A 72,089-nucleotide genomic window follows, 5' to 3' on the forward strand; every position below is an offset into this window, starting at 1 on the left:
CTGTTCCCCAGGAACAGGGCAGGTGACTATTTGCAAGCCTGTAAATAAATAAAAGTTGCAAATCTGGAATTGAGGGTGAGAATTATTTTCTAAAAATGACTTGTGGTGATGCGTTGAGAGAGAAAGAAGAGAACTGGAGGCCAATGAGCTGTGAAATGATTCAAATGGAGGGTGATATTCTAAAGTATTCAAGAATTTGCATTCTAGACAAGGCTCCAGAGTCATAGAAAAAAATTTATCCACAAAAATGGACGCAACCCAAATTGAACAGTATATTTCTTAGATTTTTGTTAGTTTGGTTTTGCTTTTTTGTTATGGCAGTCATTTCAGTTCAAGTCCACAAACAAATATTGTGGACCTACTATGTGGAAAGCACAGGAGTGAGAGGCATATAAGTGACTATGACATAATTTTTGTTTCAAGATGTTATTAACAGAGTAGTATGCAGCCATAAAAAAGAATAAGTTCATGTCCTTTGCAGGGACATGGATGAAGCTGGAGACCCTTATCCTTAGCAAACTAATACAGGAACAAAAAACCAAATACTACATGTTCTCGCTTATAAATGGGAGCTAAATGATGAGAACACATGGACACACTGAAGGTAACAACATACCCTTGGGTCTGTCGGAGGGTGGAGGGTGGGGGAAGGGAGAGGATCAGGAAAAATAACTAGTGAGTACTAGACTTAATGCTTAGGTGATGAAATAATCTGTCCAACAAACCCCCATGACACAAGTTGACCTATGTAACAAGCCTGCACTTGTACCCCTGAATTTAAAATAAAAGTTTTTAAAAATGCTACATTACAACTTGAAAATGAAAAGATAATTAAAATTGTGTTTATAATAGGGACAGTCATAGTTACAACTTATTCATGCTTACCATGTTCTTCTAGAAAAATCAGTAGCGCAGAGTGGTAAGATGATAAACACAGCAGGCAATAAGCCTCCAATCAAACTTCAGATCCACCATTTAACTCACGGTGTGACTTTGAGGGATTTCCTCAATCTGTCTGCATCTCAGTTGCTCATCTGTGAATCTGAAGTAACCAAAGTATTAAAAGAATTATTGTGAAAATCAAATGCGTTAATATACATAAAGTACTTAGAAAAATGTAGTTAGTGCTGTATGTGTTGGTTATAATTGCTGTTCTCTCTATGCGCATGAAATACATCACATATATTGTATTTTGGGGCAAACTGCTATTATCCTTATTTCATGGGTGAAGAAAGAGGTCAGAGAGGTTAATTAATGTGTTCAAGAATACAGAGCAAGTAAGGGTTAAAGCAAGGGTGCGAATCTCAACCTGCCTCTAAGATTCATATTCTTACCACTGCCTGTTACTGCATACAAGGTAACAATAATATAACACAAAAGGAAATATGTGAAAAAAGAGGTATTGGGTAAAAACTCTGGGAATGCAAAGAGAAATGGATAGATTCATAGAGGAGGTAGCGTTGGAACTGAGTTTGGAGGAAGGATTTGTCCACTGACTAACACTTGTATCCCCAGGATAGACAGCCCTGGTGTGCTTTGGCTTTGACCGTCTATTGTCTGATTTTTGTCAGCTGGGTGATATTGCCTGTGTGTGTTAGTCAGGGTTCCCTAGAGGGATAGAACTAATAGGATAGGTGTATACATAAAGGACAGTTTATTAAGGAGTATTGACTCACACGATCACAAGGTAAGGACCCATAATAAGCCGTCTGCAAGCTGAGTAACAAGGTACCCAGTTCGAGTCCCAAAACCTCAAAAGTAGGGAAGCCGACAGCGCAGCCTTCAGTCTGTGGTCGAAGGTCCAAGGGTCCCAAAGCTGAAGAATCTGGAGTCCAATGTTAAAAAGCAGGAAGCATCCAGCAGGGGAGAAAGATGGAGACCAGAAAACCCAGCCAGTCTAGTCTTTCCACATTCCTCTGCCCGCTTTTATTCTGGCCATGCTGGCAGCTGATTAGATTGTGTCTACCCAGATTGAAGGTAGGCCTTCCTTTCTCAGTCCACTGACTCAGGTGTTCATCTCCTCTGGCAGCACCCTTGCAGATGCACCAGCAACAATACTTTGCATCCTTCAATCCCATCAAGTTGATGCTCAATACTAACCATCACACGGTGTTAGACAAGCTATGTCTTACACATAGTATGTACTCAATAATTCTCTTTGGAATGAAGAATAAATGAACGAATAAATGAATAGGAGAGGATTGGTATTTCAGGTTTTTAGTGGAACTTTAACTAAGCAACTCAATAGCATTCAACCAGCCCATTAGCCAGTCTTCTGATTACAAAGTAGTTGGAGTCTCTTTTGTTTAGAAAGAGATTGGTGCTTTTCAGAATGCACTGTGAGCGGAGAAAGCCTTTGGGGCTTAATTAATAATCCCTGTTTAAAATGAAAAATACATGAAAACTACACATGTGCTGTGTGACAAGATTTCAGCGCTGTAGGTAATCTGTTCCTTTTTCAAATATAGTTTTCTCCCTATTTACTGAATCCATTATGTTAATTAAGGAAAACACCACCTTCCAGGAATATCCCAGGGTTTTATTTTTGATTTTTGTAGTAAAGCCTCTGTTATTTTAACCATATTTATTCCCCGAAAGGATAGATGTACCCATTCTTGGAATCTTTTTTTTTTTTTTTTTCAGTAAATGTAACTGAGATAACTATGTGTCAGGAACACTTAGAACTGCAAAGACTTCAAAGAGGTTCAGCAAGGACTCCCCTCAAGGAATCTGAAGTGTGGTTGAAAAGATGAGATAGATGCACATAACAAAGTTAAGTAAAACGTCAGGCAAATGACAGTAAACTATGTCACAAGAAAGGACAGAAAGCTGTGTGTGATCGAGCCCATCTTGGTGGAAAATGACACCTGTTCCAATGGGGGTTTTTATTTTTACAACTTTACATTCTTTGGAATATGCCTGGAAAAGGCAGTCTTCAATGAGTCAGCTAATACACAAACTATCCCAACCCTTTGAAAATCATTTCTGCCAGGCTCAGCCTTGGCAAAAAACCTGAGGGGGGAAAAAAGATAGTACATCCTACAGCCTCTGATGTTATCGAGCCAGGTTCATTCTGCCCACACGCCGCAAGCCAATCACTGAGGTGACAGGTTCTGCAAAAGAGTGAAGATTTTATTCACAAGGCTGCTGTGCTAGGAGACAGAAGAACAAATCTCAAATCCTCCTCCCTGAATACAGGGCTTGGGGGTACTTGTGGGATAGGAAGCAAGGCGGTCTAAAGTGTGAGGAAACTTGATTGTGTGGTAGGAAAGGTGAGGGAATCAGGTTTCTGTGCAAGCATAATTGAGCTACATGGTTCTTCATAGGACACGCGTGCAGAAAATGGTGGCTTAACCTGAGGGTGGAGTTTTTGGTCTTCTGATGTCAAAAGTCACTGTTGGGGCACCCTCACAGGCCCAGTTGAAGGGTTAGCGATCTGAACTGGTTTGAACCGAACAAGGGCTGCTCCTTAGCGTCAGAGGTATTAGAACCAGAGTGACTCCATCTTGAATACAGACTGAGTAAAATAAGGCTGAAACCTACTGGGCTGCATTCCCAGGATGTTAGACATTCTTAGTCAACAGGATGAGACAAGAGGTCAAAAGATACAGGTCAGAAAGACCCTGCTGGTAAAAAAAAAAAAAAAAAAAAAAAAAGATGTAGTAAAGAAACCAGCCAAAACCTGCAAGATGGCAACTAAAAGTGGCCTCTGGCCATTCTCACTGCTCATTATACGCCAACCATAATGCATGAGCATGCTAAAAGACACTTCCACCAGTGCCATGACAGTTTAAAATGCCGTGACAATGTCCATAAATTACCCTATATGGTCTAAAAAGAAGAGGAACCGTCAGTTCCAGGAATTCCCCACCCCTTTCCCAGAAAACTCATCAATAATCCACCCTTTGTGTAGCATATGATCAAGGAATAACCACAAAAATAACCAATCAACAGCTCTCGGGGGCTGTTCTGCCTATGAAGTAGCCATTTTTTATTCCTTTACTTTCTTAATAAACTTGCTTTTACTTTGTTCTGTGGACTCACCCTGAATCCTTTCTGGCGTGAGATCCAAGAACCCTCTCCTGGGGTCTGGATTGCGATCCCTTTCTGGCAATACTAGTTCCTGAAAACCAACTCTAAGTACCTGTTACTATAGTGACACACAGTCAGAGATGTTCTCCCCCCAGAAAGCTAGTGGGAATTGAGTCACATATTGTTTGGCCACGTGATTTGCTAGTGGGAGTTTTTAAGATCAACTAGAAGTAAATGATTAAAAGCAAGCAAGGCAGTTTGATGGGCTTAATCAGGGTAACCTTTGGTTTCACCGACAGTTAAAAGCAAAGTCTTAAATGGGGGCAGGCAAGAGAACATGTGCAGGGGAACTGCCCTTTAAAAACCATCAGTTCTCATAAGACTTACTCACTTTCATGAGAACAGCACGGGAAAACCCCACCCCATGATTCAGTTACCGCCCACTGCGTCCCTCCCATGGCACATGGGGATTACGGGAGCTACAATTCAGGATGAGATTTGGGTGGGGACACAGACAAACCACATCGTTCCAGAAAAATTAGGGATCTTTGATTCCCAAAAAAGATTTTCAAGTTTTTACTCAAAAAAAAAAAAATGTCATGGAAACATCTGGGGGGATGGTTGCCATGGTTACTGTACCATGCTATGGCTTCAAAAAAGATGGACATTAAAAGGCTCCCCTCCCACTCTACCCTGGGGAGAAAAGAGATTTCTGTGATGATGATGGTTACTAATTGCTCAGCATTTAGTACCTATTCTAGCCTGAAATCTAAGCACTTTAAACATAATATGCCCAACCACTCAGTAAGGAAGACACTATCGATATTCCAATTTTATGGATGAAAAACTGGAAGTAGAGAGAGGTGAGGCCTTTTGCCCAAGGCTGAGTGAGCAGTCAGTATGAGAACAGTCAGTGAGAAGCCAGGATGAGAACCAGCCTGGCCCCAGGGCCCCTGTGTTTACCCTCTTCTGTGTTACCTCACAAGCCATGAACAACTCGGTTACTATGATTCCACTGAGAAGATCCTGATAGCTTGCAATTCCTTCTCCTGTGAACTCCCCCACTGACTCCTGGGGGCTAACAGCATCTCCGAAGTCATTACTGATATCAGCTTTTTCCCCGAGATGATCCTTGACTCATGGGGAAAGGGATCCAAGGTCCTATCAGTGAGGACAGCAAAAATAATCAAAGGCTTGGCAATTCCAAGTGTTGGATCTAAGGGAAGGCAAGTCTAAGTTCCTAGAACTTTTTTTTGTTGTTGTTTGTGTGTTTGTTTTTTGAGACAGAGTTTCACTCTTGTTGCCCAGGCTGGAGTGTACTGACACGATCTCGGCTCACTGAAACCTCCGCCTCCTGGGTTAAAGTGATTTTCCTGTCTCAGCCTCCCAAGTAGCTGGGATTACAGGCATCCGCCACCACGCCCAGCTAATTTTTGTGTTTTTAGTAGAGATGAGGTTTCACCATGTTGGCCAGGCAGGTCTCGAACTCCTGACCTCAGGTAATCCACCCACCTTGGCCTCCCAAAGTGCTGGGATTACAGACATGAGCCACCGCACCTGGCCTCAGCACTTTTTCTACCATTTCAATAACTATGAGAATGTCTGCAAAGCATTCACCTTCTGTGACCCTTAGTTTGCTCTTCTGGAAAGTGGCAATGAAATCATTTTCTTAAGATTCTGGGAGGTTTAGAAGAGGTTAAGTATGCACTGGGCACACAGGAGGTGCTCAGATAGTATCAGTTCCCCAATACCCATCATTGTGGTGTTTGTATCACAGAGACCTAACAGCGTCTACCTATTTTCTATCTCTAACAGTAGCTAGCACACTCTCACATATCTAGTAGTGCTTTGATAGCTATTTGAACAAATCTTAAGTAATCATTTTATTTTGTAGATAAGACATTAAGCTACAAAAATAAAGAAAAGAAGAGAGCATAGCTGACACTTTGGAGGGAAAACGTCCTTACAGAAATATAACTGAAAAATTAGACATATCATTGTTACCAGGTATTGCTCAAAAATGTACGGGAGTTTGCTATTGCAACTAGGGGGAAAAGAATCATTTCATTATGATATTGAAAAGTTTTGGCAAACTGTGAAGACTATGTAACCGCAGGAGAAGAACCAGAAGCAAGCACTGAAAATTCATTAAAAGGTCAGAAAATAAAGGGCCTGTGTGAAAAGGTTAAAAATAATTGGGATTAGTTAGCTCAGAAAGGAAAAGACTAAACGGTAACTTAATTACTGTCTTTATTCCTTTCAAAATGAGGTCCTCTCCATCCCAGCTGTCTCTGCTAATGAGAAAACTAGAAAAAGTGACCCTAAAAGAAAGCAAAGGAAATGTAGGTCATTCTCGGGACATTTTACTGAAGAGAGCAAACATTTAAAATCCTGCCATTCGTGAAAATATGGATGCCCCTGGAGGACATTATGCTAAGTGAAATCAGCCAGACACAAGAAGACAAATAGTGCATGAGCTCACTTACATCTTTAAAAAGTCTTTTAAAAAGTCAAACTCATAGCAGCAGAGAGCTCACATAAGAATAAGAGATGGACCCTATGTCTCCTCTTTTCCCCTAGACTGATATCAAAACAGTGGGTAGTTTCCAGGGGCCAGGGGGAGAAGGACGTGGGGAGATGTTAATCAAAGGGAACAAACTTTCAATTGTAAGATGATTACATTCCGAAGCTCTAATGTACAGCCTGGTGACTACAGTTAATAATACTCTATTGTATACTTAAAATTTGCTAGAAGAGTAGATCTTAACTGTTCTCACCAAACACACCACACACACACACACACGTAACTATGGGAGGAGATGGATGTGTTAACTTGAATGTGGTAACCATTTCACAAAGTATACATGTATCAAATTGTTGGTTATTTACCTTAAAAATATACAATTTTTGTTTGTCTATTGTACCTTAATACATCTGGGAGGAGGGAAGAGGTTACCTGAAGTGATTCTAGAATTGGATATTCAGGAAAGCCTGTTTTTCAGATGTAATGGCTTAGAAGGGGCATCTGGGGGTTGGTAGAAGAAACCAAAAATGGCCCCCCAAAATGGCGGAAACGGAAGGCAAGAGACATGGCTTCTGATGGTCCTTCGAGTTCTCAAATCTTTAATACCTTGAATGTGAGCCTGAGCCTCCCCCTCATTAAATGCCTCTGCTGCTGCCAGTGTATGAAAACCAATTACAAGGGCCTTCTTGAGAAATGAGGACTTGGTTCTGCCACAGAGCCATAGAGGAAAATAAAAGGTCAGCTCTCAAAAGCCCAGCTGGGAGTCAACTCTGCTTCTTCTGACCTTCCAAACTTTCCATTAGAAGGGCAGTGATCTCAGCGATTTACCAGCCTGGGCAGCTGTGGCTGTGATTAGATAAAATGCTGTTAAGGGACTGAGTTAATACTCAGGCAGGCGCACCTCAAGAGAACGTGCATTCTGGGAGGGTCAGAGCCTTCCTACACTTGTTGGTAAGTAAGTTTATCTCCTTAATGGAGGAGGGGAGGTCTGGTAAATTATCAGTCTTACTATCACCCAGTCAAACGCCCCCACAGAATCCATGAATTTGAAGGTGGTTTCTTAATGGTATGGAGGTGGGGGTGGAAGGTTCATTCTGAATACTCGGGGACTCCCTTTCCTTAGAAGGAGCCTCTCCCCTTTGTATACCCTCTAATTCCCAGTCCTCATCTCTGGAACTCTAATTCCTTTAATGCCTTCAGTTTCTGCAATAGAGCCTCATCTGCTTTTCTCTTTGGCTTTAGGGAAGAGTTGTCAGTCATTTGATTCCATCTATTTGGTTTCCTGCTGTGTTGGGAATCAGGGATAGAGTTTAAGCTCCTTTATTGAAGGGGGAGAAAGAAAAAGAAAGCACCTTGCCATTGACTGGCTTTAAAACAGAGCACAGACATCCAGATTTCAAAATGTCAAGACTGACGCTGTCTTTGCATATCTCCTAGTTATTCTGTTAACAGAGTCTCTTCTGCTCTGAGGCTTTTTCTAAATGTCTTTTCTATTAGCCTACAACCTGTGTATGCTTTGATTAAAAAAGGGACATTGGTGGCCGGGTGTGGTGGCTCACGCCTATAATCCCAGCACTTTGGGAGGCCAAGGCAGGTGGATCACGAGGTCAGGAAATCGATACCATCCTGCCCAACATGGTGAAACCCCTTCTCTACTAAAAATATAAAAATTAGCCAGGCCTGGTGGCGTGTGCCTGTAGTCCCAGCTACTGGGGAGGCTGAGGCAGGATAATCACTTGAACCCGGGAGGCAGAGATTGCAGTGAGCTGAGATCGTGCCACTGCACTCCAGCCTGGCGACAGAGCAAGACTCCGGGGGGGTGGTGGAGGGAAGTCGTTGGTATATTCCAGATCCTGGGAGGGATAATCTGGGAGTGGAGAAAATTAATCCAACTCACATGGCAATAATGAGAGCAAGAGGTGGGGCCTGGGAAGGTAGTGGAGAAGACAGAGATAGCAGAGAAGGCATAAATTTTATTTCACAGGGACCTGAGGAAAAATAAAAGCATTAGATAAAAGCAAGATGAAAAATAGAGCCAACTGTGCTTAGAACTCCATTTCTGTCTGTTGGGAAGTAGGAAGCTGAATTGTAGAGAAGGAAACGTAAACAACAATGTGGCATCCTTCTAAAATGAAAATGCTTAAACCTGCCAGATTCAGAGGGACACAAAACTTTCCTCACTGTCAGGAGGTTCCTGGAGTCACCAAATCCCAAGAATGGAAATTTGTGTACCTGCGTGGCAGACATACCTGAGAGCAAGAGTTTAACTTAAGCATACCTGAGAATGACCCTGTGATCTAAGAAGAATCTGTGCTTGGAGTTCTAACTGAAGGAATCCAAGAGTGGCCAACCTAGAGATCCATTCCCTATCTATGAGGTACACCTGAATCCCCCAGCCTATCGCATGGAACACAGGCCGTGCATGGAGATCATGCCCTTTGCGTTAGGTTAAATGAAGGTTGCTAGATGTAGGTTGCTAAGGGGAGGGTGCTAAGTGAAAACGCTCTATAGACTGCAAGTGATTGTGGTTCCCCTGTCCAGCCTCCCCCGACTGGACTGCCCTGTGTGTAAGTCCTCAATGAACCCTATGTGTCATTCACTGGCTCTGGGTCTCGTTGGCCTCTCAAACCTGGTGCCGTCCTGCTGAAGCCACCCCAGCTTAAGACTGGGATGACTTAAGCGTGACAGCACCCCAGCCTCAGAGCGCTGGTTTCAGATGTGTTTTGACCTGAAACTATGTGTGGGGCTGTAGTCATATAATTCCAGACCCAAAGGGACGTGCTGAAAGGGTAACCCAAGATGACTCAAAACTTTGCCTTCCAAAAAATGCAATTACCTCTACTCTGTATTTGCAAATGCAAACTCAGCAGCCTCCAGAGGCCTGACATAATGAAAGTGATGGAGCTTCATAGACCTGAAGAGTGCTTGCCTGCTGGCAAGAAGCAGCCAGTAGTCAGCCTCAATAGTTTCCATGCAGGAGCACACTGCCAGATCTTCCAAGTCTCCAAGAAAGGCCAGAATCTAACTCTTCTGTTAGGCATCCTAGTTTTGTTGTTGATGTTTCTTTGCTTGTTTTGATTTGGTAAAAGAATGAAAAGCAAAATAAATCTTTTTCCAGCTGTAGAAATGTTTCTGGAAGAGACACAGAGACACCTGAATCTTGATGTGTCTGCAAATGTTAACAAGGAAACTTTTTTTTTTTTTTTGGGATGGTGTCTCACTCTGTTGCCCAGGCTGGAGTATGGTGGCACAATCTTGTCTCACTGCAACCTCCACCTCCCGGGTACAGTGATTCTCCTGCCTCAGCCTCCCAAGTAGCTGGGATTACAAGTATGCACGACGACACTCAGCTAATTTTTGTATTTTTATTAGAGACGGGGTTTCACCATGTTGGCCAGGCTAGTCTCGAACTTCTAACTTCAGGTGATCTGCCCACCTTGCCGGTGGCAAGTGCTGGGATTACAGGCATGAGCCATCTCGCCCAGCCAACAAATTCATTTTTTAAAAATTCTGCAATAATATTGTACTACAGATTTTCAAGATGTTACTATTGGGGACTAGCTATGGTGACTCATGCCTATAATCCCAGCATTTCAAGAGGCTGAGGCAGGAGGATCACTTGAGCCCAGGAGTCTAAGACCAACCTGGACAACATAGTGAGACTTGGTCTCTACAAAAAAAATAAAAATTTAAAAAAGGATGTTACTGTTGGATGGCTGGAGGAAGGGTGCACTGGACTGTGTACTAAGTTTGCAACTTCCAGTGAGTCCATACCTATTTCAAAATTAGTAGTTAAAAGAAAACAAGCTGCTGAAAACAAAATACTTTGCAAACCAAATAAAAGTAGGCTGGCAGCTGACTGTTTCCTACTCTCCTTTAGTTTGAGAGACTTCTTTCCTTCACCAGAGCCATAACTCACCAAGAGGCAAAAACAGACCAGACTCACAGCCCATAAAAGGACTTTTCATTACACTTCTTTTCTTTTGAGACAACGTACTGTTTCTTCTGGGGAAATTCATTGGAGAAAGTGGAAAACAATGTTTCTGGAATCCAACTATACCAAATATAATGAAAGTCATCTGTGTCGAAGAGATTTTATCGAGGTTGATGGTTAAATGTGACTTGGGACCAGGGAAATGAAGAAATTGTAACTAATATTCGGAGAACTTTTTCTAGGAGAGGGTGTTTGGGAGAGGATGTCATATAGACCAAATGAATTCATTTTAGAGTCAGTGCACTTGAGTTTGAATTCCAGTTTGGCTCCTTGCTTACTGAAAGACTTTGGGAAATACTTGTCCATTTTATTATCTGTTATTTATAAAATGGGGATGGTACAATTTCCACTTCCCAGGGCTGAGATAGGATCTCATGAAATAATGCACCATGGAAGCACTGATAACCTTTAAAGTAGCAATCCAACATAAATGACGGTGATTGTTTTTGTTACTACATGCTGGCACATACCCCTCTGATCAATTTTATGCCCTTGTAATCAACTCCCCATGTTCCCAAGCCCCTATGTTTTTATTTAGTTCATAGGGGCTCATTTCAAACAAGAAAATAAAACTTTCATTTATTGCCTTGTTCTGTGACTTCTATGACACACCTGGGAAAGATTAACATTAACAAAATGGCACGCATCATAAACCATCCACTAATGCCCCTTTATTATTCTTCTTAGGCCTCTCTTTATTCATTTTTCTCCCCCTTGACATTATTTTCTGTCTCTTATGGAATGATCTGGACATCAATCTTGTTTAAGCGCAGTTTCCCTCTTGTACAAAGTAGAAGTCCAGCCTAGAAGTCCAGTAACTTACTTCCAAGGTACTTCTTGACCTGGCAAGGCAATAATTGTCATGGAATAGCCATGTCCCAGGATCTATGTTTTACACAACCGTCTTAGAAGGAAGCTCCTCACCCCTCCCCTTCACCAAGACTGCTTTGTTTCCTTTTCATAGCTGTTAAATATTAGGTAGAAAATGTGGCTCACTCCAGTCATCCAAGCACTTTGGGAGGCCAAGGCTGGAGGATCTCTTGAGCCCAAGAGTTCAAGACCAGCCTGGACAATATAGACAGACCCTGTCTCTTCAAAAAATATGAAAATTAGCCAGGCATGGTGGCACGCACCTATAGTCCCAGCTACTCAGGATGCTGATGTGGGAGGATCGCTTGAGCCCAGAGGGTGGAAGTTGCAGTGAGCTGAGATCACACCACTGAACTCCAGCCTCAGTGACAGAGCAAGACTCTGTGAAAAGAAAGAGAAGAAGAAAATAAGGGAGGGAGGGAGGAAAGGAGGGAGGAAGGGAGGAAGGGAGGAAGGAGAAAGTCTTGCAAGTTTTATGGAGATATTTTCATTTTTCCAGCACGTTCTATTGTCTGTGTCCTTTATGTTCTCCAACTTTATCTACAATCTTGATTGTCTCTCACTATGTGTGAGCAACACCAAACTGTTTGTAGAGAGCTGCTCGGGAGGTTGTGGGTCCTCCTCTCTACACTTTGGCAACAGCTGCACCAGTGATCTCCACCTGGTTAGCACTTGTGCATCCTTCAAGATTCAGTGCCATGTCTCCTCCAGAAAGACATCCAGATCTGGAAAAATATTTCTCTTTCTTCCCTCCCTCTTCCCTCCCTCTTCCCTCCCTCTTCCCTCCCTCTTCCCTCCCTCTTCCCTCCTCTTCCCTTCCCTTCCCTTCCCTTCCCTTCCCTTCCCTTCCCTTCCCTTCCCTTCCCTCCCCTTCCCTTCCCTCTTTTCTGCTCTTGATCTGTGACCCAGGCTATAATGCAGTGGTGTGACCTCAGCTCACTGCAACCTCTGCCCCCCTGGGCTCAAGTGATTCTTGTGTCTCAGCCTCCCAGAGAGCTGGTACCACAGGCATCTACCGCCACGCCTAGCTATTTGTGTGTGTGTGTGTGTGTATGTGTTTGATGGAGACAGGGGGTCTTGTCTTGTTGCCCAAGCTGGTCTCGAACTCCTGAGCTCAAGCAGTCCGCCCACCTCGGCCTCCCAAAGTGCTAAGATTACAGGCGTGAGCCACTGCACCCAGCCTGCAACAAGATTTGTTTTTCATCCTTTTACATTTAAATTCTTGTTATGTGCTTGTCTCTCTGCTATTTATAAGTTCGTCAAGGCACCCACAGAGTCTGGTGGATCCATCTTTGCATCTCCAGCACCTAACACAATCTCAGCACAAAGGAGGTTCTCAAGAGATGTTTGCTGAAAAACAGTTACCTTTGAATGAATTTAGATGCTAAGCTTTGTGGAGATAAAGGTTGTGTCCTTTTCTGTTCATTACTGAAGCCCAATTGCTATAATAGTCCTTGGAACATAGTGGTCAATAAATATTTTCAGAAAGAACGAAGGAAGGCACAAAGGAATGAGCACATATTGGCTTAAATATTAGTGATAGTAAAAAGAGGCTGTTACAGGTGAATTTGAAATTATTTTATTCACTACCCTTTCCTTTGAAATGTTTGGTCTTAATTCATAGTGCTATGAGATTATTAGGTAAATTTGAAATTATTTTGTTCACTACCCTTTCCTTTGATTGAAACTTTTGGTTTTAATTCACAGTGCTATGAGATTATTCTGGGGACAATATACTGAAGCAATATGTTAAATTCATGGGTTCTACTTGAAGCCAGACAACCTAGACTCAAATCCTGACTTTACCACTTACCAGCTGTGTGACTTTGGGGGGTTGTTAAACCTCTCTGAGCCTCTGTTTTCTCATCTGTAAAATGGGGGCTAGTAACATTACCTCCAAGACTAATAAGAAGTTTTGCCCTCACTTGAGTGTTGAAGAGGTATTTAGAATAGTGCCTAGCACTTTTTTTTTTTTTTTTTTTTTTGAGACGGAGTCTCACTCTGTCGCTAGGCTGGAGTGCAGTGAGTGACATGATCTCAGCTCACTGCAGGCTCTGACTCCCTGGTTCAAGTGATTCTCCTGCCTCAGCCTCCCAAGTAGCTGGGACTACAGGTGCCTGCCACCATGCCCAGTTAATTTTTTTCTGTGCTTTTAATAGAGATGGAGTTTCCCATGTTGGCCAGGATGGTCTCGATCTCCTAGCCTCGTGATCCACCTGCCTCAGCCTCCAAAAGTGCTGGGATTACAGGTGTGAGCAGCCGCGCCTGGCCGTACCTAGCGCATTTTAAGAGCTCATTGTATTATTATTATTTATATTAAGTAGGAGGCAGGTTTACTGTAACATTCAATATAATGAGAAATATTTACTGAGTCCCTATTATGCATTTGACACTGGGCTATGTCCTAAGGAGGCAAAGATGTTGGAAAGAAAAATTCCTGCCCACAAGTCACTTGTAGTCTATAAGAGAAAAAGTTGAATTTGGTATTATGAGTTCAGTGAGGCCAATAAAGCAGAGTCAGCAGAGGGGGAAGCGATTTGCTTTCAATTGCTGGAGCGAGACAAATAGGGTGTCTTAGAGCATAAGATTTTGAGCTGGAGGTTAGAGGATTAATAAGAGTTAAGCAAGAGAGCATATGTATGGCAAGCCAACTTGTTGAGACTCTGTATGTATGTGTGTGTGTGTGTGTTTCTGGTTGAGGGAGAATCAGAAAGAATAAGATACAGGCCAGGCTTGTGACTGATGCCTATAATCTCAGCACTTTGGGAGGCCAAGGAGGATGGATTACTTGAGGCCAGGAGTTGGAGACCAGCCTGGCCAACATGGTGAAACCCTGTCTCTACTAAAATATTTTTTTAAAAAATTAGCCAGGCATGCTGACACATGCCTGTGGTCCCAGCTGCTTGGGAGGCTGAGGAACAAGCATTGCTTGAACCTGGGAGGTGAAGATTGTGGCGAACCAAGATCGCACCACACTACTCCAGACTGAGTAACAGAATGAGACTCGATCTCAAAAAAAAAAAAAAAAGAGAGAGAGAGAGAAAGAATAAGATCCATCTGTATTTTGTTTTCTCTGTTTTCTCTCCACCCCTGCTTAAAGATGGCATCTTGGCACATGTGAGCCTTTAAAGGGCTTGAGTATGTTCACCCAGAAGCTGAAGACAGCACCCTAACGCTTTCACGTTTTCATTCTGAAAAATGCGTTAAAGAGATTTTGTGAATTGTATCAGTGGGCTGTTTTGAGTCCCAGTAGTCAGAAGCTGCAGGAACAACAGCGGGAGCTTCCTAAGTCTAGAAAGTGGTGGTTTGGGGTTCCCTATGGATTGCGGATTTGCGTTCTACACATTCACAGTGTCCTAAGGAGGTGGCAGGAACTCTGAGAGGAATAACCGAGAGATGGGTGGAAAGGCTGATCACGTGTTGGCCCATCTCTGGCCGCACAGCGTGACTGAAAGGTGGGGCAGCTAACCCAGCAACGTGGGGCAGACAGGGAAAGGCAGAGCACCTACTAGACCCACTGCAGATGCTGCACATGTGGGCAGATCCAGGCTACCAGGAGTGTCCTGCATCCAGGCATTCGCCTTAGTCTCAGTCTAATCTCCATGGAAGATGGAATCGTTTTCTTTGGGAGAAAGACATGCATTATAATCAGCAAAGCATGGAATAAACACAGAGGAACCAAGAATGGCAGGGCTAATGAGATTCGGAGAGCATCAGCTCGTCAGCTGCGTGCTGCATATACACAACAAACTCTTTTTTTCTATCCCACATGTTGAAAGATCATCACAGAAATGTGATTACTGTAGTGGATAAACATCACAGCACCTAATAAGGTCTCCTGAAGAAAACACATTCGCAACAAAAATTACTGCATGCCCTTCATTTAAATGCATGATGGACTTGAGTAAAGACATACAAAAGTCATTAGGTGAGGGTGGCCATCATGTGCTCCAAAGTCACTTAGAAAGAAAATTGAAAAGGAAAACCATTCCAACAAACACAGGCCCAGGGTGTCTATCGTTCGTCACATTACTTCCAGGGTGGGTTTAGAAATCACCTGTTCACATGAACCTCTTGCTGACAGACACATACACCATTGGACTTACTCCTGTGAGCCTTTTGAAAGTCTGCCAGAGGTGAGTTTTCCCACTTAGTTGGAGAACAATTTTCGCTGGAGTTCTTTTTCCTGGAAGTAGGTTTGGAGGTGTCCTATGGAGAGCATGCACATGTACCCTGGTCTTTTATTCCAGTGCAAAAGGCCAGAATTCCTGGTGCTGGGAGGGTAATTGTAGACAGCGGAACACACCTTCAAAGACCATTATCGCTAAGCACTAGGTTGGCCCTGATCATTATGCCTCTTAGCTGTGCCCTACGCTATAATAATCAGTTCTCATGCTGCCCCGATTGTCACAAAGGCACCCTCTCAGGCCGCACAAGTCACAGACTGGGTCTGTCAACTTCTTCCTTCCTGATGCCCAGAATAAGATAAGAGGTGAACGGACCGTACTCCTCTGCAGACAGTTATAGAACAGGAGGCCATCTGTGACCCTGCTCCAAGGCAGAGCGTGCGTGTTCCTCACGTGTCCTCCCTACTCATTTCTCACTGATGGCTCCAGATGTTGAACTAAAGTGATTTCGGAGGCCACCTATTCCGAACATCCAAACATTACAGAATATCAGAGCACAATAAGCCAGTATTGTTCTTCAGAGTGAATACCAAACAGAACTTTTAGTTCAAGAGCTTTTCTAAACTTTCCTGGACAGTCTCAAATGTCAAATAAAAATTAGCACTCAATGCTGGTAAGTGTGTGGCTCTGTGGGTGCCCTTTGTGTATCCAGGTGATAAGAACTTCAATCTATATATTTTGGAAAGCTGTTTGGCAATGGGTTTCAAGCGTTTGAAGAATATGTAACTTTTTAGCCCAGTACTTTCATCCCTATTCTAATAAAATGGTCTGAAATTCAGACAGAGCTTTATGGAAAAGGTGGTCATTACTGTGAAACCTTGGAAACAAACTAAAATAGCCAACATCTAGGGAACCAGTAAGTCCTTTTAGCTGAATTCCTCAATGAAATATTTCAAGGCATGTGAAAGGAAGTTTACAAAGAATTTGTACTGGGAAAAATGCTAATGTCCTAACGATTCACTTAAAAAATAGAGTATAAAATTAAATATACAATATAGTCTCAAGTTAAAATTTTAAAATGTACAACAAAGACAGCAAGAAATAGACCAAAATGTTCAAGGAATAGACCAAAATGTTCAGGCCGTAAGATTATGAGTGATTTAACTTCTTCTCTTCTATCTTTTTGTCATTGTCTAAATTTTCTATGACACGCACGTATTATCTTTATACATTAGAAAAGTGTTACTTTAGAAATCTAATATTTGGGGATAAAAGTCAGAAGAGTAACTTCCTGGGGTTAAGGGGAAGTTATTGATTGGAAAGGAGCATGAGGGAACTTCCTGGAGTGATGGGAATATTCCATATCTTGATTTGAGTGGCGGCTAGATGGTTGTATACAGAGAGAAAAATCCATTAGACCATATCATCAATGTGTGCGTACTCCATTGCACATAAATTTTGCTTCAGTTTTTACAATACAGCATATTTGCCTTTCCATTCCTTTCATTGTGTAAAGCCCCACTTGCCTTTCTTCCATGATATTCATGGCAAACCCCATTTCCCATCACTCCTCTTAAAAGTTGCTTCTACCTACATGCCCCACCTTCACCATTATATTGTAGACATCTTCTGGGAAGAACCTCATTGTCTCTTTCCTACAAACCTCTCCAAAGACAGGTCCGGGCACTGTGGCTCACGCCTGTAATCCCAGCACTTTGGGAGGCCGAGGTGGGCGGATCACAAGGTCAGGAGATTGAGACTATCCTGGCTAACATGGTGAAACACCATCTCTACTAAAAAATACAAAAAAATTAGCTGGGCATGGTGGCACATGCCTGTAGTCCCAGCTACTCGGGAGGCTGAGGCAGGAGAATGGCTTGAACCTGGGAGGTGGAGGTTGCAGTGAGCCAAGATCGTGCCACTGCACTCCAGCCTGAGTGACAGAGAGACTCTGTCTCAAAACAATTAAATAAATAAATAAATAAAACACACAGACACAGACATACACAGACACACACAGACACATACACATACACAAAGCTTGCCAAAGGCAATTCCTACTTTTAGTTCATGTCCTACTACTTACTTGCTGAATGACCTCAGGTAATTAACTTTTCCTTTAGTTTTTTGCATCTTCAAACTTGAGGGTAGGGTTAAGAACATCTACCTCGTAGGGTTATATTGTGAAGATTGGGAATTACTTATATAAAGTACTTCCCAACAGGGTCTAAGGCACTGGTGAGCATCTGATAAGTTGAGGTGAATATTACTCTTAGCCAAACTGGTCTCCCATCTCCCACTGATCCGTGCTAACCCCACTCATTCTTCAAAGCATAACTAACTCTTCTAGAAGCCATTCATGACCACTCCAACTTTCATGGGTCTCATCATTTTGGTAGCCCAATTTAGCCTTTTGTCACCCACAGCCGTGTAGAACTTGCTGCTATTTCATGGCAAATAAAAATGATATTTATGGGTCACCTGCGATATGCAGACACAATTATAAACTATATACACTGTCTCCAACCATTTTACAACCGTCCTATGAGGTGGAATTATTACCCCATTTTACAAGGCAGAAAACTGCAGACTCAGAGAGGGACATGAAATTTGTCTAAGGTCACACAGTTGAATTTGAAGCCAGCTCTGTTTGAGCTCAAAATCTGTGTTTTTGTTGTTGTTACTGTTTTCTTCTTTAACATGTGCTAGCAATCTGCCCTATTAGGCTTGAACATTTCTTGAGGATCTGATATGACTGACAGAAGGAGGCACAGGAATCATGCATTCACTCATTTAACAAATACCCACAAGGCACTGTGACAGATGCTATCAGTGTCCCCTCTTCTTCCTCTTAGGTCTTGGTACACATAACCCAACCCCCAGCGGTATCATCCACAACTCTTCACCTAAAGACTTTCTCTGGCTACCAGAGCCTGCTCTGCCCCTGGACATGCCAGAGTGAAAGTGATGGAGAATGCCTGCTTCCCGGGAACAGCCCTCAGTGATGGATGGGAATTGGTGTACAGCCGCCCCAGCCCTATCACTTCTCAGTTGGGGTAAGTCTGAGGTGCGTGTTCCATGCTGGCTCTTGGAGCTCCCGGGGAGGATTATTCTCCAGCTGCCCCCGTGGTAACTCACTGGACAAGACACCCTTTATGGTCTGCCTTTCCTCACTGCCCTGCCTTCACCCGCCAAATCAACCACTTGTACTTGAATCCCTGACTCAGCATCTGCTTTGGGAAGAAACCAAGCACAGAGAAGCACACACATCTATCAGGTACCTATCTATGCAACTTGCTCCCTATTGGGAGAGACTAAGTCATAAATAAGCCAACAGCAAATAAAGATAATTATAGATCCTCAAATTCACCAGGAAAGATCCAAGATGCTGTGATAGAGCATAAGGTGGAGGGATTATTTTTAGATATAATGGGCCTGGTCGTCATGAAAAGTGGCCTTCAAACTGAAGGTCGGAGGACCTGAAGAGCAAGAAGGAGCCAACCACATAAAGGGCAAGAGAAAGAGAATTCTAGCAAGAGGAATCACGGAGGAAAAAGATCCCCTAGTTGGGAAGATGCTTTGCACATTTATGCACTCAAAGGAGGGCGGCATGATGATAACAGTGAATGAGGAATGTAGAGACATAGGCAGGTGACAGATCCTTTAGGACTGTGGACATGTCAGGAAGTTCGGAATCCTGAGAAGTCACTCATGTGATTCAAAGGAGATCTTTGTACATAACTTTGAGCCATGCATGAAGGTTACCGCTTTCATTCTTCTAAGGGCTGGGGATTCAAATTCATTCACCTGGCTTCAGGGAGAAGGGGAAGGGAGAAGGGGGACAGAGAGACGGCTTTTGCAAAGAATTATGTCAGGAGATGCTGAAGGGACTCTTTGTTTCATCAAGTTAGTTTTTCCCTTTGATTCCCCAATACCTCTAATTCTGCATGTCACCAGGAAATAGGTGTGCTGCAGCTCGGTGACAGCCTTCTTCAGTGTCTATGGCAACCTGGGGCTGGGGCCATTTTTCCTTCAATGAATGGGCTGGCTTCCTGAAGATAAGTAAAGCCCCATTGTTGTTCTCAACTGTCACAGAGGAAGCGTGCACAGGGGTAATAAAGTTACAACTGAATACTGCTAATGATATTGCATAAAATAACATGAATTAAGTAAATCATTTCTCTCCAGCTTAATTATAGATGCTTCAGGGTGAAAATGCAAGAAAGAGCCTCAAACCGAGGCTTTGCTTCTTATTCCAGCCATTATTTCCAGTGTTCTTTTTTGGTGGCCACGGTCCATGTACCTTATTGTCTGATGACTATGAAAAGAGCTGCCTTCCAGGTTTGTGAATTACAACCACTTAGCTGTGCTCCTGAGAGAAACAATAGAGCAAAACAAAGCTGGGTAGGTGGAGGATGGAGCATTATTTGACAACAGAAGTCTCCCAACTAACAGATCAGGTGGGGTGTAAGACTCTTGATCCTCTTCTTACTACTTTGGGCAAGGGTTACCTTTCCAAAGAAAAGCTGATCACATCATTCAATAGCATAATAATCTTCAGTGGCTTCTGGTAGACTGCAAGATAAAAAAAACTACGCATTTGGCTCAACCTCTTCAACCTCAGCTCTCATGTTGCCTCTTTGTTCTTACTCCACTGAGCTATTACTAGGTCTTCCAATACACCAAGGTGTCTGGGGCCTCTGAGCTACTGCTTGAGCTGGTTTGCCCTCTTCCCTCTTACAGAATATACTCTCATCTTCTGAAAGTTGGCTCAAGAATCCCTTACATTGTACAGCTTTCCCTTTCTTTTTTTTTTTCTTTTCTTTTCTTTTGTTTTCGAGACAGAGTCTCACTCTATCGCCCTGGCTGGAGTGCGGTGGCGCAATCTCAGCTCACTGCAACCTCCACCTCCTGGGTTCAAGCGATTCTCCTGCCTCAGCTTCCCGAGTAGCTGGGACTATAGGCACACGCCACCACGCCCGCCTAATTTTTGTATTTTGTATTTTGTATGTTGGTCAGGCTGGTCTTGAACTCCCGGCCTCGTGATCCACCCGCCTCAGCCTTCCAAAGTTCTGGGATTACAGACGTGAGCCACCACACCCAGCCTTGTATAGCTTTTCTAGCATCTCCAGGGAAAAACATTTGTTTTCGCCCTTGCAATATGGGGATATGTGTGCCAGGCTCTTTATTGCAGACTTTGGGATCGAGATATATTGATTGCATTCGTGACCCCAATTAATGGTCTTCCTTTATCCACACCTTTTTCCTATAATTCTGTAGCTCCCTGGCTTGGAAATGTGACTTGTTTTATAAGATAAGACAGTCGCAAAAACTTCATACAAAAGCAGAGGCTTGCAAACCCATGCGAGTTTTTTCTTGCCTTCTCAGTGCAACTGGGTTTACTCACTCTTGAATCCCTGCCATGGTCATGAGAACAAGCCTGGGCTAGCCTACGGGAGGATGACAGACACATGGAACAAAACCGAATTGTCCCAGACAAGGCCATCCTAAACTAGCCAGCCCCCAGACAGCCCTCCGGCAGCCTGAAGATGCGGGAACGAGCCCACCTGAATCGGCAGAACTATCCTGATAGTCCATAGACTAGTTAAACATAATAAATGGTGGTTGTTTTAAGCCACTAAGTTTTAAAATACTTTGTTTTACGCCCGTTGTTAAATGATATAGGGGACCACATAGGAGAAGGCTTAGATCTGGTTGGTTGTTGTCTGACAGCTGCTTGGAAGACTGCAGCTCACCTTACTCCCAATCAAGAGTAAGAGATGAGAGAAAGAGGGATCCACTGTCTTTAGAACGTGGATTCTTTCCAGTACAGAGGCTGGTCCAATCTATGTTATAATACCCTCATCTCATACATCAAATGTTATAACACTGTCATCTCATACATCAAATAATACCCTCACTTCCTATGCCATTTAAAGAACTCCTCCTTCTTCGAAGAGTACCAGTGAGGGGTAAGGAGAAGGCAGACATGTCTAGAGGACAGAAATTTCTCTTTTATGGGGCTAGTTGTAAGGCGATGAGAGGGAAAGGGCTCCCCCTGCAGGACAAATTTAACCAATCATGCACAATTATAAAAGGTTGACCTTTTGAGAACCATTGTATATCGTGTTTTCCTATAATATGGATTTGTTTTGGAACATGAAGGAGATACTATATCAATGTAAATTATTAAGGAGAAAATGGAGATGAGGATATGGGCAGAAGAAAGAAGAACTGAAAGATGCACGCAGAGTAGGAGAAGCACTTTACAAAAGGTGTTTGCCTTCACTGACACCTCTCCACTTCTCACTCTGACTCACATGCATGGATCCTCTTCTCAACATATTAAATATCATAATAGAAACTGCTTGATGAGTGCTTGCTACCTGCCAGGAATTGTGCAAATTCACCTATCTCTCACAATAATTCTATAGGTTGGTACCATTGTCATCATCTTTGTTTTACAGATGAGGGAGGAAGAGTCAGGAAGAAATATGCCTGAAGTCACACAGATAGTAAGTGATGAAAAGGAGATTCAAATTTAGGCAGACTTGTGCTAACACCTGCGTTTCACCTGGCTTCTGGGAAAGAAGCCAGAGCATCCCTGAAGCCCATGATGTGGCGTTAGACTTTGGATGTGGATCACTAGAAATGGACAGAAGGAAGGAGAATCATCTTTTCTATATTCCACCTTAGACCTTCTCTAAAATTGGAGTTACCAGACCTGTGCTACTCTGTCCCTGCTTACTATTTACTTCTAGACATGTGGTTTCCTTCATTACAAACTCATTAGCTGAGGGAAGGGCAGTCTCCTAGCCCAACCATGTGAAGACTTGCCTGAGTGTTCACCCCACTCTACTTGGCTGAATGTTGCCCGTGTCCTTGGCCAGTCTCACTATTACAATCACAAAAGCATAATCAGCTACCTTCTTTTTTTTTTTTTTAATCATATCCCATGAGTCATTTTCTAATTCTACTATTTTAGTTTATTCAATTTCTACACCAGAATATGTCCAAATATATATAACCACATAATTATACCTTTATACACCATGTATCCAAAATTCATTTTTTATACAGACCTTAGCGTTTTTCCTTCTCCAGAATGAGATTCCCCTTCTATTCCCTATTTCACATCATCCCCTGCCTCAGCCTTTGTCTGAGGTTATTTCCCAGCAAATGAAGCAGCCTACCTCTGCATTGTCCCAAGTCATTCTCTGCCAATTCCACCATCCCATAGGATGTATCTCTTATTTCCTCCACAGAAAGCAAAGTCAAATTTCATTTTGTCCTCCACTCCCAATTATATTGGCTTCAAGTGCACCTTCAGTGCTTTGCATTCACCAGGGATTTATGTAGAAACCAGTAAAAAGGAGTCCAAAGAAAAAAGTGACACGAATGTGCACATGGTAGATGAGAGAAGAGAGTAGATGTGCTCATTGTCATTGCTGACAGCCTGTGTTTAGGAAGCATTTGCCTGGCCCCAGCTGAATCCTAATATGCATGTGGAAATTGATAATTATGTTCATTCAACCCTTTACAAAGTGCCTTCATGTGTTAAGATGCAAGAACATGAAGCTAAGTGTCCAATTCTTTATTAACTCGGTGTGGAGTTTTGCAGTTAACGGTGTCAGGTTTGCATCTGCAATTACCCGTCAGCTTTTTAGTGGATCCAGAAGGGCAAACGAACTACCCTAACCGCAGCCTCCCTCCCCCAGTACAATGCATCATTCTCCTCTTTGAAGAAATGAAGGGGAGTTGATACGGAGCTAGACACTCTGTTGGTGACTGTGTTTTTCTCTAAGATTTAGCTGGAGAAACCTAAGCCCTGTAAGTAGAAAGTTTAGAGGTATTTCTTGTGGCCTGGAATTGGAATCAAACTCACTTAATGAGGGGATAAAATATGACTACCTTGGGCTAAGGACTCTCAGGACCTGGCAGGTGTCTTGAGAAAGACAAACAAATGCCGTTCCCCATTGTCCTAGGAGAGGCAAACACTAAACAAACAAACAAGTAAACAAAATCATTTTAGATGTAAGGACTGCTAAGAAGAAAATCAAATGGAATCAAAATCTGGCTAGTGACTCCTCTTTGCCAATTTCCTGTGAATGTGAATGACTTCATCACTATGCTCTAGATACATGATGGGATTTTCTCACCTCATCCTTTTGAAATAAGAAGTGGAAGCCGTTAGACTGTGCACTTCAACCTGTTTCTCACTCGAATGCTAGCCTATCTAGCTAGCTAGACCACCTCTCCGTCTCCCACCTGCTGTATTTCTCCATTATTGCTGACATCTGAGTCAGCTTAATAATCATGTTTTTCCACCACCGTTTATTTTCCTTACAATACCTAGTACAATATTTTGGACAGAGAAATGAATGAATGAATGGTTCACTGGGGCAATTCTTGGATGCCAGTGTCCATTCTTTCATGCCACTGCGTCATGAAGAATTAATCATATCCAAAGTGAGGTCCAGTCTTTGCCCTTGGCTACTGGGATGTGATTTCTAAAGCCCTGGAATGTCATGCCTGATAGAGTGTCTTTGTTTGCCTGAGGGTCTTGGCCACTGGACAGTTTAACAATGTGATTTATGATGGAGGCTTTGGGCCACACGTTATCAATTCTACCTCCAGAAAAGCTGAAGACTAATGATCGGCACCATGTTGTCAACTCTAACTCTGAAGAAGCTGCCATTCAGGCAGTGTGTGATCAAGCCCCAGTAAAAACTCTGGACACCAAGTCCCAGGTAATTGTCCAAAGCTGGGGATACTCCATGCTTATCGTCACACGTTGATGACAGAAAAGTAACACCATCCGTGACTCCATGGGGAAAAGATAACACAAAAGCTTAGTGTTTGGAACTTTTCCAGGACTCTGCCCACGGGCCTATTCCCTTGACTAATTTTAATATGTATTCTTTCTCTGTAATAAACTGTAACTGTAACAGCTTTTGGTGGCCAGGCACAGTGGCTCATGCCTATAATCCCAGCACTTTGGGAGGCCAAGGCAGGGGGATCACCTGAGGCCAGGAGTTGGAGACCAGCCTGACCAACATGGAGAAATCCTGTCTCTACTAAAAATACAGAATTAGCCGGGTGTGGTGGCACATGCCTGTAATCCCAGCTACTCGGGAGGCTGAGGCAGGAAAATCACTTGAACCCAGGAGGCGGAGGTTGCAGTGAGCCAAGATCACGCCATTGCACTCCAGCCTGGGCAACAAGAGTGGAAACTCTGTATAAAAACAAACAAACAAACAAAAAAACAACTTTTGGTGAGTTCTGTGAGTCCTTCTAGGTAATTATCAAAACTGAGGGTGGTTTTGCTCCCCTCCCTTGAATTTGCAGTTGGTGCCAGAAGTGAGAGGAGTCTTGCCTGGACTGTGTTCCATCTAACTGTACAGTTATCAGACTCTCACGGCCACAAGTGCCCCATAGCACCACCTAGAAAGGGAAATCCCACACATACTTGCAGCTCACAGCCTAAGTTTTGAATGACTCCCTTTTGGCTGATTCTTCATGTGGACACCAGCTCTGTGTAGCCTTTGACCATTCCACCTTCTGCTTTTTCTCTGTTGTTCTTTCTATATTACCTAGAACCATTTTACCATCAGTAAGATTAATCCCACTTGCACTGAATTTCTTTGCACTGGCTGCTCAGTCACCAACAAACACAATCCCCAAATCTTTCTGTTGCCACCCTTGATGCTTAGGAGTGTCCTCAAACAGGAACTGGAGACTCAGGTAATTTACCTGAGAAAGAAGAAGAAAATTAAATGAATAATTGCATATGAGAAATAGGAAACATGGCTAGGACCTCTCTAGGCAAGACCTTAAAAATAATTCTTCCATAGTAAAATATTTTTCCTTCCTTCCTTCCTCCCTCCCTCCATTACTTCCTCCCTCCCTCCCTCCCTTCCTTCCTTCTTTTCTTCCTTCCTTCCTTCTTCAGTTATCTCAATGACAATGTCTGACATGGACTAGAAGCTCTGCAAATATTTGCAATATTGTTCAATTAGTAGATGAACTAACCTATACTGAGTACCTACCATACTGTATACACCATGCTGGGCATTGGGGATACAGTGAAGGATAACACAGACATTCCAAGTTTGATGTACCAACCTATCAAACCAAGCAGTATCTGGAGGAAGCATAAAGGAGAATAAGAATAACCTCTTATGGACACGGACTCTGTCATGCGTCACCTTCCCCTTCCAACAACTGTGGCTCTCTGGGGATCATGGGAGATCATAAAAATGATTGAGACTCCACAGGATGAGTCTCATGATCACTCATTTGGACCAATGTCTGTATCAGCAAAAGGAAGCAATCTTTATGATGCTGTAAGGATGGGAGTAGGGTTAAGCATTATTGAAAACCTTCAGTCTCCGATAAAGCTAAGGGAAGGGGAAATTACTCATTTACAGCTAGATATTGTCAATCTAGAAGAAACTCTATCAATAATGGCTGAAGAACTAGTAAAATTAACAAATCAAAATGATGAACTTGAAGAGATGAAAGAGATACCCAGACTTAGAATCCAGCTAACAGATTTGGATCAAAGATACAACACTATTCTGTGGACGTATGGAGAAGAAGCAGCAGAAGCAGAGTAACCTTGATTAGATCTTGAGGATGTAATAAAAAAATGTATAAAATTCAAATAGATGAACTTTTAGAACAGGCTCAGTTAACTTGTGAAAATTGAATTCTCGTCAAACTGAATGTAAACATTTAATATCTGAACATTTATTGTGGACTTCCAATAAATACTCTTTTTTTTTCAAGGACAATATACAAGGACATCCGCTCTTGTTGCCCAGGCTGGAGTGCAATGGCGTGATCTCGGCTCATGGCAAACTCTACCTCCGGGGTTCAAGAGATTCTCCTGCCTCAGCCTCCCAAGGCCTGCACCACCACACTCAGCTAATTTTTGTAATTTTAGTAGAGACGGGGTTTCTCCATGTTGGATCAGGCTGGTCTCGAACTGCCGACCTCAGATAATCTGCCCGCCTCGGCCTCCCAAAGGGTTGGGATTACAGATGTGAGCCACTGTGCCAGGCCGAATTCTTTCACAGAATTAGAAATAAATTATTGAGAGTCCAAATGAAGATTCCTAGATATTCGTAACATGTGCCCGTACCTGACAAGTCACGTGCAGCCCTGGTGTAGCCTTGACTTAGTGAAGAGGATTTTGACAAAAAGTTTATAAAGCAAACATCCACTCTCCCTCTAGTGACATGTGGGGAGGAGGGTAGTATAGAGACATCTCAATACCACCTTCCTTCCCCCATGTCACCATGCACAGGACAAGGGTAGAAGGATACAAAGGGAGTGGTATCAGTAGAAGCAAGATACAGTAGTGAATAACTTTTACCTTTTGCCTGGAATGTTCTAGCCTATTTGTTTTTCATGCTTTTATTTTTCAGGGGGGCCTTATCACCTTTGTTATTCCAAATAAGCCTTAGTCAAATTATTGGGCACTCTAGGATCCACCTCAAAAACAGATATCACTGGAGATTATTTATCGGATGGGTAAAGTATACATATCACAGAGGGGGAACTGTGCATTTCACTTCACCTTTTCCAGCCTGGCTCTTGCTAACAGGAGGCTGTAATTGACCCTGCATATCATGTCTGAAGACCTTAATGGAAGTGTTGTAACACAATTAACTTAGAAGCAAAGGGCAAAAGAAAAGGCATCACGCTGTTATCTGGCCATTAGAAGCTGCTCTGCCTTGAGATAAAGGGTATGGGAAAGGAAACAAGTGTGCATGAGTCCTTAGATATTTTTATAGTCAGCATCAAGCTTTATATGGTTATGAATATTTTTTTGAGAGGAGCTCTCACACTGTTGCCCAGTCTAGAGTGCAGTGGCATGATCTCAGCTCACTGCAACCTTTGCCTCCCAGGCTCAAGTGATCCTCCCACCTCAGCCTCCCAAAGTGCTGGGATTACAGACATGAGCCACCATGCCCAGCCTATATGGTTATTAATATTATCCCTAAACATATCCATTTCCATATTTAATGGACATACCCATTTCCATATTTAATTTAATGATTGAGTGTCTACTGCATACCCATCAATCCTGGGTTCATGGCAAATACCAGAAGAACAAATATCGTCCCTGTCCTCTGGGAGATGGGGGTCTATATAATATACAAACAACACACACACATGCAACCTCAAAATGAGTCTGCTCCGTGAACACCTCAAGGAGAAGAACGGTATCATCGGGGTCACGTCATAATGATATCAAGACTCAGTATATATCAGTCACTTACTGTGTGCTGGAAACTTTATGCTTATTTCTCTAATCTTCACAACAAGCCCCCGAGATCCATTATATTAGCTCCACATTACAGATAAGGAACCCCAAGATCAGAAGTTTTGTGAGTTGACACACGTCTCACAGTTGGTAAATGCCAGGATCAGGCCTGGCACTCAAGAATGTCTAATTCCTACAAAGCCCATGAGTTTTCTAGTAGTTTGTGCTTTTAGTGACAACCACAGTGCCTGTCACATATGGATAGGTTCGAGTAGAACTTGTTTGATGCTTAAAAGGATATGATAGAGCTTATCGGTAGGATATCTTAGAACAAGGGTGCTCATGAAGACCCGTGGATCTAACTCTAAAGCAGCCCAAGGTTAGTGAGATCCATATTATGGGCAGAATCTACCTGCCTTCTCTTTGGTGTGACTTGTGCTAGGTCGACTGCAGCTGCTCTGGACTTGTAATGATGCAGAATACTATGGTTAGGTCTTGTGGCAAATCCTGCCCCACATCCAGAGACACTGGACTTGCCTTCCAGAATCTTTACCTTCTCCCAATCAGCTGCTCATTATGGCATGAGCACACCCATCCTTGTCCTTCATTGCTCCTTGGTAAAACCACTTTCAGCTTTCTACTTGTGTCTTTTGCTGTCTCAGGCAGTAATCCATTTCTCAACATGTCGTTTATCCAATAGACAACAGAGCAACAAGACAGTTTTGATTTGCCCAAACATCTTTGGCAAATGAAGGGAGCACCGTTGCTGAGGTGGCAATAATGTTAACAGAAACTCAAGCCTGAAGTTCTGACAGCTCTCCCAACCTGTGCACACTCGCCCCTCTTGGGCAACTCTTAGTGTCCTCAAAGACTGGCTGAGGCACTGTCCTGGTGGCTGAACCCAAGACAGCTAGCCCTTCAGGTTTAGTGGTTCTCTAAAGAGTTATAGACTTACAGCCAGGTGCAGTGGCTCGCACCTGTAATCCCAGCACTTTGGGAGGCCACGGCGGGTGGATCACCTGAGGTCAGGAGTTCGAGAGCAGCCTGATCAACATGATGAAACCCTGTCTGTACTAAAAATACAAAAAAATTAGCCGGACGTGGTGGTACACGCCTGTAATCCCAGCTACTCTGGAGGCTGAGGCTGGGGAATCACTTGAACCCTGGAGGCAGAAGTTGTAGTGAGCTGAGTTTGTGCCATTGCACTCCAGCCTGGGCAACAAGAGCGAAACTCCATCTCAAAAAAATAAAAAAATATAAATAAAAGTTATAGACAGGAAGTATTCACCTACTCAACAAAGAAGAATTGTTGCATACCTACTATTTTCCAGTCTTATTAATCTATTCATGTAGCACTTTGGGAGGCTGAGGCAGGAGGATCACTTAAGGACAGGAGTTCAAGACAAGGCTGAGCAACATAGTGAGTGAGACTCACATCTCTGCTTAAAGAAAAAAAAAAAAATAGCTGGGTATGCTGGCATCCACCCGTAGTCCCAGCTACTCAGGAACCTGAGGTGGGAGGATTGTTTGAGCCCAGGAGTTCAACATGAACCTGGGCAACATAGTGAGACTCCCAGCTCTACCAAAAAAAAATTCTTTAAAAATAAAGAAAGAAATAGAGTCAAACCACTTATTTAATCTCATTCAGCTTGGAGAAGGAAGCAAAAGTAATTCAGACAAAAGAAACAGCATGTATAAAGGTATAAAAGAGTTCAGGAAACTGACAGATCACCCAATACGGAGGCCTGAAGAAAACAAGTGTGAGAGATGAGGGTGAAGGATTAGGCAAGGCTCAGATTTCAGAGGATATTATGTCTTGTTAATGAGCTTAATTTCATCCTATTGTACTGGGACCATCTAAGGCACGGGGAAAACTGCAATGTAGGCCAGGTGCCGTGGCTCACACCTGTAATCCCAGCACTTTGGGAGGCAGAGGCAGGCAGATGGCTTTGAGGTCATGAGTTCGAGACTAGCTTGGTCAACATGGTAAAACCCTGTCTCTACTAAAAATACAAAAAAGTTGGCCAGGCGCAGTTGCTCACACCTGTAAACCTAGCATTCTGGGAGGCTGAGGCGGGTGGATCACCTGAGGTCAGAAGTTCAAGACCAGCCCAGCCAACATGGTGAAACCGAGTCTCTACTAAAAATACAAAAATTAGCCAGGTATGGTGGCAGGTGCCTATAATCCTAGCTACTCCGGAGGCCGAGGCAGGAGAATCGCTTGAACCCAGGAGGCAGAGGTTGCAGTGAGCCGAGATCACTCCATTGCACTCCAGCCTGGGTGACAGAGGGAGACTCTGTCTTAAAAAAATAAATAAATAAATAAAAATACAAAATAAAAATACAAAAATGTTACCTGGGTGTAGTGCACATGCCTGTGGTCCCAGCTAGTAGGGAGGCTGAGGTGGGAGGATCACTTGAACCTGGGGGGCGAAGGTTGCAGCGAGCTGTGTTAGTGCCATTGCACTCTGTTTTGACTGGGTGACAGAGTGAGACCATGTCTCAAAAAACAAACAAAGCAGTGTAGAAAGTTCACTATAGCTTTCGTTTAAAGGATAGATTGGGAAGAATGAGCATGGCATGTCCCACGAGGAAGCTGTTGCAATCTTGAGGAAAGTGAGGATGGGAACTAACTAGCAGGTGTGGAGAGGGAGAGGACCATGTAGGCAGGAGAGGGAGCATGCAGGTGGAATTAACAGTACTTAGAGGAGAAAGAGTCCTTGAAAGTTGTGGAACACAGAGAGGAGTCTGGAAAGATTCCTGGGACTGTTGTGGCTGGAGGGCCTCACCTACTCTTTGAAGAGTTGCTGGGGAGCTCTTTTGCCTTCTCAGTTGCAGAAGTGAAGGAATTAAATGTCACCTATTAAGAGTGATGATCTTGATCTTGGCTTGGTGCTTCTGGTAGCCAAGGTCTAGAAGAAGGAAAAGATAGCATTTGTAAGTCGTAGATATGTACAGACCAGGAAGCTCTGTTTCCTTAAAGAAAGAGCTTCCTTAGCAGATTCTTTATTTCATCAGTTCCAGTTGGCAGCATCCTCATGGTTATGGCTGGGACAGGACTGTTGGCTGCTCAGGAAATATTGAACAAATGGGTTAATCAGCTGGCAAAGAATCGATTCCCGTGTCACATCCCTTCCCCTTAGGCCATAAGTCTACAAAATTGCTAAGTGACAGAGGCTTCTGAATCCCTGCCATTGGCTCCCTGGAATTGCTGAAGCTTGTTAATATTGACTTTCATCTAATTACTTCACTATTTAGTTGGCAGGGTTGTTCTTTAAAAAATTTTTTTCCTAGTTACCTTATACCCAAAGGGAATGCTAATTAATAGAAAGATCCAGGCTCTCTCAGACTCAAACTACATCATCCTTTCTCCTCATTGCATTACTTGCGTGTCATGACAATTACACAGAAGGTTCATCTCTTAAGCTTTCCATGCCTCAGTTACCTTATCTTTAAAATGGGTATAATTAGATTAACTCTGTGACTTTATAGAGTAATTGTGAGGATTGGAGGAAACTTTCCAGGTAAGTGTGTTACCTAGCATTTAGGATTTAACTAAGGGTAGCTCTAAAGAATAATCACCTCATCTGCAGGGAGATGTTGCCAAGGCCTCTCTGACCTATTGGAGGAGTTTGAGAATCACACTTGGTCGATGCCACCATTCTTTCATTGGCCTGTCTTACCATGGGTATCTCATGGATGGCTGCTAAGCTTTGTCCAAAATCAGTCCAAAACTTACAACCTTGCAGCCCCACAATTGGTGCTATTTCCCCCAGCTCTGGTTCTCCCTATCAGCCTAAGTGCTCAGATGCTTTGAATGCGTATTTTGACTTTGCATCTTGAGCCTGAACCAGACTTCCTTGTCTAAAGCTAAAGCCCCCTTCTTGGAATTTCATCTTGATTTTGTTTTGGTCCAAGCTGAAATTGCCTCCCTCTTTCCCAAAACTACTGATTTGTTTTCCCTAAATAGAGCAACTGGAAAATTTCCCCGTTTACTACTACTACTACCTCTACGACAACTATACAGTAAAATAATAATGGTGGCTGAAGTTGAGTGCTTATTAAGTACTGGGCACTCTGCTAAGGGATTCGCATAATTCATAGCCTTTGTCCTCATAAAATTCCCAAGGTATGTTCCATTTCTATCCCCTGCCCCCTTTTACAGTTCAGAAAAATAAAGACATGAGTAATTCATTAAATCCTACATCTAGATAGACTTCCATAAACCCTGAAACAGATAGATAACTTTTTCTAATGTTGATATTTAGGGGCCTAGTGGATTAAAGATTTTCTTATGAAGGATAATGGAGACCTCATCGTAAAACATACCTTTTATCAAAGAAAAGGCTACTATTTGCCATTAACCTTATAGCAGGGCTTCTATGCCTCAGTCTTATTAACATTTTGGAACAGATAATGATCTGTTCTGGGGGTAGGGGATTGGGTAGGTGGAGGAAGGAGCATTGCAGAGCTGAGGAAGGAGCATTGCATTGCTCCTGTGCATTGCAGAGCATTTAGCAACATCCTCAGGCTCTACTTGTTAGATGCCAGCAGCCCTCTGCCCAAACTCTGACAACCAAAAATGCCTCCAGGCATTGCCAGATGTCTTTTGGGGACACAGTCACCCCTAGTTGAGGACTGCTGCTTTGAAGCACCGAATAGCCCTAGAAATCATCCCTCAAGTGAAGTTGAACATGGGGCAGGTTCATTTTGGCAGACCTGGAGGTCGAAGAAAAAGTCCAACAAAATTTTGTCCACCAGGGTAGGATCTCTAATAGGTTTAGGGCATGGAGATGAAAAGGCATCACCTTAAGCCAGGTTGATTGGGGAGAAACAATACCCATAGGGGCATGAGAATCACAGGATTGGGCATAAGGAGAAGTTGAACTGCAACGTAGAACAAAGATATCAAATGGTTCCATAGAGACTGTGGAGCCAGAACACCCCATCAGAATGGTTTCAGAGTGACACACGGGAATGAGGCATCTTCACACCTCTGTTGATCAGTTATTCAATGTGGGTTGCTCCTGGAGGAGGCATACACAAGGGTGAGGACTGAGCTCTGCGTCTTCAGCAGCCAAAACCCTCAACAGCTTAAGAAATAAGTGCTTTGATCCTAAAAACGAGATCTCATGGCAAACCACAGTAGTCACTACAGGCACTCAGCTGTGTGTTATCCTCTGTGATAAATGCTTTATATACCATTTCTCATGTATTCCTCAGGAGAACACACTGCAGCGTGTAGGCATCATTCCTTCCATTTTACAGATGAGGAAACTATGTCTCTATGCATTGGGATATTTTTGGAGACAAATGACTAAAAGCCCAATTCAAACTATTGTAAGCAAAAGAAATTAGTTTATTAGTCTTTGAAACTGAAGACTCCACCCGTAGATTTGGCTTGAAGGACAGCTGTCACCAGGGCTCAGATGGTGACATCGGGCCTTGGTTTTTCTGTCTCTGTTGGCTCTGCTGGGCCCTGTGTTGGCCTCATTTATAGATCCCAAGTAGTTGCTCCTAAGCATTCTAGACCTGGTTACTTCAGCATGCTTCCCTTCAAACTCAAACAAAGACCTTAGAATACATCCCCTTGGCCCTGAATAGCTTGATTTTGCCACGGGTCCATCTTGAGTCAATTTCTGAAGCCAGGGGCATGGTGTGAAGTAGATGTCATGGCCCAGGTCACATGATTTGTCTCTGGATTCAGGAATGGAGCTCCCGTCACTAGAACCACCTAGGATGAGAGTGGAAGAAAAATAGACTCCCCACCCCTAAAAAAAACCTGTTGTGTTGCTACCTCAGGGAAGGATGCTAGGGGAAAAAGCCAACAAATCTCCACAGAGCCTCATTTATGTCAAGGTGATATACCTTTGAAGGCAGATCCAGGTTCAAGCTCCAATCTGTCTGACTCCATGGACCTTTCTCTCTCTTCCCTCTGCCTCTCCAGAAAGAAAAAGCTGCAGCAATGACTTAGTGTAGGGGCTGGCCAACTACAGCCCATGGGTCAAATGTGGTCCACTGCCTGTTTGGATAAGTAGTTTCATTATAACACAGGCAAATCAATTTAGGTACATATTACTTACGACTGCCTTCATGCTGTAGCCACAGAGTTGGCTAGTAGTAACAGAGACTGCATGGCCTGAAAGGCCCACATGATTTGCAATCTGCCCCTTTACAGAAAAGGTTTGTGTGATGGCTAATTTTAGGCACTGGCTTGAGTGGATTGGGAGATGTGCACCACTCACCATTACCCCTAGTGACCCAGTAGCAAAATATGTGCTTCCTGTTTCCATAATGTTATGTTCTGCTGGCGTAGAGGTCTTAGTTCCAGAGGAAGAAATGCTTCTACTAGGAAACACTACAATGATCCCATTGAACTGAGAGTTAAGACTGCCACATGGCCACTTTGGGCTCCTATGCTTCTGAGTCAACAGGCTAAGAAGACCGTGATGGTGCTGGCTGGGAAGATTGATCTGGACGATCGAGGGGAAATTAAATACTGCTCCACAATGGCAGTAAGGAAGAGTGTGTGTGGAATACAGGAGATCCATTAGGGCATCTCTTAAAATTACCGTGCCCTGTGATTAGGGTCAGTGAAAAACTACAACATCTCAATCCAAGTGGGACGACAAATGGCCCAGACTCTTTAGGAATGAAGGTTTGGATCATCCCACCAAGTAACAAGCCATGACCAACTGAGTTGCTTATTGAAGGTAAAGGAAATACAGAATGGGTAGTTTAAAAAAAAAAAGGTAGCTATAAATGTCAGCTACAACCACATGACCAGTCTCAAAAATGAGGATTGTAACTGTCATGAGTATTCCCCCCTCTTTTGTTAAAAATACATTTGTGCATATATCACATATATTAAGCAAATATCTTTGTTTTCTTTCTTCTCTTATTCCTTTATCATGTAACATAATGTTGATTAACTTTGTATCATCATGTAAGCATTGTTAATTTTACATTATAGTATTTAGGTTTACTGACTTTGTATCAGCACTTAAGCATTGTTAATTTTACATCATGCTATTTAAGTTACAGGATATCAGGAGAAATGTAAATATCACTCAGGAACTTTACCTCCTCTTCTGGGAATGGGATTAGTGTGGTTTTGGTTGTAGTCAGGATAGTTGCATCATCTTAAGTGGAATTATGACCTTGTTTTGATCTTTATTTGGAAATTCAGCATGGTTTAATGAGATGCATATGGCTGCCACGTTGACAAGGGGTGGGCTTGTGCTGATTAATTTTTTATGTATCGACTTACTGGATTGAAGGGTGCCTAGATGGCTGGTGGAGCATTGTTTCTGGGTATGTCTGTGAGTGTGGTGTCAGAAGAAATTGACCTGTGAGTTAGTGCAATGAGAGAGGAAGACTCGCCTTCTATGTAGGGGGGCAGCATCCAATCTCCTGGGGGCCCACTTGGGACAACGTGGCAGAACAAGGAGGAATCCCCCTTTTTTTCTCTCTCTTTTTCCCACTGCCCCAGAGCAGAACACTTTTCTCCTCCTGCCTTAGACATCAGACACTAGGTTCTTCAGCTTTTGAATTCTGAGGCTGGCACTAGCCACCTCCTGGGAGTTCTAGGGCCTTCAGACTCAGACTGGGGACTGCACCATTGGCTTCCCTGGTTTTGAGGCTTCAGGGTTTGGACTGAGCCACACTATTGGCTTCTCTGGTTCTCCAACTTGCACGTGGCCTCTCGTGGGATTTCTTCAACTCTGTGATCCTGTGATACACTTCCCCTAATAGATCCCCTTTCATATATCTGATAGTTTCCATCTCTCTGAAGAACCCTGACACTCACAGTTTGCCCATCCATGATTTAGAGAATGAATCTCTACTGATATTCTCCAGAGTTGCCTGTTGGATGGAGCCAAGGGGCAGTGAGATGTTGAGCTTGCCTCATTTCAATCCTTTGCCCGCTCCCACGTGGGATCTTGGGCCACCAGCAGTATTTCTTGTTTTCTCTCCTATTCACCTAATACCAGGTTCATTTGTCTCCATTAGAAGAAACCTGTAGTTAAAAAGTGGAAACAATTCAGGAAGGAATACTTGCAACACAAATTTCATGTGTGAGTGCTCCTGAAATTTACCCATTGTACATATCGCTATCCTTCATGGTGTTCTATCTCCTTTTGAAAGAACTGAAAAACTTAACAGCAACGGATATTACAACAAAACTCATCTCAGTCCTGCCATTAGACTGAGAGGATTTTATTCTTCCTGTTCTTCTGTCAGATTTTAAATGGATATAGTTTTATTCCCCTTCTCATCTAATATTGGAACCTATCAATCTGCAGCAAGATCTCATTTTAAAAGATGTTCTTATATTTCAAGAGGCCTTTTAAAGGGCGAAAAATAGATCCACTCCACAGAAAACTCGTGGCTGGAAACCAAATATATTTATCTCCATTGATTTAATGACTATTGACTGAGTTCTGGACCCGGATTGTTGGTGCACAGGGAGAGGGGCAGGGAGATGAGGTTCAGAGAGGAGACCTGACTTGCTCAGACTCATACAGCCAAGTGTGAGTCAGGGTACCTATGCTTTTTCTTCCTTCTCATATGTTTATAACCAATAACCATAGATATAAATGTGATGCATAGACTTATCCATCCATTTAACCAAGCATCCATCTACCTCCAAATTTTTAAATGTAATACTTTCATACTTTCATTTCTTCCTCTAATTCTATCCTATGTTTCTCTTTTATTTGCTTTTACCATTTTATCCTAAATATCTTGCTCTACTCAGAACTAGTAGGAAGGCCCATTCCTGCACCAAGTAGTAAGAGAACTCTAGGAGGTAAATCTGTAGACTGATTCTCAAAGAAGTCCTACCAGAAGTAAGTGTCCAGGTGTATGGCTCACACCCGCAATCTCGACACTTTGAGAGGCAGAGGTGGGAGGATTGCTTGAGATCAGGAAATTGAGACCAGCCTGGGAAATAGAGTGAGACCCTGTCTCTACAAAATATATATATATATATATATGTATGTATTCTTTTTTGTTATATAATATATAATATTGCTTTTTGTATGTGTGTATATAAAACTATATATGTGTTTTATATACACAAAACAACAACAACAAAAAAGAGGCTGGGCACTGTGGCTCACACCTGTAATCCCAGCACTTTGAGGGGCTGAGGCGGGTGGATCACTTGAGCTCAGGAGTTCGAGACCAGCCTGACTAACATGGTGAAATCCCATCTCTATTAAAAATATAAAAATTAGCCAGGCATGATGGTGGGTGTCTGTAATCCCAGTTATTCAGGAAGCTGAGGCAGGAGAATAGCTTGAAACCTGGAGGTGGAGGTTGCAGTGAGCTGAGATCATGCCACTGCACTCCAACCTGGGCAACAGAGCAAGACTCTGCCAAGAAAAAAAAAAGAGGAAAGTAAGGTAAGGTAAGAGAGAGAGAGAGAGAGAGAAAGAGAGAGAGAGAGAGAGAGAAAGAAAGAAGAAAGAAAGAAAAGAAGAAAGGAAGAAAGAGAGAGAAAGAAAGAGAGAAAAAAGAGAAAGAGAGAGAGAGAGAAAGAGAAAGAGAAAGAGAAAGAAATGGAACTCTGCAAATACATAAAGATATGTGGGGTGGGCACACCCTGGCCTTTGAACCTTGACCTGTGCAGATTGCCTATCATCTCATCTTCTTCTGTCCTATAAAATCCAGTTCTGTGTTCACCCAAATGCCACTGTCTCTTATTCTCAAACCTTCTCCCACCCATGCTTCTTTGCCCCTTGGAGATAGAGGCAGTCACTCATTCACCACATCCCACCTGTGCATCCAGAATATCTTCCTCCTCGGGGTAATCACAGGGTAAGATTAATTATGCTAATCAGCCTCTACAGGCTGACACAATTAACCAGAGTATGAGATAACTTCAGAAATCTATATAGGAGGTATCTACCTGCTGGGTTTAATTTCACCATTCAGCACAGTAATTAAGGGGAGGGATGGGTGGGAAGTTTGCTCTTTTCAACTAAAGAGTACATGGTACCATCCTCCAATAGAAGCTGTATGAAGTTTTTCAGGAAATGTTTGGCCACTTATTGTCACCTCTTGGAATCTGCTACTGAACATCTCCTTCTTGGGGCTAGGTACGAATATTGTAGCCAGTTCTCTCTTCTTGATGGAACCAAATGAGGTGCTTGTATTTTTATGCATTTTTAAATCCTTTTCTTTCCCCTACTTACTCTTCTACACCTTTAAATTTTTTTTAATATTTTTATTTATTCAAAAATAAGAAAAGTTGCTTCTCAGAATAGGAGATTTGAAAAAAGTATTACAAAAGTTATAAAAACTTCAGATTAGGCATCCCTCACATGTGTGTCATGAGGCGTTAATTCTGAAAGTTGCTTTGGGGAATAAAAGTTTATAATCCAAGATAGAGAAACTCTAATTTCGGTATTCTTCTTTTGAATTTAGTATCTATAGAATTTAATGTATGAGGAGTGTGTTAGTCTGTTCTCTTGCTGCTAATGAACACATACCCGAGACTGGGTAGTTTATAAAGGAAAGAGACTTAATGGACTCACAGTTCCACATGGCTGGAGAGGCCTCACAATCATGGTGGAAGGCAAATGAGAAGCAAAGACACGTCTTACATGGCAGCAGGTAAGAGAGCTTGTGCAGAGGAACTGCCCTTCATAAAACCATCAGATCTCGTGAGACTTATTCACTACCACGAGAACAATATGAGGGAAACCACCACCACTATTCAGTTGTCTCCATCTGGCCCCATCCTTGACACATGGGGATTATTACAATTCAGGGTGATATTTGGGTGGGGACACGGCCAAACCATATCAGAGAGTCACACATTAAAGGCTGTGAAAATTCTGTAACAAAGAAAACATATTAACCAAACACAGTTAACCCAATATTTTCCACATTTATTTTACCATGCATTGAACTGTGCTAAAGTCCTTGTGTTAAGATCTCATTTCGGGGGCAAGAAAACACCATAAATCTTAGCTTTCTTGCCCCCACAATGAGACCCTAAGACAAGGACTTTAGCACAGTTAGTTCACTGAGAGAAGATTTCAGGAAAGAGAAGTGAGGAAGTGGGAAAAGTGAGGCAGGATAGGAGGACAGCCAATCAAAGTGTATTCATGAACTAGTTACTGCTGTGGACGACTAGGGTTCAGTCTTGCTGGAACCCTAAACATGCATCTAGAATACATCACAGAATTGTCCTTTTGGAGGATAGAAAGGCTGAGGCATTTATCCATGGACTCCAATCACTTATTGTTTGTTTTTCTGTGTATGTCTGAGTTGATCAGCTGATGGAGAGAAAACACAACACACCCTTAATAGGGGGCTGACAATGGAGCATGGAACTGTCAGCCACGGCAGTGCTGAAATAGGGAGGACTGAAGCTACGTGGTGTGGCCATCACAAGTTCTTGCTACATTGTATAACATTTTTTAAATGTTTTGAAATGCTAATTTATTAACATCCAAACAAACTTGCAATCTATGTACATAATTTAGGAAACACCATTCTTTTAAATTATTCACGTTTTTCTGGATCCGATTGTCCCCTTTTTCCTCATGGGAATATAAGCATTGACAAAAGCTAGAAAGTAGATGAGTGTCTGTTCCTTCCAAGTTGAAGTGGAAAAAATCTCTGCACAACTCTCCCTCTCTGCTTCCCCTGCGGTGACAACCCTGGAACGCATCAATTGAGGCGACCACAGGAAGAAAGCAGATCAGATCCCTGAGCAAACTTGAAAGGGACTGCCCCAGTGAGCTACCTGACCTGCAATGGACTTCGAGTGAGCAAGAAATCAGCTTTCATGTGTCAATCCACTGGAATTTGGGGTTTTTGCTTAACCACAGCAAAGCCTAGCCCACCCTGAGTAACACAACAGCCTTAGAGAACACAACCACAGATAAGCAAAAGTCACGGTAATCTAAGATATTCCTTACACAGAATATCTGATACAGGTCAGCTAGTGTTATAGCAAGAAAAACAAGGAGAGGACAAAGAAACACTGACCATTGCCTGTTCTTCTTAGTGTAACTCACAGAGAATCACAAAGACAAGGGAAGGAAGGGTCAGTGAGTGACCCAAGCTCTGCATGAAAGTGTCCTGTTTCTGAAGAATGAGATAGTCTAGAGGAGGGTGTTCCATTTTATGGGAGCAGATATGCACAAACTCTTCTTGAAAAGGAAAGGAGAGCTTAGTGCTGTGTTTTCATGCCCTGCTTCTGACTTTTTAAGTGGGATCGTTGATCTGGAAAACATATACTTGCTGGGCCACAGATGTGAAAAATTGAAGCAATGTCACCTACCCTTGCTTATTCTAATTTGCTTTCACTACAATTTCCTATCTAAACTAGCTCTGAAATTTTGGCTCTGGCAACTCTTGTTCACATATTTTCTCCTCTGTCCCCTCATTTGGGGAGTCTAATTAAGCGTATATTTGCTTGTTTGAATTCATCCCTTCATTTAGAGCTTATTAACATTCTGCTAATTTTTATTTTATTTTATTTTATTTTTTGAGATGGAGTCTCGCTCTGTTGCCCAGGCTGGAGTGCAGTGGCTTGATCTTGGCTCACTACAAGCTCCGCCTCCTGGGTTCACGCCATTCTCCTGCCTCAGTCTCCTGAGTAGCTGAGACTACAGGTGCCCACCACCATGCCTGGCTAATTTTTTTGTATTTTTAGTAGAGACGGGGTTTCACCGTGTTAGCCAGGATGATTTCAATCTCCTGACCTCGTGATCTGCCCACCTTGGCCTCCCAAAGTGCTGGAATTACAGGTGCCCACCACCACGCCCAACTATTTTTTCTTTTTCTTTTCTTTTCTTTTTTTTTTTTTTTTTTTGTATTTTTAGTAGATATAGGTTTCACCATGTTAGCAGGATGATCTCAATCTCCTGACCTCGTGATCCGCCCGCCTCAGCCTCCCAAAGTGTTGGGATTACAGGTGTGAGCCACTGCGCCCGGCCTCTGCTAAAATTTTTAAATGATCTTGTCTCTTTTAATTTCATTTTTGATAGTTTATCTTGCTATGTCTTGAAGTCTTTTCTTCTATCGTATTTAATCTCCCATTAATTCCATCTACTGTTTTTAAAATCTCATACATTGTAGTTTTCATCTCGAATGTCTGTGTCTTTTTACTATTTCCCATGTATCTATTCAAAGTTTTGATATCTTGAATACAGTGATAAAAACTATTTTAACGTCCTTGCATGTTAATTCTAACATGTAGGCCAGTGCTGGATCAGTTTCGATTATTTAATTATTCTCCTCACTGTGGGTCATATTTTTCTGCTTCTTTATATGCCTGTTAATTTTTGATTAGATGCCAGTCATTGTAAATTATGCCTTGTTGGATTCTGAATATCTTCCTATTTCTGTAAGTATTCTTGAGTTTTGTAATGGGGCACAGTTAAATTACTTGGAAAAGTTTTATTCTATCAGATTTTGCTTTTAATATTTATTAGGCAGGACTAGAACAGTGGTCAGTCTTGGGCTAATTTGGGCTATTTTCCACTGCTGAGGCAAGATACTTCTCTTTAAAGTCATTACTTCTCATGTCTGATATGGTTTACTTTCTTTGTTCTTTTCGTTCCTTTTACTTCTTTTTTTTTTAATTTTTTGAGGAGGGTTGTTTCAGATGAGAAAGTAAATCTAGTCCCTGTTCATCCATGTTGACTGGAAGCAGAACTGTGACTGATTTTAATTCTTATCAAAGTTCCCTTTGGAATTTGTGATTAAACATGCTTTCTTGGGTTTGGCCCACTGAGTTGAATAACTGATTTTTCCTTTTTCTGACCTTTCCCAGAGTCCCTGAAATACCCACCCTTCCTCAGTTTCTTTTGTCACACCAACACTCTTCATTAAGCTGTCAACTGTCTAATGCAGTCTTTCTCTAGAAGACATTGCCAATTGCCTATCTAATAGTTATCCCTCCCACTTGTTTGCTAGGTAATAAAACTTGATATTGTTCAGGGAAGCAGTTTTTCTCAGCTAAGTCTTACCTCTCTGGACCTCATTAAATCTAGCAGTAGCCACAGGAAAGTTTGTGTGTGTGTGTGTGTGTGTGTGTGTGTGTGTGTGTGTTTTAAATAACAGAGCTATTCTTGCATCTGACTTTTTACTGTTTGGAATTTGGGTCCAATGCCTGGAGATGCAACATCAATCTTGCAACCAGAAATATATATATGACATATATTGTGTAATACCAGATAGTGCTATTTATATACAGTAAGAAGTGAATGGTGCCACTGCCTGATGCTGTGCAATGTGCAGTATATGTGGCCATACTCAGAAGCCCTAAAAAGAAGGATGAAGATGCAGGAAGACAGAAGGGCTCTGGGCATAAGCCCTAGACTGACTTCTTGCTGTGTGAGAAAAAAATACCCCTTGCCTGTTTAAATCATCTTTTCTTGGTTTCTGTTACTTGCAGTTGAGCATAATCCTGACTTACATCCCTCTTCTTCTTTCCTCTACAGGTAGCAGAATATTGGCATGTAGCACTACTCAAAACATAGAAAGCAGAAGTAAATCAGTTCTGCCTGGAGAGGACCTCCTCCATCTCAACACCCAGTGGTTTTGACAGAATTGATATAGAAACAGAAACTTCAAGGTGGGAACTTTTTATTTAATGCAAAGTAAGAAATGATTTAAGAAACTACATTTGTTGCATGTTATGTATGTGTCAGATAGTGGGTTAAGAAGTGCTTTACATGAATTATACCATTTAATCTTCAAAACTACATTAAGATGCAGGGATTTATATATGTATCCAACCAATATTTATGAATTATTAGAACTTTTCTAGGTACTGTGGACCTAGCCATGAATTACAAGGTACTTTCTATCCATGCAGTTACAGCCTGGTGAGGGAGACCAGCAACATCAAACAAATAAATAAAATAAAAATAGAAGACTGTGAACAAATCTCTGAAGATTATTAAATCATCTGATGTGATAAAGATAGTGACTATTTTAGAGCAGCTCACTGGGGAAGGCCTCTCTGAGGAGGTGCCTTTTAAGGTAAGAAGTCTGAATGACAAGAATAAGACAATCATGTGAAAATCAGGGCATTTCAGGCAGAGGTTACAGCGAGTGTAAAAGGCCTCGAATTGAGAAGATCGTGGTGCGTTGAAGAAACAGCAAAAAGGTCCTGTGTGTTTAGGGATTGAAGATGAAAGGTGAGGCAGCTGTAGGTACCGACAGGAGCACAGTCATGGAGGACTGGGTAAACCAAGGTCGGGAGTTTTATTCCATTCTAAGAGGAGTGCTGTGATTTGTTTTATATTTTACAAAATCAATCTGGCTCTTCTTTAGTGAATACATAGATTATGGGTAGGGGAAAAGAATGAAAGCAAGAAAATGAATTAGGAAGCTTTGCAACCATTCAGAAGATGAAAGGACTTGGCTGGGATGGGGTGATAGGAAAGATGAAGGGATGGAGATGAATTTGGACTGTTTGGGAGGTGGAGTTCTCAGGGCTTATTTAGGGATTGGCTTACAGGCAATGAGAAAAAGGAATCAAGGATTGCTGTTAGGGTTTTGACTAAGGAATTATCATCCCCATGTCATAAATGAGGAAGCAAATACATGTATGTTTAATATATATTAAACATTATATGAAATGTTTCATTATATGAAAGAGATTACGAAGTTTGCCAAAGGTCACACAGGTAGCCCATGACATTCATTTATTATGTATTCAATTATTCATTTGACAAATATGTGTCAGGCACAGCAGAAATAGGAGTGTCAAGACAGTCACGGTCCCTCATGGAATTGAAACCAACTCCATAGTCACATAGACCAATAGTCCCCAACGTTTTTGGCACCAGGAACCAATTTCATGGAAGACAATTTTTCCACAAACTGGGGTTGTTGGGGGATGATTTGGGATGATTCAAGCACATTACATTTATTGTGCATTTTATTTCTATTATGATTACATTGTAATATATAATGAAATAATTATACAACTCACCACAGTGTAGAATCAGTGGTAACCCTGACCTTGTTTTCCTGCAACTAGACAGTCCCAAAGGGGCATGATGGGAGACAGTGACAGACTCACAGTTCCACGTGGCTGGAGAGGCCTCACAATCATGGTGGAAGGCAAATGAGAAGCAAAGACACGTCTTACATGGCAGCAGGTAAGAGAGCTTGTGCAGAGGAACTGCCCTTCATAAAACCATCAGATTTCGTGAGACTTATTCACTACCACGAGAACAATATGAGGGAAACCACCACCACTATTCAGTTATAAAGTGAAAAAGGGGGTGGGAGGAGGTGAGCCTGGAGAAAGAGATCCCAGCCTGGCCCCAAAGGCAAGTCATTTCAAAGCGTCTTTGCACTACACTTTTTCTCTCTCCTTTCATTCTTCCAAAAACAAAACAAAAATATTTCCCAATGCAGACTGCCAACTGAAATCTGCACCTTAAAAGGCTAGATTGGGCCGGGCGCAGTGGCTCATGCCTATAATCCCAATACTGGGAGGCCAAGGCAATTGGATCACTTGAGGTCAGGAGTTTGAGACCAGCCTGACCAACATGGTGAAACCCTGTCTCTATTAAAAACTCAAAAATTAGCCAGGCATGGTGGCAGGCACCTATAATCCCAGCTACTTGGGAGGCTGAGGCAGGAGAATGGCCTGAACTCGTGAGGCAGAGGTTGCAGTGAGCTGAGATCATACCATTGCACTCCAGCCTGGGCAACAGAGCAAGACTTCATCTCAGAAAATAAATAAAATAAACAAAAGGCTAGGTTGTGTTGGTTTTCTCCCCCCTCTTATTTTCTGGGGACCTGCTACATTCTGATCATGGATCCTCTTTTGTCTGAACAACATCACGTTTTCCTCTGAAATCCTTTCTGTCTCTCTTCCATCCAGTTGTTTCTTTAACTGAAAAAGGAATCTGCCAGGGGAAACATGTCGGGGTCTTGACAGCATCTGCTGTCTGTGTATATTTCAAAACACATAAAAGAGATCCTGAGTCATGTAACAAACAGGGGCATCCTCCTGTTTCTTATGTTTTCTGTTTCAAATACTGTCTCCAAAGCTCACCTCTCAGTGCTGAGAGTTTGGGGGCTGCTTCGTGGAGTTAGAGAGTTATGTTTAGGGAACTCTACTGGGTTAGGCCCTTGAAAACTTTTGCCTTGTAGAGAAAAAAAATTTTAATTATTCTTCTGAGTGCTCTCATTATCCTTTTATATCTCCAAAGCACACTTGCACACACACACATGCACACACATGCACATACACATTCCCAAGTTCTTTTAATTTTTTTCCACATAAATGCAAACTCTTGTAGGAATCTCTGAGAACAGTGCCCCATTTTAGAGTTTTGGTCTACCAGGGTTTGAACTGTAAACCTTGAGAAACCTGTCTTCTCCCAGATCCTACTGCAGGAGCAGTTCAGGGAGGACTCCCTATAGTCATTTTGTGGTCAAGGTTTATTTTAATGCCTTTATCCCATATTTTAAGAGACTGCTCTGAGAATTTTAAAAATACACCCCTCTTTTCATTCCCAAGATGACCTACAAGAATTTATAAAATGTAACAATAGAGCCCTTTTTTTAAAGCCAGAGAAATGAAAGAAAGAAGAGAGATGGAGAAGGAGAGGGAGAGGGGGAGAGAGAGCTAGAAAGAGCGAGAGAATGAGGGAGGAAGAGAGGAGGAAGATGAGACCAAGAGAAAAGATAAGATGTAAACGTACAGTCAATAAGATTACATGCCAGCATGAAAACAGGATTTTTAATTTGGCTCTGAGCTGTCTGGAATCCTAAGAAAAAAATATGTACTTGCAAATCAATGGTGTCTTCACAAAGCAAAAGATTACACCCTAAGAACCAGGCTTTCCCTGTTGTTTAAGTCAAATCCCTTTTGACCTAATTCTTAGGGTCCTATAGCTCTGGACTCCTTTGGGCCAAACTTGAACTCTACAGTTTACCCACTAGAAACCCTGGGATTCCTTGTGCATCAGTTCCTGCAGCTGTAAAATGCAAGCATTGAACTAGATCATCCTGGAAGGTCTGTTCCACTCTAATAGTCTAGGATTTTGTAAATAATTTATTTATGATTTAGTTAGTACTTCTCCCTAACATATTCTATAAACCTTCACCCAGCTTTTGAAAAACAACAGATCTTTCTAGATTTCATCTCCTTACATGAGTATTAGCCTTTCTACATCGGTACAACCTAGACAATTGGAAAAGGAAGGATGTTAAGAATGCAGGCTCGATGGCTGGACTTGGATCTAATGAATCCTAACATCTGGGGGTGGTACTTGGGGACGTGTAGTCAATAAGCCACCTGGGTGATTTGGATCCACCATTAGTGCATCTGATGTTTCTGCAGGTAACACATTGTATTAGTGTCCTATTGCTGCTGTGAAATATTACCATAAACTCTTTGCCTTAAAACAACACAAGTCTGTCATGTTTACAGGTCTGTATGTGTTTAGAAGTTCCAAATTAGTTTCATGGGGTGAAAATAAAGGTGCCAGCAGGGCCTCCTACTGGAAGAATCCCATTCCTTGCCTTTTCCAGCTTCTAGCAGCTGCTCATATTCCTTGGCTTACGGTCCTGCATGGCTCCTATCTGTTTCCTCTGTCACATTCCTCTCACTGACTCTAAATCTAACTCTCCTGCTTCCTTCTTTTAAGGGCCCCTGTGATTACTGTGAGCCCTCTTGGATAATCCAGGATAATCTCCCTGTCTCAAGATTCTCAACTCCATCATGTCTGCAAAGCCACTTTTGCCATGTAGGTAACATATTCATAGGTCTGGGTACTAAGGTAAAGACATCCTTTGGATGCCCTTATTCAGCCAATATCACATACTGCCTTGATTTTGCTGAGGCTGATCCCCAGAATTTGTTGCTGCAAATTTTCTCCATAAAATCCAATAAACTGACTCTAGGAGATGTCACTGAAGCACTTGCTAAAAATATTCTATATTCCACAAGGTAACCTGCAATCACCTGTATCATTTAGAACCCTCCATTTCATCATGCAATTAATTTTTTAATATATATATACTTTCATTATTCACCTGTTAACTCCATAATATGCCAATCACGAGCTAGTTTGCAGCAGTCACATTGCCTTGATCACAGCTGCATGAGGATGTGATTAACTGGAAAACAGGGAGACCAGAGACACGATCAGAAATGACGTCATGCAGCCCATGCCATCGCAGTACAATTGTCAGGTTTGCTGGTGGTTTGGTAAAGCTGGTTCAGTTCTATTCCCTTTGCCAGGGATTCCCACGTGTGTGAAAACTGGACCAACAGTGGTGGAGTTCCATTTCCTGGTTCCATTTCCTATGTTCTTCTCCGAAGATAGAATAGTGTCTATTAAGACAAGATGGCTTAGGAGCCAGACTGACCTGAATTACCATTCTGCCTTGGCCACTTACTAGCTGCATTGGGTTTGGCACACTCCTTAACCTCTCTGTGCCTCAGTTTTGTAATCTGAAAAATGGGATCTCATAGCTATTAACTAGGAGCGAAGACTAGACCCTGAGGCCTCCCTCTTCTGGACCCCATGTTTTGCTTGGTGTGAGGTGTAGTGGGCTTTTTATTCTCTAAAATGCCTTAATTTTTGTTTTGGGCCTCAATTCTAACATGCAGAGAAAACAAGGCTTGGGTTATTTAGGGTTTTTATCCTCTCTTTTTTCAAGGGGTTGAGGCTAAGTTCTGGGGCATGTGGACTGACATCATACCGAAGACGTCATTAGCAGTCGGTGCCAGCTCCTCCTGAGAACTGCTCTATTTCATCTGGTCAAAGGCAGGACCACTCCAGGCCTCAGTCATTCTCAGCCTCTCTTGAATATAGGAAATACTTGGTTGCCCTTTCTCTAGGCTTGAGGAACAGGGAGAGAATGCATTCCCCACTGTGTCAGCGTGCACCTTGCTGATCACTCAGAACCTTGAGATTCTTGGCGCATCTACCTCAGAACAATTGGTCAGGGCAACCCCACTTTCATTTTTCCTCTGCTATTCCCTGATGACACAGGAATAGGGAATAGCATGCCACATCCTAGGGTCTTGCCATTTTTCACCTGTGCTTTTTCTACCACACCATGCTTTGCACTCTCTGGAGCAAACCATGTCAGCCTCTCATCCAAGCTGCTCTGGAAGCTTTCGTTCATAGGCAGCCAGAGATAAGGGGCTGAGAATGGTGCAAGAAAACCATCAAGAGTACAGCTCCTAAAACCAGTGACCCCTTTGCTAGAAGACAAGTTCTACGTGCGTCCATCCCCTACAAATCGCTCCTTGGCAGAAGGAACTCAGAAGGCGGAGGGGTTGTAGACAGGATAAAACACTCATGCTTAATTGCCTTGGGAGGGTCAGAAACAAGTCTCTGTTCAGTTTAGTCAAGCTAATTAGTTAGAAAAGAATGTGCTCGGCATGTAAACAAAAGCCTTTTTTCTATAAGCAATTAGGAACCACCTTAATCTTACTCATTTAAACACACACCCAACCACAAAGCTGGGTAGACACCAAAGAGTTGGAGAGACACCAGAGTTGGGGCTGAACAACAGCTTTTGCTAAGTTTCAAACCTTCACAATTAAAGACTTATCTTCCTTTCTGTAAAGCTTCTACTCTTGGCGAACCTCTGAGCATTCATTTCCAATTTGTTTTTGACCAGGCAGCATTATCTATGTACTTTATTTACATTATTTAGAATTTTCATGACATTCTTGCATTTTTTCTCATCACCGAAGTATTTATCATATTTATCATGTCTATATGTTGGGTACATTGAAGGTCTTCTGGCTATTTGGAAAAAGTGCAACCCATTTTGTTAACTATAGTCACTGTACTATGCTAGCAAACATTACAACACACTCCTTCCATCAGACTGTATGTTTTACTCATTCATCCTTAAGTTTAGCAGTGATGGTGTCAGGCTGTCCTCAACCATACTGTAGAGGTGCATCCTCTCTGCTTCCACTACAGCCTTCTGTCCTTTCTCCATCTCACATTCATACGCTGTTTTGTAATTGATGGCTTATGTGTCTCTGTGCAGTAAACAATGTGAGACCAGTCTTATGTCTACCACTATGTCTTTGGTGTCTTGTACCATGCCCAGCACATAGACACTACTGGATAAATTATTGTTGAGTGAATGAATGAATGAATGAATACCTTCTCTGGGAGGAAAGGTCAAAGGTGTCAGAGGTCATTGCCAGGGTGATGAGGATCTGCAAATCTGCAAAGCAAATAACACTGAGAATGGAAGCTAATGGAAGCTATCTTTCCCCCAAATTTCTATGAAATTGAGTGTCAAAATTGAAGTGGAAATGAATCACAAGATGGTAGATCTCTCACTGTACACACTTTGATTGAATAATCAGGGCCAATATTTTTTGAACACTTATCATATGCCAACCACTGACACAGCACTCTTTACATGCATTCCTTCCTCCATTGGGTACTTGGACTGAATGTCTTCCACTGACTCTTCCAGATCCACATCTGTGCTTTTCCATCCCTGCCCTGGTGCTGGAATGCTAACCTGTACAGACTGCATAGTTCTTCTTGCTCTCCAGCTTCTAGATGGATTCAACCACCGGGAGGCATCAGCAGAAGTCAGAGAAGAGAGTAAAATGCAGTCCGGGTGTTCAGTCTGCTGGTTCTTTCCCTGCCAAGTCACCGTGGATGAGTTAACTGTATCTACTGAAGACCATAGTGCCTGTCTTGCAGCCTTCTCCATACAGTTGCCTTTTCTGGATGCCAGTAACCACCCCTTTCTCTTGCCCTTACAGGCTTAAAGACGTATCAGCTGCCTTCTGTTATTACCCCAGGGGCATTCACCATGCCATGTGGGTTTCCTTAAATCCTGTCACCCTTTTCTCATAACAACAGTTATGTCATTAATAGCTCCATTTTAAAGAAAGGACACTAAGTCTTAAAGAGATTAAGAGACATTTCGAGGCCAGGTGTGGTGGCTCATGACTGTAATCCTAGCAGTTTGGGAGGCTGAGGCAGGAGGATCACTGGAGCCCAGGAGTTCAAGTCCAGCCTGAGCAACACGGCAAGACCCATCTCTACAGAAAAGTAACAAATTTAGCTGGGCCTGATGGCACATGCTTGTAGTCCCAGCTACTCAGAAGGCTGAAGCAGGAGAACCACGTGAGCCCAGGAAGTCAAGGCTGCAGTGAGCGCCCTGTTCATGCCACTGCACTCCAGCCTTGGCAACAGAACAAGATTCTGTCACTAAAAAAAAAAAAAAAAAAAAAAAGGAAAACAGAGAGAGACGTGTCCAAGGTCGCAGAGTCCATAGGAACAGATCCTCCAACCTAGATCCGTCCAACTCTACTGCTAATGCTTCCCTTATGCGACATTCAAGGGGAGAAAGTGGCTGGTGCCCCAATGCTGAGATGTAACTCAGAGAAAAACGATCTGGAGCAATGTTTACTGGGAGCCAAGAGCAGAGTTCTCATTTCAGACCTCCGCTTCCACAGATGGGCACTTAGAGTTTGGCTCCGGGGGATGGTGGTGGTTCACTGAGAGTTCAAACCCCATCACAGACACATGTGGGTGAATAAAGTGGCAGGGTCTTTGCTTCTTCCAAGTGCCTGATACAGGCTTGCAGATGCGTGGGGGTGTGAACGAGAGAGCCTCAAGTGGATTTCACTCTTGGATGTAGCCTATAAATATGTATGTTGGGTACCATGAATCATTTAGGGCTGGATTGGTTGCAGTTTTTCATTTTTTAAGGGATGGTTTCATGACTAAGAGATACTGGCATGCACCCCCGAGGCCAGAGTGGAACCAAACACTTCACAGAAATTGGAAGGAAACAAAATATTTGCTGCCTAGCTTTACTCTGAGAACTTTTTCTAAGTTTGAAAAGATACAAGGGCGCAGAGAACAGGTCACAAATAAGCTTCACTCAGGGTTGTGGTATTTTGATATGTATTTTACTGGTTTTTGACGACAATCCTTGGCTCATAGCTTCTATAGCCTTTGCTCCAGTCTTTTGTTAGAATGTCGGGCATGCCAGGCATCAGGAAACAGAAGCTCTCTGACTTTGCCCAGCCCTCCTCTCACTCTAATCCTCCTCCAGTCTTTCTGACTGTGGGTCTTAAGACCACCACTCCCCAGAGAAAGTCCTGCTTTATACCCAGGGAAAAGGAAGACTGAGGTCATGAATCTTCCCTAAAAACACAAGAGAACTGGGTCCAGGGATCTTTTGGATAACTGAACATGCAGAGGTTTCTGAAGGGTGGCCCCCAGGGAGAGCATGGAAGCTCTGTGTCCCTTCTCCCATACCTCAGCCTACACATCTCTTCCTCTGGATCCTTTGCAATATCCTTTACAATAAACTGAGTTCTGTGAGATGATCCAGTAAATTAATTGAACTCAAGGAGGGATTCACGGAAACCCCAGTTTGAAGCTGGTCAGAAATTTCAGAGGCCTGGACTCATGACTGGTGTCCAGGGTAGGGGTGAAGGGGCAGTCTTGGGAACTGAGCCCTCAGTCTGTGGAATCTGATGCTACCTCCAGGTAGATGATGTCAGAATCAAATTAGAGGACACCCAGCTGGTGTTCTCTGCTTGATGTATGGAGGAAAGAAAACGCACATATTTGGTCACAGAAGCCTTTCATGTTGATGATTGGTGTGGCAGTGTGAGACTAGAGGAGAAATACAGTTTGAGAGTTTTTCCAAAACAAGTGTGATAGAAGCTTTAGAAATCGTACAGCTTTTATAATTTTTTCACCACTTGTACAATTGTAACTTCACCTCTCGGAGCCTCGGTTCCCACATCAGCACAATGGGCATAAGAGCTCCATGAGATGTGTGCCTCTAAAGCACCACTATAGGACATGGACTTCACATGCATAACTGGTGTCCTCCCTCCTCTTCCTCTCATGTGACTCCAACTCACAGCCAAATCTGAGTGCCTAGCCTGCTTCCAGCCAGGCCTCAGAAATTAGCAATTGTTAATTGGTGAATGTTGTTTCTTTGGTTGTGTAGTAAGTGTATTAGTTTGTTCTCGCATTGCTATAAAGAACTATCTGAGACTGGGTAATTTACAAAGAAAAGAGATTTATTTGGCTCACGGTGCAGCAGGCTGTACAGGAAGCATGGCTGGGGAGTCCTCAGGAAATATGGTGGAAGGTGAAGAGGAAGGAGACAGGTCTTAGATGGCTGGATGAGCAGGAAGAGTGGGGAAGAGTTGCTATACACTTTTAAACAACCAGATCTCGGGAGAACTCACTTGCTATCACAAGAACAGCAGCAAGGGGGAAGTCCACTCCCGTGATCTAATCACCTCCCACCAGGACCCTTCTCGAACACTGGGGCCTATAATTAGACATGAGATTTGGGCAGGGATACAGAGTCAAACCGTATCAGTAAGCTCCTGCATGGTATGTGTATCGGTCAAGTGATGCCACAGTAACAAAACTAAACCTCTTGTTCTTTTTTTAACTTTAAGTTCTGGGATACGTGTGCAGAATGTGCATGTTTGTTACATAGGTATACATGTGCCATGGTGGTTTGTTGCACCCAGCAACCCATCATCTAGGTTTTAAGCCCCACGTGCATCAGGTATTTGTTCTAATGCTCTCCCTCCCCTTGCCCCCCACCTCCCGACAGGCCCCGGTGTGTGATGTTCGCCTCCCTGTGTCCATGTGTTCTCATTGTTCAACTCCCACTTATGAGTGAGAACATGCAGTGTTTGGTCTTCTGTTCCTGTGTTAGTTTGCTGAGAAGGATGGCTTCTAGCTTCATCCATGTCCCTGCAAAGGACATGAACTCATTCTTTTTTATGGCCACATACTATTCCATGGTGTACATGTGCCACATTTTCCTTATCCAGTCTATCATTGAGGGTAAGCTTCTTGTTCTCATACCATATTGCTTCCCTTTTTCCTTTTTTATTGATATATAATAGTTTTACATATTTTGAGGGTATATGTGATATTTCAATACCTGTATAAAATGTGTAATTATCAAATGAGGGTAAACGGAACATTCATCACCGCAAACATTTATCTGTTCTTTGTGTTGGGAACATTACAGTTCTTCTCTTCTAGCTATTTTGAAATAGATAATAAGTTATTGTTAACTATAATTTCCCTACTGTGCTATCAAATACTAAAACATATTGCTTCTGTGTTTTTGTACCCTTTAACCAACTTCTCTTCATCTCCCCACACTCCCTTTTCTTCCCAGCCTCTGGCAACCAGCATTTCACTCTCTATCTCTATGAGATCCACTTTTTAAGCTCATAGAATAAAAATGGTTTAATAATATTCTATTGTTTCACTTCCATACTGAGTGTCTGCCTAGACACCCTTTCTTCACTTCATCCAGAGGATTACCCTAGAGGCTTCCATGTTAGAAACAGGGGACCCCATTCCTGCATGGAGTTGATTCCAGATGGTTCATTGATGGGCATCTGATCCAGGCAGAATCCTTCCCTGAGAACTGGGGAATCTAGAACTCAGAAAGAGACTTGGAATATGTTGGTATCTATGTGTGCTTTCACGTGGACCAGTGAAATGGTGAAAGCCAGTCTGGGTAGAGAGATTGAAAATAAAACAACCATTCAGATGGAAGGATTGAGAGAAGAGATTTTCATGAAAGCACTCAGAAGTCCTTGATTCCGATTAGACCTGAGGCCCAGCCACATTACTGTTTTGGCTTGCAGGAATAATCCTAGTATCCTGCTTCTCTGAAAATCCTTGGATTTCTATCACTTGCAACCAAGAGTCAGCATCCTGGTGGCAGACTAACATCTATCAATTTGGTTTAACTTATTATTTTGAAATAATTTTAGACTTACTGCCAACTCATTTTTACTCCATATCATTTCTGATTTGATTTTGCCCACTTATAAAATGGAAAGAAATATTTTCAGGAACCAACCATTCTTTTTTTAGTAGAATGCATATAAAAATCTCTACAGCCTGGCATAGCAAATGCTCAGTGGCGATTCGCAATAATCCTCTCTATACCTTATTTCTCTCTCTCTCTTTTTTTTTGTTTGTTTGTTTGTTTGTTTGTTTTTGAGATGGAGTTTTGCTCTTGTTGCCCAGGCTGGAGTGCAATGGCATGATCTCAGCTCACCGCAACCTCTGTCTCCCAGGTTCAAGTGATTCTCCTGCCTCAGCCTCATGAGTACCTGGGATTACAGGCATGCACCAGCTAATTTTGTATTTTTATGCCCAGCTAATTTTGTATTTTTAGTAGAGACAGGGTTTCTCTATGTTAGTCAGGCTGGTCATGAACTCCCAACCTCAGGTGATCCACCCGCCTCGGCCTCCCAAAGTGCTGGGATTACAGGCGTCAACCACCGCACCCAGCCCACTTCTTTCTCTTGAAGTTATTCGCTTCTTGGTTCTGCACCGGGCTAGGCTAAGTAGTTGCCAGCCCATTTTTCTGGTTCCTTTCCTGAGTGAATGATTTCCACCTCTTTCTTCATTGATTCTACAGTCATCCCTTGGCATCTGAGAGGGATTTATTCCAGGACCCTGGGAGATACCAAAATCTGCAGATGCTCAAGTCGCATATATGAAATGGCATAATATTTGCATATAACCTATACGTATATCTGTGTGTTAGGTCATTCTTGCATTTCTACAAAGAAATACCTGAGACTAGGTAATTTATAAAGAAAAGAGATTTCATTGGCTCACAATTCTGTAGCGTGTACAGGAAGCATCACATAGGCATCTGCTTCTGGCGAGGCCTCAGGAAGCTTACAATCATGGTAGAAAATGAAGGGGGAGCAGGTGTCTCACACCTGCAGGAAGGAGGCGGGGGCTGCCACACACTTTTAAATGACCAGATCTTGCAAGAAGTCAGACAGAGAGCTCACTTATCACCAAGGGGGTGGCACAAGCCATTCATGACAGATCTCTCCCCAAGATCCAAAAAGCTGCTACCAGATCCCACCTCCAACATTTGGGATTACAACTCAACATGAGATTTGGATGGGACATCCAAACTTTATCACTTCATATACTTTAAATAATCTCTAGATTACTTATAATACTAATATAGTGTAAATGCTATGTAAATAGTTACTATACTGCATTGTTTTTAAGTCTGCATTATTTTCATTGTTACATTGTTATCTGTTTTTCCCCGGATATTTCCTACTGTGGTTGGTTGAATCTGCAACATGTAACCCTTGGATACAGAGGACTGGCTCCATGTGCATTTGGGCCAAGATAGTTTGGGTTGGGCCAATGCAATTATTTGGGAAAGTGCTGGATGGCAGGGACACTTTGGAATCAGAAAGGAGAATCTCTTTTAAAGTAAGGAATCTCACTCAATGAGACCAAAGAGAACTTTTAACAAGGTCAATACTTGAACTTGACTCACACCCAAAGTAATAAATGCTAGTGCTCATTCAAACCCTTTAATCTGATGTTTCAAGAAGATAATGGACCACCAGGGAGGTGTGTTAGCCAGTGAACTTGGCCTCCACAGTCATCCTTCCCTGCTCTTCCCACCTGAGCCCCTAATGGCTTTACCTCCCGACCATTCTTTCCTTCAAATTAAATATATATGGTAAAGGATATCAAAATTCCTCAAAATTGCAAAAAAAAGGAATTAGTTATAATTGTATGTCAAAGAATGCGAAATGTCTATTTAAAGACAATGTTTTGGTTATAAATTATCAACTGTTATTGCCCCTCTGTCACACTTCAACATAAATGCCGCATTTTTCTCTATCATCTGGGAAGCTTTCATATGAAGGTTTCTTTATGCTCATGACTAATAGCTGATTCTACAAGTACCCTCTTACATATACATTGCTGTTGCATATACAATAGTCCATAAGATTACAATACTCTCTTTTAACTGTACTTTTTCTATGTTTAGATATGTCTAGATACACAAATACTTACCATTGTTACAGTTGCCTACAGTATTTCATATGGTAACATGCTGTGCAGATTTGTAGACTAGGAGAAAAAGGCTGTACCATACTGTCTGAGTATGTAGTAGGCTATATCGTCTAAGTTTGCATACGTAAAAGTTTCAGTGTTTGCACAATGATCCAATCACCTAACAACGCACTCCTTTTCTCTTTTTTTTTTTTTTTCACTCTTGTCACCTAGGCTAGAGTATAATGGCACGATCTCTGCTCATTGCAACCTCCACCTCCTGGGTTCAGGCAATTCTCCTGCCTCAGCCTCCTGAAGTAGCTGGGATTACAAGAGTGTGCCACCACATTTGGCTAATTTTTTTGTATTTTTAGTTTAGGAGGGGTTTCACCATGTTGGCCAGCTTGGATTTGAACTCCTGACCTCAGGTGATCCTCGACCTCCCAAAGTGCTGGGATTACAGGCAAGAGCCACCGCACCCAGCGTAACAATGCATTCTTTAGACTGTATCTCTGTTGTTAAGTGATGTATAACTGTATGTGTATATATTTTTTTCTCACTTGATCCCTGATATGGTTTGGCTGTGTCCCCACCCAAATCTCATCTTGAATTGCAGCTCCCATAATTCCCACATGTTGTGGGAGGGACCCAGTGGGAGACAATTAAATCAGGGGTACAGTCTCCCCTATACTGTTCTTGTGGTAGTGAGTAAGTCTCATGAGATTTGAGGATTTTATAAGTGGTTTCCCCTTTCACTTGGCTCTCATTCATTCCTTGCCTTCCACCATGATTGTGAGGGCTCCCAAGTCATGCAGAACTGTGAGTGAATTCAATCTCTTTCCTTTATAAATTATCCAGTCTCAGGTATGTCTTTATTAGCAGTGTGAGAACAAACAAATATAATCCCCCATGAATGCTATGAGATAGATTCTATTATCTTCATTACACAAATGGGGAAATTGAGGCACACAGTGGTTAAGTAACATTCCCAAGGTCACAAGGCAGATAAGTGGCAGACCTGGGATTGGACCGAGGAAGTCAGACTCCGGAGCCTATCTCTGTATGCCATTGCCTGTGTTGCCTCTGCAGTGAACAGTGTAAAAGAAACATGCATGGGATACTAGGGGTCTGGTTAAATCGAATGAAATTGGCAATATTCAACCACTTCAACCTAAAAGATGTCAATCTCATATGGTAGGAATATAGTAATCAAACAAGATGGTAAGTCAAAAAGGGCATCCCTGGGAGACGTTGGGCTGCAGCTGAGTTTGTGAAGATAAAGAGGCAAAGAAAGTTTAGGAACAGATGATGTTGGCAGAAGCCATAGCGGGAGCAGTTACTGAGGCATGGAAGAGTACAGCACAATATGCTGGCTGGGACGTTGGGTGTTTGTCGAACAATGGTGGGAAATGAGGGCCAGGCACAGTGACGCACACCTGTAATCCCAGCACTTTGGGAGGCTGAGGCTGGTGGATTGCCTGAGACCAGCCTGAGTGACATGGAGAGACCCTATCTCTACAAAAAAAAAAAAAAAAAAACCAGAAAAATTAGCCAAGCGTGGTGGTGTGCACCTGTAGTCTCAGCTCCTTAGGGGGATGAGGTGGGAAGATCACTTGAGCCCACGAGGTCAAGGCTGCAGTGAGCCATGATTGTGCAACTGCACTCCAGCCTGGGCAACACAGTGAGAGCCTGTCAAAAAAAAAAAGCAAATGAGGACAGAATCTGAAGGTCCTTTGGGTAAACTGAGTCTGAGTCTTTCATCTGGAAACTACAGGCTAGGCTCTCTGATTCTCTGCCCAACTTTCTTCTTGGTGCCATGTATGTATTGATCCACTCAAGCTCTTTGGGACCTTCCGTGTCTTCTTCCCCTCTGTAGTGTGCCAGGCAAAGCACTTAGCACTTAGAAGGTGCTTAACAAATGTCTGCTGATTGGCCAACTGACTGCCCAACACTATCCTGTGATGATGACAATATTACATGCCAGATAAACCAACCGAAGGTTAACTTGATTTCAAACAGGTTGTAATATATTCTCTGCTTTCCACTCTTTGGGAAAGGGAAATGTTCTTATTTTTTTCTTTAATTATAAAGGCCCTTTCAAGTTTTAGCAGAGGAAGCAGCCCTAAAATCAAAGGCCATATTGCTGCAAGATGTATACTGAAGTTCAGGTTCAACTAATTTGTGTTAAGCACTTATAATATACCCAATACTTTGATGTAACTGTGTTCACTGAATCTTAAAAACACTGAAAAATAGACTCTATTGTCTCCATTCTTTACATAAAGAAACTGAGAAAGATGCATTAACAGGCTTGCTCATAAACAGTGAAGTCAGAATTTGAACTTTGTTCTTTGCCATGGCTTTTCCCTCTACAAAGATGCTACTAGGAATCCACTGGTGATAAATGGTGATAATGACGATGACGATGGTGGTAACGAGGATGACGGTGCCAGTAGCCACAAAACTAGAAAACACTAATTACCTTGTTGTATAACAGATATTGTTGTAAGCACTTCAAGGAATAAGTTTATTTACTTTTCAGAGCCTTTTTTTTTTTTTTTTTTAAACCTTTCAGAGACTTTCCTGATGGGGAAACTCAGGCTAACAAGTGTTAAGTAACCTGTTGAGATTACCTAGCTTACTCAAACAGGACTGGATTTTTTGTTGTTGTTGTTGTTGTTGTTGTTGTTGTTGTTGTTGAGATTGAATCTCACTCTGTCATCGAAGTGCCGCCATCTGGGTTCCTGCAACCTCTGCCTCCAGGGTTCAAGCAATTATCCTGCCTCAGCTTCCCAAGTAGCTAGGATTACAGGTGCACGCCACCAGGCCTGGTTTATTTTTTTGTATTTTTAGTAGAGACAGGGTCTCACCACATTGGCCAGGCTGGTCTCAAACTCCTGATCTCAAGTGATCTGCCCGCCTCGGCCTCCCAAAGTGCTGGGATTATAAGCATGAGCCACCGCACCTGGCCTGGGATTTTTAAATATTTATTTTAATATTTTAATATTATTTATTTTAAATATTTATTTACTTTTTTTTTTTGTTGTTGTTGTTGTTGTTGTTGTTGAGAGAGGGTTCTCTTTATGTTGCCCATGCTGGTCTTGAACTCCCGGGCTCAAGCAATCCTCCTGCCTCAGCCTCCCAAAGTGCTGAGATAACAAGCATGAGCCACCAAGCCCAGCTAAGGGCTAGGATTTTAAACCAGAGCTAGTGGCCTTTTGAATAGAGGTATCTGCCTGTTTTAGATTCCAGACCCCACCTTTGTCCATACCCACCTCACTCCTCCTGCACCAAGAAGGAAGAACAAAGAAAGCCTTGCCTGGGAGCATCAGGCAAGGCTCTCTGCTTCCGGTGTCACCATGATAACCAGCTCTAGTCAATTTCCTCACAGGGAAGGGAAAAGCAAACGTCAAACAGAGCTTCCGCAGCAACATTCTGCGGGCAATCACCGGGGACACTGCTGGAGCCTCTGTCTTCTCACTTAAATAAGGTGAATCACTCCTGCAATTGGAGCTAGGAAGCGGGCCATGTTCCTAAATAGGTAAGGTTAATGGTGTTCTTGGAGAGCCTCTAGGTCACTTTGAAAATTAATCCTTTTTACTTCCGAATCTGAGCTCCTAAATGAGCAGATTAGAAATCAAAGGGGGGAAGCAAATGGGTGTTCTTGGCAAGGGATTTTTAGAGCATTAGAGCATCCTTTTGAGGCTGACATCTTATCTCAGCTCTACTGCCCACCTTTTGCTGAGGTCTTGTCTGTTTGAAGACTGTCGGCTGCCAAAAGCATGTAGACCCCAAGAAGCCGGAGCCATGTAAGCCATTCACCACTGTATCCACAGTATCTAACATAGCACCTGACTCAGAGTGGGAAACTTACTAATGGTTGATCAACTAATGGACTGATTGCAGCTATCACAAACAATGCTTTAGTTGGGGCAGAATGCTTTTGTTTCCAGTATTTGATCATTTAAAGCACAATGTTTTGACCTTTCTGGCAGGAGACATTTAAGCTGAGATTTGAATTACAAGAAACAGCGAGTTATATGAATATGAAAAAAGAGCATTGCAGGGTAAAGGAACAGCAGGTTCTGTGCTTGGAAGGAGTTTAGTATGTTCGAGAAACAGCCAGAGGCCTCTGTGGCTAGAGAGAAGTGGAGAATGAACAGAGTGTGCAGAGATGAGATTGGAGAGCTAGAAAGGGCTGGCTCCGGCTGCAAGAGGATGGATCTGAATTATTATTCTAAGTGTTATGTAAAGCTATTGGAGAGCTCTAAGGGGGAAAAGTGGGGGAGAGGAGAATGTGTCATTCACTCTGTGTCCCTATTGCTTGGCACATAACAGGTGCTCAGAAACCGGATGAATGAGCTGAGATAATGCATATAAAGTGCTTTTTAAACAATGAAGTGTTTCAGAGATGACACTCGTCATCAGTTGGAGAAGAATAAGACGCTGCCCCCAATACCATTCTTTTAGATCACAAAGCTATTACAGATTTCTGGGTAATGAGGGTGGAAATCTAGAGGCACCTGATTTTTTACAGTGCCTTATTTCTGTTAAAATAATTTCAAACCACATCAAGATGCAGGATTGCAATAGCACTGGCTAGACTCCAGACAAAATTCCTGTGAAGAATTCACTCTTGGCTACCTGAGGCAGAAGAGCAAGCCCGGGAAGGGAAAAGGTAATGGTTTTTCATGACCCCTGATACCTGAGACACATGGAACTCTGACAGGTAGGAGGGACATTCTAATGAGGTCATGGCTCTTTTATTGACCCAATGCCCCAAATACTCTCTTTCTTACTACTTTTCACTTGGAGACTGTGACGGCTGAAGTTGTGACATGGTGGAGGATGCAACAGAAAGAGTAAACAGTGGATGCTTATTGGAACCTGAGATGCAAAATGTGAGAACTGAAGTGGGAGGAACGAGATAGAGATAAAAAGTAGTAGAAACAGTGTTCCCTGGGTAAGATTTAATGCATCTCTATAGTGCTTTGTCTGGCACATTATAGAAGGGAAGAAGACACAGAAGGTCTGAAAGAGCTTGAGTGGATCAGTACATATATTGCACCAAGAATATAATTGGGCAGAGAATCAGAACAGTCCATGTTTCCAGATAATAGTTTCAGACTCAGTTTACTGCAAGAGCCTTCAGGTTCCAGTCTCTGGTCTGGAGATTGTGATGGCTGGAGTTATGACATGCTGGAGGATGTAACAGGAAGAGTACACAGTGGATATTATTGCAACCTGTGATGCAAGATGTGAGAACTGAAGTGGGAGGAACGACGTAGAGAGAGAGTGGTAGAAACAGTATTCCCTAGGTAAAATTTAATGTACCTCTATGTGTTAAGTCCTTTGCCTGGCACTTTCTAGAAGGCAAGAAGACACAGAGGGTCTCAAAGCGTGTGAGTGGATCAATACATACATTACACCAGGAAAATAATTGGGCAGAGATTCAGAGGAGACCATAGATCCCAGATGAAAGTTCCAGACTCAGTTTATCCCAAGGGCCTTCAGGTTCTGGTGTCTGGTCTGGAGATTTTGATGGCTGGAGTTGTAACATGGTGGAGGATGCAACAGGAAGAGTGAACAGTGAATGCTTATTGCAACCTGAGATGCAAGATGTGAGAAGTGAAGTGGGAAGAAAGAAGGATAGAGAAATAGTAGTAGGAACAGTGTATGCTGGGTAAGATTTAATGCACTAGTGCTGCTGAGATGAGAGCTAGACACATATTAAATAATCCATGAATAAATTCCCACTGTATCATCAGTGGGGCAACTGTTTCTCCCCTGCCCACACTCAAAATATAGCCACCAGGCTTCAGAAGTCTGGCTAACAGCAGAATAGATTAATCAGCCTTTCATCAAAGGTCTGAGGGATGAGGATGCAACAGGATACAGGTGAACAATTAGGGACACTAAAAAAACCCCCAAAACCCAAAACTCCACCCAATGTGTTGATAGACAAACACCAAGACTGCCTAAATGTTTTCTTACCTTTAAAAAGAAGGAAAAAAAATAAAAAACCAACAACCTGGGGTCTGAGAAACAAATTCCAATCATAAATGAAAGGGAACACTGCACTCAAAATGCACAGAAAGTACACACATTTTAAAGAATTCATTATGAGAAAGAGAAGAAAATTCTACAAAGCATCTGGTATGCTGCCAATAAAATTAAACAAAACATGAACTTATAGGGGAATGGTTAAATAAATTGAGATACATCCATATGGCAGAATATTTTACAGCCATTATAAACCACGTTTTCAGAAACTAAATAATGGCATAGAAACATGCTCACAATAGAATGCTATATTTTAAAAGGAGGATTTAAAACCAGTGAATACCAGAAAATCCCTGTCTGTGCATGAATGTTCATAGAAGCTTTATTCACAATAGCAAAAACCTGAAAACAACCCAAATGTTCTTTAACATGTGAATGGTTATATAAACTCCGTTCTATCTATACACTGATACATGCAACACCCTGCATGAATGTTCAGGACATTGCGCCTTGCAAAATAAGTCAATCTGACAAGATTACATCCTGTGTGATTCCATATATGTGACATTCTTGAAATGACAAAGCTATACAGAGGAGACATATTATTAGCTTTTGCCAAGGTATAAAGACAGGGCGGAAATATAAAGGGGTAACATGGGGTACCTTTATGATGATGAAATACCTCTGTATTTTGAGTGTAGTCATGATTCCATGAATCTCTATATGGAATAAAATTGCACAGGATGATACACATATGCACACATGTGGTAATACACACATGTAAAAAACTGGTGAAAACTGAATAAGATCTGTAGTATAGGAAACAGTATTTTACCAGTGGTCAATTTCCTAGTTTTGATATTCTGCTAGTTATACGAGATGGTACCTGAGGAAGCTAGGTGAAATGCACATGGAACTCTATGTCGTATTTTTGCAATTTCTTATAATTATTTCCAAATAAAAATTAAGGAAGATAATATATACCAAAGAATCCCAATTTTGTTTAAGAACTATAAAGAAAGAATTCCAAATTTTGACTAGAAGAAAATGCTCCATTGTATTGGCAGTGATTTTTCTTTTCCACTTAACGGGATAATGGTCATTTTTATATGCTTCTATGTATTTTCTGTACTTCCAAAACTTTCTGCAGTAATATATGTTACTTTTGTAATCTGAAAAGAACTTACAAGTTCTGATTTTATATATTTGGTGAATGAAAAAAGTAAACATTTAAACAAAAAAGCATATAATAACATTATAAAAGGGAATTAAGAAAAAGAAGGGCAAAAAATAAAATGACCTGGTAAGATATGAAAACATGGCAAGGAAATACAAATGTAACAGAAAAGTTAAATCATACATTGAAACAGTACAAAACACTTTAGAAACTAAACCAATGGTATGTAGGACAAACACATAAACCCTGCCCAGAATGCAGAGTCAAAGATCAAAGACATGAAATAGAGACAAAATAAAAGATGTGGAGAACCAAACATACAGATCCAGTACACCACTAGCTGGTGTTTCTAAAAAAGCTATCCTAAAAAATAGGACAAAAGCAATAATCACAGAGATAAAATAGCAAAACACTGTCCAGATTTATGGATGACCTGAATTTGTAATTCAAATAGATACACTAAATGCCACTGTCTGGAAATATACATAAGGTTTCAGAATTTCAAAGATCAACTTTTTATATTCTGCATGTAGCCAGGCAGAAAACAACACAAAATAACTCAAAAAATGTTTTAACCAGAAAGATGAAAACATCAAACTGGTCTCATTTTTTTCCTCCATAACATCAAGTTTTGAGAAGGAAAGATTATGACCCAATCATCTCCACCAAATTTCCAAGTTGTTACAATAATAATAAGGTAATGAGGTAATCACAAGTAACAATAAGGCACTTGATAACTCTACAGTCATTACAAATGAAAACTTAGTACAACTTCAATAAGATGAAAGTGCCTCAATATAATTATTTAACCATCTCAAGTCAATGGTCAACATCATATAAGGAGACTTTTCATTTATTAATAAGATAAGGAGACCACTATTATTTATTCCCATTATGGATTTTCTAGTAAATCCAATAGGTCATGAGAAAAAAAAAATAAGGAACTTAATCACTACTTCCATAAGATATGATTGTTTACTTAGGAAAAAAGGAGCTGGGAAAGAATTGGAAATAATAATTATGGTCTGGAGATGACTGATGAGTGACAAAATCAGTATGTCTACATTTTTCCTATGTAGTATTTGACATAAAGCAATTAGAAAATAGAAAAAAAATCCATTCACAGTAGAAATAATAGAAGTAAAAACAAAACATCCAAAACTGAAGGGCAAAATACACACATGCGATCTTGGCCAAGGGATGAAGATATATCAATATCTAGCTATCTATATATAAAGATTTGAAGACCTCAATATGCCATTTTCCTAAATAGGGAAATTTAGTATTATTAAAATGTCACTTCTTCCAAAGTTAATTAATGCATTTAATTCAATGCTAACCAGAATTCTAAAAAGGATTGTTTCAAAGCTTAATACAATTATTCTGAAGTTTATTTGAAAATATAAGTAGATAAGACTGGTCAAGAGATACGAGGAAAAATAGGACAAGTAAAAGGAACATCCTGTCCTGCCAGATACTACAATTTTTGTTTTACTCATTTATTTTTATTTTTAATTGACAAATAATAATTGTATGTATTTATGGGGTACAGTGTGATACTTTGATACATGTTTACAATGTGGAATGATTGTATCTGGCTAACAAATATGGAAGCAACCCAGGTATCCATCATCATAGGAATCAATAAAGAAAAGGAGAGGGGCTGGGCGCAGTGGCTCACACCTGTAATCCTAGCACTTTGGGAGGCCAAGGCAGGAAGATCATGAGGTCAGGAGTTCGAGACCAGCCTGGCCAACATGGTGAAACCCTGTCTCTACCAAAAATACAAAAAATTAGCCAGGCATGGTGGCACATGCCTGTAGTCCCAGCTACTCAGGAGGCGGAGGCAGGAGAATTGCTTGAACCCAGCAGGCGGAGGTTGCAGTGAGCCGAGATCGCACCACTGCACTCCGGCCTGGGTGACAGAGTGTGACACTCCGTCTCAAAAAAAAGAAAAAAAGAAAAAAAAAAGAAAAGGAAAATTAAAATTTTAATAAGATACTACATAAAATATCGTAGCAGACAAGTTGACAGATACATGAAACATAAAAGATGCACCAGTTACCAGTGAAAGAAAACATAAATGGTGCTGGACAATTAATTGTCTATTTGTTACAGGAGAAAACAAGCTGTAATCTTATAACACACACCAAAATAAATTCCAATCAGATTAAAATAAGTGCAAATACATGAATAAAATTTTAAAACATTAAAGATTTTGCATCTGAAGAGGAAGAAATTTGTAAGCAATAGAAAAAAATCACAAAGCAAACACTCAACAAATTTGACAATATCAAATCTATTTAAATTACAAACAAAACAACAAATTACAAAATATCAGATAAAAGTTTAATGTATTTAGCATATGAATCCGTGGGAAAATATTAACATTCAGCAGAAAGAAATGGACAAAGGTGCAGAGCAAAAGGGCTCTAAATTACACATTGATACAAAAAAGAAAATCAGTTTCATTATTATTCAGATAAACAAAAATTTGAAAAAAAAACAGCTGCCTTTAAAAATCAGACAAATAGAAGAAAAGCTTTAAAGTGTTACCCCTCAATGCTGGTGTAAAGACAGTGACATGGTCAACTGCATACATTGCAGTTGGAGTAAACTTTGTAGTAAACAAGTTGGAATTAAGTTTCAAAAGTCTTAAAAATATTCAATTTCCTTTACAAAGTAATTCTTCCAGAAATTTACCTTAAGAAAGTAGTCACGGCCAGGCACAGTGGCTCACACCTGTAATCCCAGCACTCTGGGAGGCTGAGGTGGGAGGATCACCTGAGGTCAGGAGATTGAGACCAATGTGACCGACATAGTAAAACCCCATCTCTACTAAAAATATAAAAATTCGCTGGATGTGGTGGCGGGCACCTGTAATCCCAGCTACTTGGGAGGGTGAGGCAGGAGATCACTTGAATCTGGGAGGTGGAGGTTGCAGTGAGCCAAGATCACACCATTGTACTCCAGCCTGGGTGACAGAGTGAGACTTCATCTCAAAAAAAAAAAGAAAGGAAAGAAAAGAAAAAAGAAAAGAGTCTTGGATTTGTTTTCAGAGATGTCCAATATAGTAAGATGGAAGACATCCACTAGGGTATATTACTCCTTGGTTTTGCCAAGGAAAGGGGAGAGTTCAGTCTGGTTTGTGAATTTAGCAGACACTGGTCTGGCCTGTCCTGCCTTCCTTTTCCACCTCCTTTTGGAAAGAATCTGACTTCTTGCTGAGAGGATATCTCCGGGTCTGTTCTCCAGACATAATGTGAGAGGTCTGCCCCTAAGCAGGAGGCCTGAGGTTTGGCAGCAGTGCTCATGCCTGCCCTGGATAAGCCTGTCCAGTTCTGGGGTACAGTATCACAGAATTCTGTTTCTCCACCTAGGCAGCATCCTCTAAACTAGAAACCAATCAGTAACCAATCAGTAACCGAGATGACAGTTTGATCCCCACCTATCTGAATTTCCTGTGTCTAAACCTCATTGTGCTCTGAAGTTGGGCAGGAACAAGAAAAGTGTTATTTTATCACCACCCACCAAAAATAGGAAAATGACACCGTTTTGGCAAAGAAAAGATTGATTAAATCAACAGTAGCTTACCTCTAAGGTGGAGTAGTATGCACATTCTAAAAGTGGTGCTCTGTAAGAATACATAAAGGAAAATGAGTGTTATGTAAGATTAAATGAGAGAAAGCATGTAACAAAAACGTGTGTAAATAAATACCTCTACAAATTGTGAGTACGTAGAGAGAAAAATATCAGAAGAAAGTACTTCAAAAAGCCAGCATTTGACTCTGGGTTCTGGGGTTATAGGTGATTCTTATTTTCTTCTTAATGCCTTTTTGTATTACATAAATTCTCTATAATATATTTGTACTGTTTTATAACAAAGAAAAAACATGTTATTTTTGAAGAAAGCAGAATCTCAAAGGTCACGGTGACTTTGTACTATTTGTCCTCTGCACATCAGGAAGAATAAACTCTTTGATTTTGGCCCAGGGCACTTTGAACATAGGAGTGCAAACCCATGAAAGGTTTATTCTGAGACAGTTCAGCACAATTTCTCTCAGTCATAGAGGAGAATGAATCTCTGACCTTTCGTCCTTGCACAGGGGCAGTGCATCTATCCGTCTACTTACCTAAGCAAAGAACAATGGCTGAGCAGGAACTGTGTGCCCAGTCCCGTGCTCATTGTCACACATGCAGCCCTCAGAGGCTTGATCCTCCCCCCAAAGGAGTGCTGCATGGCAGGGACACAGATGAGCAAGCAAATATAGCAGCGTGGTGTGATAGATGCTTGATATGGCTTGGCTGTGTCCCCACCCAAATCTCATCTTGAATTGTAATCCCCAGGTGTTGAAGGAGAGACCTCGTGGGAGGTGATTGGATCATGGTGTTGGTTTCCCCCACGCTGTTTTTGTGATAGTGAGTGAGTTCTAACAAGAGCTGATGGTTTTACCAGGGGCTCTTCCCCATTTACTCCTCACTTTTCTCTCTCTTGCTGCCATGTGAGAAGGTCCAAGCTTGCTTTCCCTTCACCTTCTGCCGTGATTGTAAGTTTCCTAAAGCCTCCCCAGGCATGCAGAACTGCAAGTCAATTTAACCTCTTTCCTTTATAAATTACCCAGTGTCAGGTATGTCTTCATAGCAGTGTGAGAACAGACTAAAACAGTGCTGCTCTCAAAGAATGTACACAGTCCCCCAGGGAAAACAGAAGAACCAGCGTAAACTTTCTGGAATATTAATGGAAGGAAATAGCAATTAATCTGGGTCTTGAAGGATGATGGGCCAGGTGAATGGCAGGATTTTCCAGGCACAGCAGTGGAAGTGAGAGAAAGAGCAACAGAGAAGGAAGAAGACAGAGTGAGAGAGAGAGAGGGAGGGGGAGGCAGCAGGAGAGGGAGAGAAGGAGGGGCAAGGGGTCAGGGGAGAGACATGCACAAAAAGACAGGGAATATGTAACTACTGGTATCCTAAAAAATTGTTAAGTGTGTAGGAGGATGTGCCAGTTAGTTATTCTTGGGTCATAAATGATAGAAACTGACTCTAACTAAGGGAGAAAGGAAGCTCACTGGATTAATATAGGGCAGCTTTAAGAAGCACCAAGACAGGTGAACTAGAACTCAAAACGTGCAGTTTCAGGAAACTTTAAGTAGCTAGATTCCTCTGGAAGCTGCAGGAGGATGGATCACCTGTTTTCAATCCAATGTTTTACCTAAGAATAAATTCCAGAGAGAAAGTACTTTAGGAGCCTAGTGTCAGTCATGCAGCCACCCCTTGGCTGGAGGACGGGTGCACTTTGATTGACAGTAGAGAGTGCTCAACAAGGACAGGATAACCTTCCCAATGCCAAACCCCATACTCTTAACCTAGAACTGTAGTTTTCAACCAAGGGTGCATTTGCCTCCCAGGAAACATTTGGAAATTTCTGCAGTTATTTTTGCTTGTCACAAACTGAGGGTAGGGGGAAGTGCAACTGGTATCTAGTGGGTAGAGGAAAGGAGACTGCAAATATTCTACAATGCTCAGGACATCCCCTACAGCAAAGAATTACTTAGCCCTGGGATTGAAAAACTCTGATCTAGAAGAGAAAATATGTGTGAAAACAGAAACAACAGAAGTCATTTAGGAAAGAGAGGGGAAAAGGGACGATGGAGCCATGAAAGGACTATAAGAAAGATGAATTTTATGTCAAGGGCAATAGGAGGGTCTTTGAAAGGCATTTAAGCCAGGAAGAGGTGTGATATATTCATGGCAAGCTGAGTATGTCAGTACATATGACAGCACCCTCTTCACCAATTTTATAGCAATGTTCTCCATTTGTAATTACATACTTTTAACATTTTTGTTTGTCTTTTCATGGCCAGCCATTCATCAGTAATCTTCATTAGGGACAGGACCACATCTGCTTTATTTACTATTGTATGCTTGTGTCTAGAATGGTGCCTGGTACATAAAAGAGGCTCAATAAATATTTGCTGAAAGAGTGTGGGCGCAGTGGCTCATGCCTGTAATCCCAGCACTTTGGGAGGCTTAGGAGGGTGGATCACCTGAGGTCAGGAGTTCGAGACCAGCCTGGCCAAAGTGGTGAAACCCTGTCTCTACTAAAAATACAAAAATTAGCCGGGCATGGTGGCACATACTTGTAATCCCAGCTATTCTGGAGGCTGAGGCAGGAAAATTGCTTGAACCCGGGAGGTGGAGGTTTCAGTGAGCCGAGGTCGCACCACTGCACTGCAGCCTGGGCAACAAAGCAAAACTCTGTCTCAAAAGAAAAAAAAAATTGCTGAGAGAATGAACAAATAAATGAATAGATGGATGAATGGATAGATGGAAGGATGGATATATATAGATAAATGAATGGGTGGATAAAATAAAGCAATATATTTTAAAATACTTTGTACAGCAGAGAGTATAATCTTTTTAGGTTACATTTATAGAGATTGCCTATGTAGCTGTCACATTCCCACCTACAAAATAAACCAAAGCACGCAAGTATTCGGACAAAAAGAAAGGAACCCAGATGATTCACACCCATGATCTCTGCATTTCACAAGTTCTGGCTGAGTTTATATCATGCAGGATCCCACACTAACATCTGCCTAATGTGCAAAGGGAGAAAAATGTCCACGTGCCAGACGTAGTCTTTGCCTAGGAAGGCAGAGATAGAGTCCTAGCATAACTTTAAGGCAACCTATTAACAGGGGCTGGAATGCATGGCATACAAATCATTTATGTATTCAACAAATATATTTATTGTATACCTACCATGTGTCTGGGCACAGTACTAGATACAAAATATCCATTGTTTAAAAAGGCAGAGCTGGTCTTTACCATTGTGTTATTTAAAATCTATTGGGAAAGACAGGCCTGGCGCGGTGGCTCACACCTGTAATCCCAACACTTTGGGGGGCTGAGGGAGATGGATCATTTGAGGTCAGGAGTTCGAGACCAGCCTGGTCAACATGGTGAAACCCCATCTCTACTAAAAATACAACAAAATTAGCCGGGCGTGGTGGTATGCACCTATAATCCCAGCTACTCAGGAGCCTGAGACACAAGAATCGCTTGAACCCAGGAGGCAGAGATTGTAGTGAGTCAAGATCATGCCACCTCACTCCAGCCTGGATGACAGAGTGAGATCTGTCTCGAAAAAAATAAGTAAATAAAAAATACAATAAAGTAAATCTATTGGGAAAGACAGATAATGAGTCAACAGAGAAATATGCAATTGCAAATTATAACAGTGGAAGTAATAAAACAATTGGAGCATAGTGATAAATTAAAAAACAGGGTTGGGTGACTCACTAAATAGGGATGACATGGCGGTTCTCAAAAAGAAGGATATTTAAGCCAGAAGGATGAATAGAAGCCTGCCATGCTAAGAATAAAGAAAATAATGTCGGCCGGGCACGGTGACGGATCACGAGGTCAGGAGATCAAGACCATCCTAACTAACACGGTGAAACCCCGTCTCTACTAAAAAAAAATACAAAAAAACTAGCCGGGCGAGGTGGCGGGCGCCTGTGGTCCCAGCTACTAGGGAGGCTGAGGCAGGAGAATGGCGTAAACCCGGGAGGCGGAGCTTGCAGTGAGCTGAGATCGCACCACCACACTCCAGCCTGGGCGACTGAGCAAGACTCCGTCTCAAGAAAGAAAATAATGTCACAGGTAGTTGGAATGATAAAGCAAAAGTCTTGAATCAAGAAAGGGTTGATGTGTTTAAGAATCTCTAAGAAGCCCGGTTTGCTGGGAGCATAGTGAATAATATGGAAAATGGCTTGATACTAGTAAAGCGATACAGCCGGCGCTCAGATTATGCAGGGTCTTGAGGGCCATGATAAGCTTTTGGATTTGGTTTTGGTTTTCTATTGCTGAGTAACAGATCACACCAAAACTTAAGGGCTTAAAACAATAATAATTTGTTATTTTTTCATGATTCTATGAATTGCTTAGGTGGTTCTTTTGTTAGCATTCCCTGGGCTCTGTCATGCTGAGGCATTCACCTGGATATTGGATGGAGTTTGAATGTTTAAGACACGGCTAGCTTGGGCTTCCTCCTAGCATGGCAGCTGGGTTCTAAGAAGGAACATTCCAAAGAGGCAGAACTGAGAGCTGCAGGTCTCTTAAGGCTCAGCTTTAGATGGGCCACTACCACTTTTTTTGGGCTACATTGTACTGATCGAAATAAGTCACAGGGCCAGCATTCTTGATGGAAGGAGTGACAAAAAAAATTGTGACTATATTTAATCCACCACAGATTCATCCGAAATGAAATGGAAAGTCATTGAAGATGTTAAGGCGTGGATGTAATATAATGAGATTTCTGTTTTCCAGATGTTCACAGTAAAGCTGCTATGGGGATAATGAATTGCAGAGGGGCAAGAATGGAATAAGGGATGTAGCTTTACATGTTGGAAAGAGCCCACGATAGAATAAACAGGGAAGGTGAGTGAGAATAAACCTTGAAAGCCAAGCACAATATAAATTATCAAAAAGAAGGAAGCCTCCCCTTCAGGTGGCATATATACCTTAATCAAATACCCTCAAAGTAGACATTAAAAATCATCAGAGCAAATTTGCAGAAGCAGCCTAGTTTGTCAAAATGAGCATTGACTTTAGAGTGCAACATGCTCAGGTTTGAATCCTGGTCTTGCTACTTACTAGTTAGTTTCCTGATTTGTAAAGCGAAGACCTTGACCTTTAGCCCTTGGAGTTTTGATGAGGAGTTGCATAATCCACATAAAGCATTATATTGCAGTACCCAAGTTGCCGTAAGCTCAACACATAAGGTTTCATTAAGATATACAAGAGAGAATTTACAAGCAGAAAGCATACACCATTTATGTGTCATTTAACTGAAATGACCACAGCTAACTGATTCTCTTTTCGGAGATTTCCAAAACCCATACGGTCCCTGTAAAGAAAGTTGGCCTCACTTGGAAAACGCGGGCCAGCATCGCTCAAGCTCCTGGGAAAACTGCTCCAAGCCAAAGCCAAAAATAATCCCATTAGTCACATTCAAAGTGCTAAGCAGAAACAAAAAGAAATCAAAATTAATTTCAATACTTACAGTGACAGCAGCAATTAAGGTGACAAGATTATGGAAATTATCACCATCACCGGAGATCTTTGCCTAAGGGAGAAAAATAACCAGTAATATAAAGGACTAAGAAACAGAGGAGTTCTGTTCACAACAAATGAACCACCAGCCCTCAGAGGATTTCAACTGGGCATTGCTCCATGCAA

The sequence above is a fragment of the Piliocolobus tephrosceles genome, chromosome 17 (genome assembly GCF_002776525.5).
Source record: "Piliocolobus tephrosceles isolate RC106 chromosome 17, ASM277652v3, whole genome shotgun sequence".
Lineage (NCBI taxonomy): Eukaryota > Metazoa > Chordata > Mammalia > Primates > Cercopithecidae > Piliocolobus > Piliocolobus tephrosceles.